General features: G+C 33.9%; 2 protein-coding genes across 2 annotated transcripts; one reads left to right on the forward strand and one right to left on the reverse strand.

Moving 5' to 3' along the window:
- Positions 1-33806: 33806 nt before the first annotated feature.
- On the reverse strand, positions 33807-35567 carry LOC131052698 (L-type lectin-domain containing receptor kinase V.9-like). The gene has a single exon (XM_057987277.2). The coding sequence runs from the start codon at positions 35565-35567 to the stop codon at positions 33807-33809; it is 1761 nt and encodes a 586-aa protein (XP_057843260.2).
- A 4547-nt stretch (positions 35568-40114) lies between these two features.
- LOC131052720 (peroxidase A2) lies at positions 40115-42537 on the forward strand. The gene is made up of 4 exons (XM_057987309.2): positions 40115-40434; positions 40789-40977; positions 41484-41649; positions 41820-42537. The coding sequence occupies exons 1-4, from the start codon at positions 40210-40212 to the stop codon at positions 42209-42211; spliced, it is 972 nt and encodes a 323-aa protein (XP_057843292.2). The 5' UTR covers positions 40115-40209; the 3' UTR covers positions 42212-42537.
- Positions 42538-72089: the final 29552 nt, after the last annotated feature.

Genomic DNA, 72089 nt, shown 5'->3' on the forward strand with positions numbered 1-72089 from the left:
TGAGCAATTGATATTTATTTTAAAATAGCACATTTGTACATATGCATATACATTAAAAATAAAACAAGCAATTTTGATATTTTTTAAAATAACACATGTACACACGTGTTGTATACATTAAAAATAAATTCAAAGCAATTGATAATTTTTAAAATAACACATTTACGTGCATATGTACTAAAAGCTTATATAAAAAAGTTTAATCTGTGCATCTCTTTAATATAATAAAAGCTTGATCCACATCTCAAATTTAAAAGTTTCAAGATCCACATGTCTTAAATCTATATATTAAAGAACTCAATATTCTGAAATCTAAAGTATTATATAAGTTCAAGATCCAATCTAAGACATTAAAAGCAGTTTCAAAAGTGATCTAGATAAATTAGATATCTACAGTTAAAAGCAATTACAAGATGTACCTACATGCACACAAAAAAACAATTAATCAGAACTTAATTAGAATTAAATTATTAAATGCATGTATATTAATAGTAATTCAATTTCTTGAGGTCAAGTTCATAAATTTAGCAAATAAATGATGCCTACCAATTCAGTAGAAATCTTGATATAATTAGATGCTAGACCAACTTGACATTTAGTTACCTACAATATAAACCTATAACAACAATTGAAAATAGCTAGATATAAAAAATAAAAATACAAAAATATTAACTAAGTCAAATTTAACCAAAACTATGATACTTGTACTAATTAGGACATGGCTTAAGGGGATGTAGGCCTTATTGGGACATGTGGCAAGAAATGGCATTGAACTAAATAGGACATGGCTTAAAAGGGGAAATTAACTAATTAGAAATGTGAGGCTTAAGGGGAACAAACTAAATAGGACATGTGGATTTTAAAAGGGGATCTATCTACATAATCGGGACGTGGCAAGGAAGGGGATGGAATAATTTATCATTGAAAAACAAAATGGTTTCAAAATTTATTAAAAGCAATTTAACAATTTATCATTGAAAAACATCAAATATAGAAATTAAAACTAAACATTTAACAAAAAAATGATGCTTACCAATTCATTGGAAATCTTCATTTAATTGTAAAGATTCATGAACTTGTTTCACATGCCACCAACAACAAAAAACTACTAAAGGTATTTAACCTACAACAAAAAAAAATAGTTAGATATATATTATATATAGAATTTATAGGGGGGTGAATTTAAGTTAACTAGGACATGGCTTAAGGGGAAATTAACTAATTAGGACGTGCATGAGGAAAGATGAAGGTGATGGGCATAATTGGGATGTGTCTTAAGGGGATCAAACTAGAAATAGGACATGTGGCTTAAAATAGGATCATTTGAACTATATAGGACATGGCTTAAGGGGAAATTAATTGATTAGGACATGAGGCTTAATGGGATGGGTGCACAATTGGGACATGTGGCTTAAGCGGATCAAAATAATAAGGACATGGCTTAAGGCGACAAAAAAAATTAGAATCTAGATGGAAGTGAAAAATAGTTGTTCACATTTTAAATGAATTATGAAAACCTATATTTTAAAAGCAATTTATCAATTTATCATTGAAAGACATGTACTTTTAAAAACAAGTATACATACCTCTATATATTAAATACTTATTCCATTATATGTCAAAGAATAATATTTAAACCATCTACATCAAATGGTACAATAAAAAGAAATTATATATTATATATATATATATATATACATACATGTGCATAGATACATACCTCTTTATTTAAATGCTTATTCCATTGTACCATTTGCATCCTCTCTTTTTTCCAAAGCATCTATAATTGTCTCGTGATCTTCCATAGAAATTGTCAACATCTTTTTATTGCTAGGTCTGTCGTGATATCTCACTAGTTGTCTATTTGTTGCAACAATCAAACATTAGTAGTGTATTATCTTCTTATGTGTTTCATAATCTTCAAAAGTAGGCAAACCATCCTTCCTTTTCAAATATTTCCTTAGCCAAGTTCCAACAACTTACACTGAACCAACCAGATAATGAAAACCATCATCATCTTCTCAAGGATTAAGTAGTTTGTGTTTAGTCTCAACACATCGAGCCAACCAATATTCTATTTCCTCTTCATTTCCTCAGGTGCAACAACAACATACACATGTCCTACAAACAAAAAATTAATAAATTATCAAAATTTAGAACTAAAAAATTACAATTTTTAATTTACATTAAATATAAAAAAGTTTGAAACTAATTTTATTAAATGGTCGACAAAATGATTAAATTATTACCTTTGTGTACAAGGTCTGAAACATGATAATAATCATCTAATGCAAACAATTGATCATTATCTTCGATTGTGTTAATCTGATCTTGTGCTTGATTAGGAGTCAACGAGCTTTGATTCAAATCTTCAACCCATTCAATATTCCCACATACATCAGAATCACCTGAAATACAAAACTGACAAAAACATGCAAGTTCCCCTATCCATATAGTCCATGTGCTTGCATTTGAACTCTTAAATGAAAGCCATTTTACCGATCCACTAATTATCTCACAATCAAGTTTCAACACAATGTTTTCCTCTTCAACTAACCAAAAGAATCGCTGGATTTTACAGTTCACACCTGATCTAGTAGATAGGGTTGTATTGCACCAATCTACAATTGCACGTGCATCTTTAAATTTTACATTATCTTCTTATTTTAATTCCTCTCTAGCAATAATTCTTTTAACACATGCACCAGCTCCATCATGTTCTCCTTTACCATATCCATCTTCAAAAAAACTCCATATATATTGGATATTGTATTCCTTGTGAGCCTTACTTAACCAATAAAACATTCGAGCATTCTTGAATTGTCCATAATAACTATCTGACCATATAAGATGTTATATCATCTGGATTCCTCTTTCTCTTATATTTCTGAAAAAATGTTAAAACAATATTGAACAAACTCTGAAGAGTGCATCCTATTATCACTCACATAGAAATGATATTCCCTTAGTAGTTTTCTATCATCCTCTGTGCTATCATTTGCATGTCTATAAACAATATGAACAAAAATAGCAACTCAAGTGTAATTGTAATATTGAGATTGAATTTCCTCTTGTGGCTTAAGAGTATAGTTTTCTGCAAAGTCCACCACTGATAGTATACTTCCAACTGGAAATGCATTTCTACATGTGCGAAATTGAGAATCAAGTCATCTAGCATGTTGAGAGTGTGTCACATATTTTGGTATAATCTTACTTTTAAATTCTAACATGAATGCATGTACACTAACCTTCTCTGTGATTAAATCAACATGCTTTCCTATTTTCCCATCCTTTAAGGGATACTCAACATTCTTAAATCTTCTCACATACACTAGTTGTTATCCAAAATTAGTTTCACTACTCTCATGCATACATTCTACTACTGATGAAAAATTGCCACAACTAGAACATTCTCTAGAGATAAATGAACGTAAATAAAATAATTGTCCATCAGTTCTTTCACAAAATAAACTTGCTATAAATTATTTGATTGATTCAAGTGGCATATCAATACCAGTTTCTTGGATAAGCATGTTACTATGAAAAACACAATGCATGTATCGAAAAACATAATAATAGTAATGAAATTGCACGTGCGTTTTACAACAACAAGAGACTCTTTTCTTATTAATTTTCACATACCAGGGCTTGCATTTTTCAAATGATCTTTGAATTATAGTAATATTTCCAGGTAACACAACTTCATCCAATTTTTTTTATAAAATTCAGTTTGAGTTGTGTCTAATAGATGTTTTGGATGAGGGTCACCAATTTTACACCCCACTCTCAACTTTAGAACATCTCTAGCATTAGATGATACCCTTGTATTATCATGCCAAAACTTTTCAACCAAAGATTTCAATTCAATATGCAATTTCATATTTGACCTTCAAAGTCTACCACTAAAACTCCAACTTTGGTTGATTGGATCATTTTCAATACTATCTCTTCTTTTAGCTTCTCTAACCAATGTTTTAGAATGCATCTTTAAAATTCCACTAATGTTGCTTACCATCCTTTTACTTAAGGTTGCTTTATTCACTATGGAAATTATTATAGCTTGTTGTGTCGCATTCTTATCTTTAGATCAACTCATTGTACCAATAGATTCAATGGCACTTCCAACAGTAGACATAGCACGCTTAACTGATTCATCTTTTTTTTATGGTTTCACATAGATGCCTATTTTTTTCATCACTTTTCTCATTTTCCACATTCTCATCAATTGCATCATATGTTGGCATTGAATTGCAAGTTTTTTTCGATAAAAAAATTCTTTGTATATTCTATTGGCATATGTTCTTATCTGTCTCCAAGAAATCTTACTAGGAAGATTATCCAAAACCTTTTTTTCAATTTTTATAATAAAGTTTCCTTGATCTTCAACAATTGGAGAATTTTTATTTTTATCATGTTCAAAAGGGTTTTCACTTTAAACATTCAAAAGGATTTCATCTTTATCAACGTAAAGGTTTTCATTTTCATGGACAATTATATCAATCTCAAAATTGGTATATCCAGCTTGTACTAAATCATCAATATGAATATCACCTATAATCACAGTATCCATGTCTTCTAGAGAAGGATTTGAAGATGTACCTTGATTTGAGGATGTAATACTTGGAATATTCTTCATAATTGTTTCATTCACATCAACATCATCCATAATTGAATCATCTATGTCCATCTGATCCCCCAAGGCATCATTTTTAATGTTTGTCTCTTCCATTGTTGTGGATCCAAAAGTATCAAGATTATTCATTTGTCGAATCCTCATTCTTCTATCTCCTTGGCATTTGTCCTCCTTCTCTCTTTCTTCTTGAATTTCCTTGACGGTCAATTCACTCCTTTGTTTCTTCTTCTAACATTGTTTAGACCCAATGACTAAAAAATTATGCAATAATTGTCACCTTCAAAAAATGTATGTAAAATTGCAACAAAAGAGCATCCAAAGGACAACTAAATCATAAAATATTATTTAAAAACTCGCACATTCGAAGATATGTTTTATTATGTAAAAATATCTCTTATTTATAGAAATTTGGAAAAAAAATTAATGCAAAACAAAACAAGATCTCATGTTATTTTTGCATTTTTAACTAATTGGAAAAATAGAATGGGATCCCGTTTGTAAAAAAAATGTTTTTGGAGACCACTTTTAGGTTCAAAATTTGGCTTGGAAAATGGTTCATAAAGCCGAACCTGCAACTTGGAACTAGTTTCACTTGCAACTTGAAGGCCAAATCAAGCTTCATACAAAAAAATGACTTAAAAAATATATCTGAACACCTAATTTTTAGAATTATTTTAAACAACAAAAACTCATTATAGTACACACTGTCTAGATTCCAAATATATAATTTTTTAAAAGAATGGATTAATATTTTTTTTAAATAATTTCTAATGAAAGAGATTCATAATCTTAAAATAACAGGGTTTTTTAAATTTTTAATAACTTTTTTGTCTTTTAGTTTTTTGAAATTTTTTTTATATGGCATCAAACTAGAGATGAATCTATACAGTTTTAAAAAAAAAATTAAGTTTAGGTCAAAATATGCTTGTCGTACACGTGGATTTTTCAAAACAGTATAACAAAAAAATATATATACGGAAAAAAAAAAAAAAAAATTAAATCCTCATCAAAGGTGAGTCAGTTAGATCTTTTCCCAAAAGGATAAAGAAAAATACTTTTATTTAGGTCAAATTATGCTTGCCGTACATGGGAATTGTATGGTGGTTCTAAAAAGTGACTTTTAAACTAAAGGTTTTACTAATCCCTATTGAAACATCATTTTTAAGATCTGGATATTAAAATAAATTACATATTTGGAAAGTAGACTTCGAGCACTACATTTTCTATTATTGATTTTTTTCAAGAATCACTCTTTAAGTTTCTCAAATATTTAGGTCAAATGGGATGAAATCGAAAAAAAAGGGAAAAAACTTCCACTTTTTGGCCAAAAAGTGAACACAACTTCTTGTAGGCACCCCATGTCATGATCCCAATCCATCTAAAGATCCTAATCCTCCTTCCACATCCCATCCCCCTCAAAATGGACTTGCATATTGTTTCTGAAATAATAAGGGTCCTCAAACTAATTCTCAACATGGTACATCCCATATTCCTCCTAAATCCAAAAGTCCTTCATGCAAATCAAAATCCTGCCATCCCCCATCATCCACATACATTTTGGGACCCTTTGTTCCAAAGCTAAATCCTCCATTCCTTCCATCCATTTTGGGTCCTTACATCCCTCCATCCACCACTCCATCCCCTAAAATAATCCCTAAGAAAGATCAACAAAGGAACACATCATTGAATGCCTTCGAACACTCTCCTTCCATCATCCCACCATCCATAAAATCCTTAAGTCTTTCATCCTCATACACCCATCCTATTTCTATTTGAAGCAATTTGGATGCCCAATCTAAAAAGCATAGAGCTCAAAATCCACAAAAATTAAATCATCAACATGTCCCCTCAAACTGAGATGCTCAAAATAAAAATATCATCTAACAGAAAGAAAAATCAAAAAGGCCACAAAGGCCTCAAAATGAAAAATCAAAAACTATGTGGATTCCCAAACTACTCAAAGAAGAAATGCATCTCAAAGTAAAATCAAAATTGGTATCTAAACTTGCTAATCCTAAAGCTCAATCCATTCAAAACTCGTCCAATCCTCCATCTAATACTCTACCATCTTCAAAATCCATTTTGGGTCTTTATGTCCCAAAATCGACCATCCCAAATCCATCATCCCCTTCTTCTATTTTGGGTCTTCATGTCCCAAAATCCACACTTTATCCTCCATCTAATTCAAACCCTCTCCTCCACTACTCCACCACCCTTCAAGGTTTGTGACAATGTTGATCTTACACAAATCTTTCAAAACCCCATCCATTATCCACCATCCATTTTGCACAATTTCATTCTTTTATTCCAATCCTTCATAAATCCTATCCTCCAATAATCATTTCATCTCCCCAATTATTTTTACCAACATCTATGAGCATACCTCCAGTTCAAAGAAATATTAAGGTATACCATCCATGGAGCTATATGCTTGAGTCCTCTCTTCCTCCTTCACGCATCCACTATCTTCCATATCCATTGATCCTAATCGTTATCCGTCCAGACTATTCCAAAAATTCTAAAAGTAAAAAAATTAAAAAATCAACAAAAATACAAAAAAAAAAGAAATACCAAAAAATTAAAATCAGAAAAAATAAAGAAAAATCATTTCATCCAATGGTGAGAACCACTTTTTGTAGCACCTTGGGTAATTATCATTATGAAAACTTGGCAAACAAGCATCGTGTAAAATCCCCTCATCCTCTTCCACTCTACGCTTGGGGGCAAGCTTCATCGAGGCAATCCTACCATCCACGTTCCTTATATCTGCATCCTATCTAAGTCCACCCTCCTTTCCTAGGTTTGATCTCAACTATCCTATCCATATCCTCCATCTCATATCCCTCATCCTATCCAAATGCAATCCTCCATTCCTACCTTTGGTCTTGATCATATGGAGGCAAAATAATGTATATACATGCTTTGGAGCACACAAGCCTTAATACGTCTACCATCCATATCCTTCCACCTCATACATCTTTATCCATAATCCTTACATCGTTAATTCCACTACCCTTAGTGGGGAATTTTCCTCCTTTGCAACATAGTCCTTGGGTCTCCATTATCCTACCCTCCATATTTTATTCCATTTCCTATCCATATCCATCCACTCAATCCATTTGCATCCTATCCAAAAAAAATCTCCCTCCATCCATCCATCCATTCTTGTACTAATCCTTGGTTCTCCCTTGTCATTGGTTCCAATCCATCTATCCTATATCCATCAATTCACCCCATCCTATTCAATTATAATTTTAATCCAATCCTATCTCATCCAATCATATTCTCCATATCTTCCAATCCAATCATTAATGCCATCCACAATCCAATCCAACCCAGTCATCCATCTCCCTTTTCATTCTATCCAATCATTTATCCTTCTTCCATCCTATCCAATCCATCACACTCAACTTTTCCCATCTACCTAAGATTACACTGACTTGTGCCTAATCCAATCATCCGTCCATACTGTGTGAATCAAATCCAAGCAACAATCCTCTCAACTTCTTACCTTGCACATCCAACTTGCCTTTTGCCAATCATCAACCTGTATCCAAATCCATCACCTCCCCATCAAGATGCATCCTTCCCTAGTCTGACAATTTATCCAAATCCATGTCCTACTCTTGGCAAGAGATGTCAGTCGGTCTTGTGCATGTTGTTTCCATGCTTGAGCTTTTCACTTTGATGTTCATCCCATGTCCTGGGACTATACTTTTTCATGACTGCCTTCATCATTCTATATCTTGGTATGTCTTGGTTGGTGTATAATGGGGCATAGTTTTCATGGTATGGTGTGTTTGAAGGTTTTCCTTGTACGAACTAGCAACCCTGCATTAGTTTTTATGAACACTTACATGATTGTGTGCAAGGCATACCTATTTGATTGAGCTCCATTCCATGCCTCGGATCTTCATATCATCATGGTTCTTGTAACCAATGGTGTAGACTACCCATGGCAATATCAAACCTAGGTTTTCTCTCTATATTTTCTCAACAACAAATCACATCCTTTTATCATTCCTTTATCTCATTTCATTCACAAGACTCCAATCCATTCATTTATTCCCACTGTTATCATATTCATCCTTTCATCACCTCGTCTTCTCATATGTTTCAAGAGCACACCTATGTTCCTCGAACCCGCATGTCCTCTCGATAGGACACACAACTACTTCCTCGCCATCAATCCTCCCCATCATTCTTCCTCATCTTATGACTTGGGCATCATGCTACTAGTCTTTATCCTTTTCTTCCACTATGTTTTATTCTTCTTTGATCTAACATCATTTCATGACGCTATATGAAAGAGGAGCAAAATGTAGACACCTAAAATTAATATTTAATTAATTTAATCTTGCCAACATAATTAATTTATTTAATTGTGTTATCCTTATTCCTCCTGGTACCAATTAAATCTAATTTAATTAATCTTGTCACTATTTTCCAATAATTAATTTATCAAATAAATTAATTATTCCCCTATTCTTCTAAAGTCCCTCCAATAATTATTTCTTCTAAACCCACTTAGTTAATTAATTTTAATTAGTTAACCTAGTCACTTAGTTAATTAATTTTAATTAGTTAACCTAGTCAGGCGATTCCTACAAATCACTTTTCCTAATCCCACTCAACCTAATTAATTATTCTAGAATCTCTCATAATTTCACTTATCATTATTCTCCAATTTTAAATTCCCCTACTCATGTCACATCAACATTAAACCTCTCAAAGAAATTCAAATTTCTTTGAATCTCCCTATGCATCCTTTATTTTGGAATTTTTAATTCCTCTCCCCTTTCCCCAAGGAATTTTATATTCCTCTTTATTCTCTGAAGGAATCCTTGATCCATGCCCACCATTTCAAATCAATCTTGGCCCTCCATTGGCATTCTCCAATCTATAAATTGGAGCCTCTTTCCCTCACAAAGTGGGGGTCTTCCATTCTTCTTTCCTGATGATGTTAATTTCTTGTCTCATCACATCTTTATCATTTTCTCATAGTCTTCTATCAAATCCTAAATCCTCATCCATCAATAATCCATCAATCTAAATCCTATCAAATCCTAATCTTGTTGAGTAAAGGAGAGAAATCTACATATGCATCAAGCAAGGAGCACATCAAGTGGAGCATCAAAACTGGCACCTTCACTTCATCAAGCTCAAACCAAGGGAGAGGTCAAAGACAAGGTATAAATTTGGTTGTTTGCATTTATATTGTGTCTTGTTTGATTTCTTTGCATTCTAACCTCCTTTGTCCCTTCTCTATGTTTTTCCCCTCTTCAAAAACACCCTTGAGAACCTTAACATCAAACTACCTAAACTAAGCAACAATCCAACTAGAACAAGATGGGAACATTAGAAACCAACTTTTGCATTTTAACATCCTTTTTACTTCTATGGCTAACCATCTAGCCAAAAATCTTCATAAAATTTGAAGAATGAGCACCACTAGCACTAGACTGATAGTCCAGTAAGGAAATAGTAGGAACAAAAAATCCCTGAACAAACTATGTCGAAGGCACACCTTAGAAGCGTCTTTAAAAAGAAAAACCTAAGAAAAATTAACATTAAACCATAATGGTGCCAACAAATCCTTGAACAAGCTCTAAATGAGAAGTTGAGGAGCAACATATTACAAAAGAAATAACAAGTAGGTTTAGCATCCAAAAGAGAAAAAACCCAAACCTACATAAGAACCAAGTGCATCAAAGTAGATTGAAGAAATGACCTCAGGGGCCTCTACATAGGATTTAATCTAGAAAGAGAGAGAAAGACAGGCTGATAAAGGTTGAGCCTTAGAATGACATGAATAGAGAGGAGATCAAACCCCTTCTACTCCTCCAGTCCTGACATGTAGATGCTTATGGGAAAGTATAAAAATTGTGGCAAAGATTACACCCAAATAAAGATTTGTAGAGACCTTACATGGAAAGAAACATCATAAAATAAAATCTCCATGTAGAGACATTTGGAGATCAAAGAAGAAAAGAACCTCTATTAGCCAAGTCCCTGAAAACTCAACCCACATCCCTAATAGAAAGCAAAGGCACAAAGGGATCTAATAGAAAAGGTAACCACCAATATAATCGAAGTACAAATAGATATGAGCCCCAGCTAGGACGTACAAACAACACCAAGCAAAATAGGAGACCCAAGAAACAAATACCCAAGCCAATAAACCACCACAGAAGGACCCAAAATGCCTCTACCAAAAGCAGAGCGTCTAGAAACTAAGCGACCGAGAAAAGGACCACAACCTCCCACATAGAAAGAAACTACAAGAACTCGATCAAAATAATCTAGGACAAAGGAATAAAACCCATGAAGGGCAGCCAAAAAAGACATAACCAACAAAATTATGGGATAGATCCTAACCCATCACAACAATACCATCACCACACTTGACCAAAACATCCACCAAAAACCCCTAGCAAGCTGAGGCCAAGGGGAGAATATTTGGTTCATCATTTTCATTGCCCACAACATTTAAACTCAACTACCAAACCATATCTATACCCAAAAAGACATGATACAAATAGGATACACAATCACAGTCAAGTAGAAGCCAAAACAACTAACAACATAGAACTCAAAACACTGTAAAGATGAATTGAAACACTACACAAACTAAATTAACATGTCATCCAAGTAGCAACATGGGAAACCACATATCAGTGAACCACCAAGAATTCTCCACACCAATTACAATAAACACCCTATTGTTAGCAACAAAAATAACTAACTCAACCTTATGAACACCAGAGGACCTATAAAATTGATAGTGCAACATAAACAGTTCATAAAACATTATATCCAAAACCTGAAATATCCCTTCATATACCTCGAAAAAAATTACTAGTTAATGTATATATAAACATCTCTTTTTTTTAAAATGTGACACTCAATCGTGATTAGGAAATAAATAAATGCTAAATCAAGGAATTCAATCATCAACTAAACATTCCATTGTTTAGTTACTCAAACTAGAATTATGTTAATCAAATCTGATTGATTGATTTGGTAATAATGAAGGAATGCAATTAGTGGAGCAAACAAGAGACATGGCATGGCACTAGCTCAGATCTTAAGAAATGTATAAAATCAAGCTCCAAACATTCTCTCGAGCATTGATGTATTTTTATCTATTTTGTATATATCTGATTGGATAGCTTGATCGAAGCATTTGACCTCAACTCAAGAATCAATTGCATAAGGAATACATTCAATAATAGAGAAGGTACCACTATCTATGCAAGAATTTAAAGATCAACCAGAGATGGCATCTTTAGCATTAACTACATCTTCATAATTCCAATATCCTGAAGATAACAAGGGCAAAGGCCAAATATCTAAGCATATGACCACAATCTATATAATAGATGCAACCCAATTTCCACTTATAATAATATTACAATATTTGTAACTACATTACAACCATTATTACATATATAGATAGATATATCAAATATAGCAATCCCACTGTTGGAAGCAATACATCGATTTCATAAGCATATCGTGTACCAAGAATAGAATCAATTATTAATCACCACAAGTGATAAATTAATACTAAACATACAAAGCATTCTCCATCAGTGTATACCAAACATTGACATTCATTCAATATCATTGTGTGTGTGTGTGTGTGTGGCAATTGATATCTTGTGTAACATCTTTACTTGATTCTAATTGAAACTATTGGATAAAGTAAGAACTCAAAATTAAGTACTTGTCTTAGCTATTTGAGATAGCGGAAAAGGGGAAATTACACATAGTATCAAAGAACACAATCCTACCAGCCTATGGAAGGATATAAACTGAGAACTAAATACCAAAATGGACTAGTTTATGAAGGAGGAACACAACACACCACAAAAAATGACACAAACTCTACAAGCACTATCACAAACTATGAATAGTAATCATAAAATAGTCTTGAGAGGAGAATCAAAAGACCAGACTACAAATCTTAGACCTATCATTCCAACCTTCATTAAGGTGGATCAAAGAAACATAGAGACAACACTAGGAGAGGTACAAAATTGATTCTACCAAAATTGGGTTGATAGTATATTGGAAACCAAAATATCTATCAAAGATTATATGGATATAAGGATGGAATATCTACAAAAAAAATATCATCATTCAGTACAATAGAAGAAGTTAGAGAAGGCCCAACTACATCATTTTAGTGGATCAAATGAAATTATGACAAGAGCATGGGTACAAAAAGTTGATACATATTTTTAATTAAACCCTATGATGGAAGAAGAAATGATAAAATTAGCAAATCGTACATCTAGAAGGATTCACACATGAATGGTGCTATCATCATATGATAAACATGAATCATGTTCAAATCACTTCATACATGGAGTTCACAGAATGCTTGAAAGAAAAATTTGACAAAAAAGGCCCAGAGCTATGCTTCAAAGAGTTAGAACTATTAAAATAAGGAGGATCTATGCAAGAATACATAAAAAACTTCCAAAAACTCTTAGTAATTGTTAGCAACATATCAATTAAGAGGTTTGTTACATTGTTTTAGATGGATTGAAAAAACTCCTCAAAAGATGGATATCAGCTCTAAACCCAGTTACATTAAACCAAGCTATGAGACAAATTCATATATGGAAACCAACATAAAAAGAGAAAAGATAAAAATTCCAGCCCATGAAGAAAGTACAAAAAAGAAGAATAAATTTGTTATACATGCAAACAAGCATGGAGACCAAATCATAATTGTTGAGGAAAAGGGAACATCCATTATATAGAAGTAAGACCCATAAACAAAGGGAAGGATAATATCAACACTCAAGCCAAAAACACCCAAAGTAGCCATCCAAAAGAAAAAAGGAGAGAGTGTTATTGCCAACATGTATACACCAAATTTTAACTCCTTTAAGATAAAAGGGACTTTACAAGGACAAAAAATTGTCATCCTAATAGATAGTGGAGCCACCCATAACTTCATTAGTTTGAAATTAGTGACAAAGATAAATGAAACTTATAATTTTTAAGTAAAAATAAAATAAATAAATGAAGCTTGCAATTGTTTAATTAGAGATAAAATAAATAAATACATTAAAACTAAATGAAGAAAGTGCAATTGTACACATATACATGTATGAGAAATTGACAATTATTTAAAAATAGCACATGTGTACATATACATATACATTAAAAATAAAACAAGCAATTTTGATATTTTTTAAAATAACACATGTACACGCATGTTGTATACATTAAAAATAAATTCAAAGCAATTGATAATTTTTAAAATAACACATGTGCATGCATATGTACTAAAAGCTTATATAAAAAAGTTTAATTTGTGCATCTCTTTAATATAATAAAAGCTTGATCCACATCTGAAATTTAAAAGTTTCAAGATCCACACATGTCTTAAATTTATATATTAAAGAACTCAATATTCTAAAATATAAAGTATTAGATTGAAGATCCAATCTAAGACATTAAAAGAAGTTTCAAAAGTGATCTAGATAAATTAGATCTCCATAGTTAAAAGCAAATACAAGATGTTCCTACATGCACACACACAAAAAACTAATAAAAACTTAATTAGAATTAAATTATTAAATGCATGTATATTAAAAGTAATTCAATTTCTTGAGGTCTAAGTTCATAAATTTAACAAATAAATGATGCCTACCAATTCATTATAAATCTTGATATAATTAGATGCTGGACCAACATGACATTTAGTTACCTAAGATATAAACCTATAACAACAATTGAAAATAGTTACATATAGAACTTAAAAATACAAAAAATATTAACTAAGTCAAATTTAACCAAAAAAATGATGCATGTACCAATTAGGACATGGTTTAAGGGGATGCAGGCCTTGTTGGGACATGTGGTAAGAAAGGAGATCAAACTAAATAGGACATGGCTTAAAAGGGGAAATTAACTAATTAGGACATTCAAGGCTTAAGGGGATCAAACTAAATAGTACATGTGGATTTTAAAAGGAGATCTATCTACATAATTGGGACATGTGGCAAGGAAGGGGATGGAACAATTTATCATTGAAAAACAAAATGGTTTCAAAATTTATTAAAAGCAATTTAACAATTTATCATTGAAAAACATCAAATATAGAATGATGCTTACCAATTCATTGGAAATCTTCATTTAATTGTAAAGATTCATGAACTCATTTTACATGCCACCAACAAAAAAAAACTACTAAAGATATTTAACCTACAACAACAAAAAATAGTTAGATATGTATTATATATAGGATTTATGAAGGGGTGAATTTAAGTTAACTAGGACATGGCTTAAGGGAAAATTAACTAATTAGGACGTGCATGAGGCAAGCTGAAGGTGATGGGCATAATTGGGACGTGAGTCATGTGACTTAAGAGGATCAAACTACAAATAAGACATGTGGCTTAAAAGAGGATCATTTGAACTATATAGGACATGGCTTAAGGGGAAATTAATTGATTAGGACATGAGGCTTAACGAGATGGATGTACAATTGGGACATGTGGATTAAGGGGATCAAAATAATAAGGACATGGCTTAAGGGGACCAAAAAAATTAGAATCTAGATGGTAGTGCAAAATAGTTGTTCACATTTTAAATGAATTATGAAAACCTATATTTTAAACACAATTGATCAATTTATCATTGAAAGCCATGTACTTTCAAAAATAAGTATACGTACCTCTATATAGAAAATACTTATTCCATTACATGTACCACAATTGTGTAAGAGCTCTCAATAAGGGGATGGACATATATATCAAGCAATAATATTTAAACCATCTACATCAAATGGTACAATAAATAGAAATTATATATAATATATGTATATATCATATACATGTACATACATACATACCTCTTTATTTAAATACTTATTCCATTGTACCATCTGCATCCTCTCTTTTTTCCAAAGCATCTATAATTGTCTCGTGATCTTCAATAGAAATTGTCCACAACTTTTTATTACTAGGCCTGTCATGATATCTCACTAGTTGTATATTTGTTGCAACAATGAAATGTGAGTAGTGTATTATCTTCTTATGTATTTCATAATCCTCAAAAGTAGACAAACCATTCTTCATTGTCAAATATTTTCTTAGCCAAGTTCCAACAAGTACCACTGAACCAGTCGGATAATGAAAACCATCATCATCTTCTCGAGGATTAACTAATTTTTGTTTAGTCTCAACACATCAAGGAAACCAATATTTTGTTTCCTCTTCATCTTCATCAGGTGCAACAACAACATACACATGTCCTACAAACAAAAAATTAATAAATTATCAAAATTTAGAATTAAAAAATTACCATTTTTAATTTACATTAAATATATTAAAAAGTTTGAAACTAATTTTATTAAATAGTCAACAAAATAATTAAATGATTACCTTTATTTACAAGGTCTGAAACAGGATCATAATCATCTAATGCAAATAATTGATTGTTATCTTCAATTGTGTTAATCAGATCTTATGCTTGAGTAGGCATCAACAATATTTGATTCGAATCTTCAACCCATTTAGTATTCTCATATACATAGGAATCACCTGAACTCTTAAATGAATTCCATTTTGCCAATCCACTAATTGTCATACAATCAAGTTTTGGCATAATGTTTTCCTCTTCAACTAACCAAAAGAATCGCTGAATTGTACAGTTCACACCTAATCTAGTAGATAGGGTTGTATTACATGAATCTACAATTGCATGTGCATCATTAAATTTTACATTATCTTCAAATCTAAATTTCTCTCTAGCAAGAATTCTTTTAACACATTCCCCAACTCCATCATGTTCTCCTTTACCATGTCCAGCTTCAAAAAAACCCCATATATATTGGATATTGTATTGCTTGTGAGACCTGCTTAACCAATAAAACATTCAAGAATTCTTGATTTGTCCAATACAATTATCTGACCATATAAGATGTTATGTCATCTAGATTCCTCTTTGTCTTATATTTTTGTAAAATATGCTAAAACAATATTGAACAAACTCTTACCAGTGCATCCTATTATCACTCACATAGAAATGATACTCACTTAGGATTTTCTATCATCCTCTGTGCTATCATCTGCATGTCTATAGACAATATGAACAAAAATAGAAACTTGAGTGGAATTGTAATATTGAGATTGAATTTCCTCTTGTGGCTTATGAGTATAGTTTTCTGCAAAGTCCACCACTGATAGTATACTTCCAACTAGAAATGTATTTTTACATATGTGAAATTGAGAATCAATCCATCTAGCATGTTGAGAGTGTTTCACATATTTTGGTACAATCTTACTTTGAAATTATGACATAAATGCTTGTACACTAACCTTCTCTGTGATTAAATCGATGTGCTATCCTATTTTCCCATTCTTTAAGGGATACTCAACATTCTTAAATCTTCTAACATCCACTAGTTGTTGTCCAAAATTAGTTTCACTAATCTCATGCATACATTCTACTGCTGATGAAAAATTGCCACAACTAGAACATTGTCTAGAGATACATGAACGTAAATAAAATAATTGCCCATCAGTTCTTTCACAAAAATAAACTTGCTAAAAATTCTTTGATTGATTCAGGTGGCATATCAATACCACATTCCTGGATAAGCATGTTACTATGCAAAACACAACGTATGTATCAAAAAACATCATAATAGTAATGAAATTGCATGTGCATTTTACAACAATAAGAGACTCTTTGCTTATTAATTTTTACATACTAGGGCTTGCATTTTTAAAATGATTTTTGACTTATAATAATATTTCTAGGTAACACAACTTCATCCAAAAAAAATTCTATAAAATTCAATTTGAGTTGTGTCTAATAGGTGTTTTGGATGAGGGTCACGAATTTTACACCCCACTCTCAACTTTAGAACATCTATAGCATTAAATCATACCCTTGTATTCTCATGCCAAAACTTTTCAATCAATGATTTCACTTCAATATTCAATTTCATATCTGACCTTTGAAGTCTACCACTCAAACTCCAACTTTGGTTGATTGGATCATTTTCAATACTCTCTCTTCTTTTAGTTTCTCTAACCAATGTTTTAGGATGCATCTTTAAAATTCCACTAATGTTGCTAACCATACTTTTATTCAAGGTTTCTTTATTCACTATGGCAACTTTTATAGCTCATCGTGTCGCATTCTTATCTTTAGATCGACTTGTTGTACCAATAGATTTAATGGCACTTGAAATAGTAGACATAGCATGCTTAATAGATTCATCTTTTTTTTTATGGTTTCACATAGATGGCTATTTTTTTCATCACTTTTCTCATTTTCCACATTCTCATCAATTGCATCATAAGTTGACATTGAATTGCAACTTTTTTTCGATAAAAAAAATCTTTGTATATTCTATTGGCATATGTTCTTATATGTCTCCTAGAAATCTTACTAGGAAGATTATCCAAAACCTTTTTTTCAATTTTTATAAAAAAATTTCCCAACAATTGGAGGATTTTCATTTTCACCATGTTCAAAAGGATTTTCACTTTCAACATTCAAAAGAATTTCATCTATACCAACATGAAGGTTTTCATTTTCATGGACAGTTCTATCAATCTCAACATTGGTATATCCAGTTTGTACTAAATCATCAATATGAATATCACCTATAATCACATTATCCATGTCTTCTAGAGAAGGATTTGAAGATGTACCTGGATTTGAGGATTTAGTACTTGGAATATTATTCATAATCATTTCATTCACATCAACATCATCCATAATTGCATCATCCACGTCCATCTAATCCCCCAAGTCATCATCTTGAATATTTTTCTCTTCCATTGTTGTGGATCCAGAAGCATCGGGATTATTCATTTGTCAAATCCTCATTCTTCTAAATCTTTGACATTTGGCCTCCTCTCTTTTTGCTTGAATTTCCTCGATAGTCAATTCCATCCTTTGTTTCTTCTTCCGACATTGTTTAGACCCCATGACTAAAATATTATGCAATAATTGCCACCTTCAAAAAACAGATCTAAAATTGCAACAAAAGAGCATCCAAAGGACAACTAAATCATAAAATATTATGAAAAACGCGCACATTTGAAGACATGTTTTATTATGTAGAAATATCTTTTATTTATACAAATTTGGAAAAAAAAAATTAATGCAAAACAAAACGAGATCCTGTTTTAATTCAAAACGGGATCCCGTGTTGTTTTTGACATTTTTAATTAATTGGCAAAATAGAATGGGATCCTATTTTCAATACAGTATCTCATTTTAGATATGGGATCCCGTTTGTAAGAAAATGTTTTTAGGGCCCGCTTGTAGGTTCAGAATTTGGCTTGGAAAATGATTCGAAAAGCCAAACCTAAGGCTTGGAACTTGTTTAACCTGCAACTTGAAGGCCAAATCAAGTTTCATACAAAAAAATGACTTAAAAAATATATCTGAACACCTAATCTTTAGAATTGTTTTAAACAACAAAAACACATTATAGTACACACTGTCTGGATTCCAAATATATAATTTTTTAAAATAATGTATTAATATTTTTAATTTTAAAATAATTTCTAATGAAACAGATCCATAAACTTGAAATAACAGGATTTTTTAAACTTTTAATAACTTTTTTGTCTTTAAGTTTTTTGAAAAAAAACAATTATATGGCATCAAAATAGAGACGAATCTATACAGTTTTAAAAAAAAATTAAAAATGTTAAGTTTAGGTCAAATTATGCTTGTCGTACACGTGGATTTTTCAAAACAGTATAACAAATAAAATATATACGGAAAAAAATTACGAAAAAAATCCTCATCAAAGGTGAGTGAGTTATAAATATTTTCCCAAAAGGATAAAGAAAAATACTTCCATTAAGGTCAAATTATGCTTGCATTACACGGGCGTTGTATGGTCCTAAAAAGTTACTTTTAAACTATAGGTTTTACTAATGCTTATACAAGCTTCATTGTTAAGATCTGGGTATTAAAATAAATTACATATTTGGAAAGTAAACTTCAAGCACTACATTTTCTATACTGAATTTTTTCAAGAATTATTCTTTAAGTGCTTCAAATATTTAGGTCAAATGGGACGAAATTAAAAAAACTGGGAAAAACTTCCACTTTTTGGCCAAAAAGTGGACACAACTTATTCTAGGCACCCCATGTTATGATCCCAATCCATCTAAAGATCCTAATCCTCCTTGCACATCCCATCCCCATCAACATGGACTCGCATATTGTTTCCAAAATAATAAGGGTACTCAAACTAATGCTCAACATGGTACATCCCATATTCCTCCTAAATCCAAAAGTCCTTCATGCAAATCAAAATCCCACAATCCCCCATCATCCACATTCATTTTGGGACCCTATGTTCCAAATCTAAATCCTCCATTCCTTCCATCCATTTTGGGTCCTTACATCCCTCCATCCACCACTCCATCCCCTAAAATAATCCCTAAGAAAGATCAACAAAGGCACGCATCATTGAATGCCTCCCAACAGTCTCCTTCCATCATACCACCATCCATAAAATCCTTAAGTCTTTCATCCTCATGCACCTGTCCTATTTCTATTGGAAGCAATTTGGATGCCCAATCTAAAAAGCGTAAAGATAAAAATCCACAAAAATCAAAGGATCAACATGTCCCCTCAAAATGACATGCTCAAAAGAAAAATATCATCCGAAAGAAAGAAAAATTAAAAAGGCCACAAAGGCCTCAAAATAAAAAATCAAAATTTATGTGGACTCCCAAACTACTCAAAGAAGCAATGCATCTCAAAGTAAAATCAAAATTGACATCCAAACTTGCTAATCCAAAAGCTCCATCCATTCATAAGTCATCCAATCCTCCATCTAACACTCCGCCATCTTCAAAATCCATTTTGGGTCCTTATGTCCCAAAATCCACCATCCCAACTCCATATCCCCTTCTTCTATTTTGCGTCTTCACGTCCCAAAATCCACATTTTATCTTCCATCTAATTCAAAACCCTCTCCTCCACTACTCCACCACCCTTCAAGGTCTGTGCCAATGTTGATCTTCCACAAATTTTTCAAAACCCCATCCATTATCCACCATCCATTTTTCATAATTCCATTCCGTTAGTCTAATCCTTTGTAAATCCTATCTTCCAATATCCATTTCATATCCCCAATTATTTTTACCACCATCTATGAGCATACCTCCAGTTCAAAGAAATATTAAGGGATACCATCGATGGAGATAGATTCTTGAGTCCTCTCTTTCTCCTTCATGCATCCACTATCTTCCTTATCCACTCATCCTCATCCTTATCCATCCAGAATACTCCAAAAAATCTAAAAGTGAAAAAAAAATTTTAAAAATCAAGAAAATAACAAAAAAAAAAAAAAAAAAGATACCAAAAAATTAAAATCAGAAAAAGTAAAGAAAAATCATTTCATCCAATGGTGAAAACCACTTCTTGTGGCGCCTTGGGTAATTACCATGATGAAAACTTGGAAAACAAGCATCGTGTGTAATCCCCTCATCCTCTTTCACTCTACACTTGGGAACAAGCTTCATCCAAGCAATCCTACCATCCACATTCCTTATATCTGCATCCTATCTAAGTCCACCCTCCTTTCCTATCTTTGATCTCAACTATCCTATCCATGTCCTCCATCTCATATCCGTCATCCTACCCAAATGCAATCCTCCATTCCTACCTTTGGTATTGATCATATAGAGGCAAAATAATGTATATGCATTCTTTAGAGCACTCAGGCCTTAATACCTCTACCATCCATATCCTTCCATGTTATACATCTTCATCCACTATCCTTACATCCTTAATTCCACTACCCTTAGTGGGGCATTTTCCACCTTTGCAACATAGTCCTTGGCTCTCCGTCATCCTACCCTCCATATTTTATTCCATTTCTTATCCATATCCATCCACTCAATCCATCTGCCTCCAATCCAAACAAATATCTCCCTCCATCCATCCATCCATCCTTTTACCAATTCTTGGTTCTCCCTTGTCATTGGTTCCAATCAATCTATCCTATATCCATCAATCCAGCCCATCTTATCCAATTATATTTTTAATCCAATCCTATCTCATCCAATCATATTCTACATATCTTTCAATCCAATCATTAATCCCATCCCCAATCCAATCCTACGTAATCATCCATCCCCCTTTTCATTATATCTAATCATTTATCCTTCTTCCATCCTATCCAATCCATCAAACTGAGCTTTTCCCATCTACTTTAGCTTACACTAACTTGTGCCTAATCCAAGCATCCATACATACCGTGCTAAAAAAATCCAAGCAATAATCTTCTCATCTGCAGACCTTGCACATCCAACTTTCCTTTTTCCAATCATCAACTTGTATCCAAATCCATCACCTCCCCATCGGGATGCATCCTTCCCTAGTCTGGCAGTTTTTCCAAAACCATTTCCTACTCTTTCCAAGAGATGTCAGTCGGTTTTGTGCATGTTATTTGCATGCTTGAGCTTTGCACTTTGATTTTCATCTTGAGTCTGAGGACTATACTTTTTCATGACTGCCTTGATCATCCTATATCTTGGTATGTCTTGGTTGGTGATTAATGGGCCATAGTTTGCATGGCATGGTGTGCTTGAAGGTTTTCCTTGTACGAACTGGCAACCCTGCATTATTTTTTATCAATACTTACATGATTGTGTGCAAGGCATTCCTATTTGACTAAGTGTCAGTCCATGTCTTGGATCTTCATATCATCCTGGTTCTTATAAGCAGTGCTGTAGACTATCCATGGCAATACCAAACCTAGGTTTTCTCTCTATATTTGGTCAATAAGAAATCATATCCATTTATCATTCCTTTATCTCATTTCATTCACAAGACTCCAATCCATTCATTTATTCCCACTTTTATTATCTTCATCCTTTCATCACCTCATCTTCTCATCCGTTTCAAGAGCACACCCATGTTCCTCGAACCTGCATGTCCTCTCGAGGGGGCACACAACTACTTCCTCATCATCCTTCCTTCCTCATCTTATGACTTGGGCATCATGCTACTAGTCCTTATCCTTTTCTTCCGCTATAATTTATTCTTCTTTGATATAACATCATTTCATGACACTATATCAAAGAGGGGCAAAATGTAGACACCTAAAATTAATATTTAATTAATTTAATCTTTCCAACATAATTAATTTATTTAATTATGTTATCCTTATTCCTCCCGGTACCAATTAAATCTAATTTAATTAATCTTGTCACAATTGGCCAATAATTAATTTATCAAATAAATTAATTATTCCCCTATTCTTCTAAAGTTCCTCCAATAATTATTTCTTCTAAACCCACTCAGTTAATTAATGTTAATTAATTAACCTAGTGATGTGATTCCTACAAATCACTTTTCCTAATCCCCACTCAACCTAATTAATTCTTCTACAATATCTCGTAATCCCACTTATCATTATTCTCCAATTTTAAATTCCCCCACTCATGTCACATCAACATTAAACCTCTCAAAGAAATTTAAATTTCTTTGAATCTCCCTATGCATCCTTTATTTTGGAATTTTTAATTCCTCTCCCCTTTCCCCAAGGAATTTTATATTACTCTTTATCCTCCCAAGGAATCCTTGATCCATGCCCACAATTTCAAATCAATCTTGGCCCTCCATTGGCCTTCTCCAATCTATAAAGTGGAGCCTCTTTCCCTCACAAAGGGTGGGTCTCCCATTCTTCTATCCTGATGATGTTAATTTCTCCTCTCGTCACATCTTTATCATTTTCTCATTGTCCTCTATCAAATCCTAAATCCTCATCCATCAAGAATCCATCAATCTAAATCCTATCAAATTCTAATCTTGTTGAGAAAAGGAGAGAAATCTACATCCGCATCAAGCAAGGAGCACATCAAGTGGAGCATCAAAAGTGGCACCTTCATTTCATCAAGCTCAAACTGAGGGAGAGGTGAAAGACAAGGTATAAATTTGGTTGTTTGCATTTGTATTGTGTTTTGTTTGATTTCTTTGCATTCTAACCTCATTTGTCCCTTCTGCATCTTTTTCCCCTCTATAGAAACAACCTTGAGAACCTTAACATCAAACTTGCTATACTAAGCAACAATCTACCCAAAACAAGATGGGAACATTAGAAACCAGTTTTTGCATTTTAACATCCTTTTTACTTCTATGGCCAACCATCTAGCTAAAAATCTTCATAAAATTTGAAGAATGAGCACCACTAGCACTGGACTGAGAGGCTAGTAAGGAAGCGGTAGGAACTAAAAATCCCTAAACAAACTATGTGGAAGGCACAGCTTAGAAGCATCTTTCAAAAGAAAAAACTAAGAAAATTTAACATTAAAGGTTAAGGGTTCCAAAAACTCCTTGAACAAGCTCTGAATGAGAAGATGAGGAGAAACATACAAAAGAAATAACAAGTAGATTCAGCATCCAAAAGAGAAAAAACCCAAACCTACATAAGCACCAACCGCATCAAAACAAATTGAAGGAATGACCTTAGGGGCCTCTACATAGGATCTAATCCACAAAGAGAGAGCAGGAGAGGCTGATAAACGTTGAGCCTTAGAATGACATGAATAGAGAGGAGATTAAACCCCTTCTACTCCCCCCATCCCAATATCTAGATGCTTAGGGGAAAGAACAAAAAGTGTGGCAAATAATACCCCCAAATAAAGATTTGTAGAGACCTTACATGGAAAGAAGCATCATAAAATAAAATATCCAAGGAGAGGCATTTGGAGATCAAAGAACAAAATAACCTCTATCAACCAAGTCCCTGAAAACTCAACCCACATCCCCGGTAGAAAGAATCAATTGCATAAGGAATACATTCAATAATAGAGAAGGCACCACTATCTATGCAAGAATTTAAAGATCAACTAGAGATGGCATCTTTAGCATTAAATACATCTTAATAATTCCAATATCCTAAAGATAACAATGGAACATGCCAAATATCGAAGCATATGACCATAATCTATATAATAGATGCAACCCTATTTCCACTTATAATAATATTACAATATTTGTAACTATATTATAGCTAGAATTACATATATAGATAGATATATCAAATATAGCAATCCCACTATTGGAAGCAATATATCGATTGCATAAGCATATCATGTACCAAGAATAGAATCAATTATTAATCACCACAAGTGGTAAATTAATACTAAAAATACAAAGCATTCCCAATCAGTGTATACCAAACATTGACATTCATTCAATATCATTGTGTGTGTGTGTGTGTGGCAATTGATATATTGTTTAACATCTTTACTTGATTCTAATTGAAACTATTGGATAAAGTAAGAAATCAAAATTAAGTAATTGTCTTAGCTATTTGAGATAGCTGAAAAGGGGAAATTACGTGTAGTATCAAAGCACACAATCCTACCTGCCTATGAAAGGATAAAAATTGGAGAACTCAACACCAAAATGGACTAGTTTATGAAGGAGCAACACAACACACAACAACAAATGACATAAATTATACAAGCACTATCACAAACTATGAATAGTAATCATAAAATAGTTTGTATAGGAGAATCAAAAGACCATACTATAAATCTTAGACCTATGATTCCAACCTTCATTAAGGTGGATCAAAGAAACATAGAGCCAAAACTAGTAGAGGTACAGAATTGATTTTACCAATATTGGGTTGACAGTATATTGGAAACCAAAATATCTATCAAAGATTATATGGATATAAGGATGGAATATCTACTAAAAAAATATCATCATTCACGATTATGGAAGAAGTTAGAGAAGGCCCAACTACGTCATTTTAGTGGATCAAATGAAACTATGACAAGAGCATGGGTACAAAATGTTGATACGTATTTTTAATTAAACCCTATGATGGAAGAAGAAATGATTAAATTTGCAAATCGTACATCTAGAAGGATTCACACATGAATGGTGCTATCATGGTATGATAAACATGAATCATGCTCAAATCACTTCATACATGGAGTTCACAGAATTCTTGAAAGAACAATTTGAAAAAAAAGACCCAGAGCTATATTTCAAAGAGTTAGCACTATTAAAATAAGGAGGACCTATGGAAGAACACATAAAAAACTTACAAAAACTCTTAGTACTTGTCAGCAACATATCAATAAAGAGATTGGTTGCATTATTTATAGATGGATTGAAAAAACTCCTCAAAAGATGGATAAGGGTTCTAAATCTAGTTACATTACAACAAGCAATGAGACAAATTGAGATATGGAAACCAACACAAAATCAAAAAAGATAAAAATTCCAACCCATGAACAAAGTACAAACAAAGAAGAATAAATTTGTTTTACATGCAAACAAGCATGGAGACCAAATCATAATTGTTGAGGAAAATGGAATATCCATTATATAGAAGTAAGACCCATAAACAAAGGGAAGGATAATATCAACACTCCAACCGAAAACACCCAAAGTAACCATCCAAAAGAAAAAAGGGGAGAGTGTTATTGCCAACATGTCTACACCAAATTTTAAGTCCTTTAAGGTAAAAGGGACTTTACAAGGAAAAAAATATTGTGATCCTAATAGATAGTGGAGCCACCCCTAACTTCATTAGATCAGCATTAGTGAGAAAGGAAAACCTTCAAACTAAAATCGTGAAAGGTTCAAAGTACTAGTAGAAAATAGTTACCACATGCCTTGTACAACCAAGGTACCTACATTAAAGATTAGTATTAACAATCTCACCATCATTGAAGACTTTTATAATGTGGACTTAGGAAATATCAATGCTATCATCGATATCTAGTGGATGATGAATATCAAAGGATACTCACAAAAATTTTAAACAATAGAATTTAAATTTGAAGACAATGGTCAAAAAGACCATTTTTCATGGCTTAGCTGATGGAACTCCTAGAGTAGTATCAACCTAAAAAATGGAAAGGTATTTTTGGACAAGGGGATGTGGCATGGGTAGCACAATGTTTAGTCTCCACCAAATTAATGAACAACAAAACCAAGTATTGACATGATGATGATCTCCAAGTCATTCTAAAGAAACATAATCTAGTTTTTGGGAAGATACCACCAAACAGGCCGCCACATCAAGGGTTTGAACATACTATCTGACTAGAAGAAGAAGCCAAACCCATGATCACCACCTCATACAAGCATCCCAAAAGGTTTAAAGGTGAAATCAAAATAATCATCAAGGAACTTCTTGATATGGGGTACATAAGTCCAAGTTAAGTCCATTTTCATTGTACATGGTTTTGGTGATGAAAAAAGATGGAACCTTAAGGATGTCCATTTATTACCATGCATTTAATAAAAAAACAATAAAAAATAGATATCCCATACCCAGGGTTGATGAGTTTTTGGATGAATTACATTGGGTAGTTTATTTCTCAAAAATTGACTTAAGGTTAGATTATCATCAAATAGGGGTGATAGAAGAAGACATCCACAAAACCGTAGTCCGATGCCACTTTGGTCATTATGAATTTTTGGTTATGCCCTTTGGATTCACCAATGCACCAAGGACCTTCCAATCTTGCATGAATCACATTTTAAACAAGAACTTAAGGAAATTCCTACTCATGTTCTTTGATAATATCCTCATATATTGTAAAATCTGGGAAGATCATCTAAATCTCTTGGATGAAGTTTTGAGAATATTAGAGGCACACTCCCTATATGCGAAAGAGTCCAAATGCAAATTTGGAATGATCGAGATATTATATCTAGGTCACATAATTAGTGAGAAAGGAGTTCAAGTAAACCAAAATAAGATACAAGCCATATAAGATTGGCCCTCACCCAAAAATATTACAAAGTTCCGAGGATTCTATGACCTATGCAGTTATTATAGGAGAATTGTCAAAGGGTTCTTGCATTTGGGAACACCACTAACAGATTTAACCATAAAAGGATCTTTCAAATGGATAGAAGAGGCACAAAAGATATTTGACACATTAAAGGAAGCCAAGAGCAATTGTCCAGTCTCAGCACTCCCCAATTTTAATCAACCCTTTGTCTTGGAATATGATACATTAAGAGAAGGAATAGAAGTATTTTTTATGTAAAATGTGCATCCCATAGCCTTCAAAAGTATAAATATAAATAACAATGAACAATTATACTCCACCTATGAAAAAGAGATGCTTTCCATCATGCACGCATTAAACAAATTTTGGCAATATTTAGTTGATTCCAAGTTTGTGGTATGAACCAATCATAACAGCCTTAAATACTTCTTATACAAAGACATAATATCAATTCATGGATGACCTTATCTTATACAAAGGCATAATATATCTAGTGCATGAATCTAAACTCAAAGGGAAGATTTAAAAAAACTTTCCATGAAGCACCCATGTTATTTTAAAACATATAAACAAATAAGAGAGAGATACTCTTGGAAGGGATTAAAAAATGATGTGCTTCAATTCATAAAGGAATGCCCTACATGCCAACATAATAAGGATGAAAAAAATTTCCCCATAAATCTACTTCAACCTCTATATATTCCTAAAGAAAAAAAGGAGTGTATTTCAATGGATTTCATCACTAGCCTTCCAAAGGTAATGGATAAAGACTATATCTTTGTAGTAGTGAACTACTTAACTAAATATGCACACTTCTTTGCCATCTCATCCGAATTTAATGTACGCCAAGTAGCTGAATTATTCTTTAGATAAATGTTATAAATTCATTGACTATCTAAGAAAATAGTAAGTAACAAAGATAGTAGGTTCCTTGTCATGTTTTGAACCGAATTATTCAATCTAGCAAGCATCGAGTTAACTCCACATACTAGCTACCATCCCCAAATGGATGGACAAACAATGATTGAACAAACAAATGGGTAGAAGGGTATATACATAATTATGTAGAATGACAATAGAGAACATGGATTAAATAGCTCTATTTGGGTGAATATTATTACAATACAGCATACCACATGTCAATAGCAATGTCACCTTTTAAAACCTTGTATGGATATGATGAATCACCCTTCCTAGAATTGACTTTGGGAGATAGTAAGGTACGTAAGGAAAAGGAATGGAAATAAGAAGGCCGAGATATCCTTAAAACTCTTAAGGATGATATGCAAAATCCTCAGGATCAACAAAAATTGTATGTAGACAAATAAAGGATGAAAAGAAGTTTTTAGATAGGGAATTTGGTATGCCTTCGGCTCCAACCATACAGGTAATCCACTCTAAAGAAAAGTAGAGAAAAGAAATTAAAGCCTAGATTCTATGGCCCTTATAAGGTAATAAAAAGGATCGAAGAAATAGCTTACTAACTAGAATTACCCTTATAGAAAGATACATAACATTTTCTGTGTACCTTGCCTTAAAAAGGCTCTCAGACAAAGAATTATAGCATCAAAGAACTACTGCCATTAGATGAGGATGGGAAATTAATTTATTATAGATATGAGAAAACAAACCTTAAGAAATAGAATTGTTAAAAAATACCTTACTAAATGGAAAAATATTCCCATAGAAGATGCAACCAGGTATTGAATTGCTAAAGGAAAAGTAATCTTAAGCAGGAGAGCCCGCAATATCCCTTCATATGCCTATAAAAGAATTACTAAGTCATAAGTATTTACATCTCTTCTTCAAAGAACATGACACTCAACCATGATTAGGCAATAATTAAATGTTAAATCAAGGAATTCAATCATCAACTAAATATTCCATTGGTTAGTTATTCAAACCAGAACTATGTTAATCAACTCCGATTGATCGATTTGTTATTAATGAAGGAATGCAATTAGTGGAGCAAACAAGAGACGTAGCTTGATACTGTGCCTCCTTGCATCATAAGAAAAGTGTCAAATCAAGCTCCAAATGTTCTTAAGAGGACTGATTTACTTTTATCTCTTTTGTATGTATTTAATTGGATAGCTCGATCTAAGCATTTGACCTCGAGTTAAGAACCAGTTGCATAAGGAATACATTCAATAACAGAGAAGGCACCACTATTTATGCAAGCATTCAAAGATCAACTAGAGAAAACATCGTTAACAATAGCTACATCTTCATAATTCCAATATCGTGAAGACAACAAGGTCAAAGGCCAAATATCAAAGCATATAACTACAGTCTATATAATAGATACAACCCTATTTCCACTACTTGATAATATTGCCATATTCAAAACTCTGTTACAACCATCATTGTATATATAGATAGATATATCAAATATAGAAATCCCACTACTAGAAGCAATATATCGATTGCATAAGCATATCATGTATCAGACATAGCATCAATTATTTATTACCTCGAGTGATAAATCAGTAAACATACATAGAATTCCCCATCAATGTATATCAAACATTGACATATATATATATATAATGGGCAATTGATATCTTGTGTAACATCTTTACTTGATTCTAATTGCAACTATTGGATAAAGTAAGAAAACAAAATTAGATAATTGTCTTGGCTTTCTCAGATAACCAAAAAGGGGATATTATAGAAGTGCACTCCATAGGCTTCACTTACCAAAGGAGTGCAAAGCATTCTTCCGCAAGGACATTAAAAACTCTTTCTTGCATTAATATAGTTTCCTAGATATTGAAACTTTCACTACACCAACCTTTTAGAAACACCTTAAACTTACTCAATATCACTACCAGATCGCACAACAAAATCAAAACATTTACTTTTGGACTATCTGCAACATCCACATAATGCACAATGACATCAATGGAAATACCAAATAGGTTGTAATCAATGATAACACAACACAACTCAAATTTCCAACACACATTTCCACCACATTTCAATTTTTAGAGTAACTTGTTAGTTATATGCTTGTAGAGAAAAATAGAACTCTAACTACTTTATTTATTAACATCCACCAAAACAATTCAGAGTGATGAGTGAGAGCGAGAAGGCGAGGGTTTCAAGAGTTGAGAGCAATGCAGGGGAGGCAGAGATGAACAACGATGATGGGGAGGATGGTTGCTTTGACCGGTCCTCTCCATTCTTGCCCATATAGTTTTTGGAGGTTTCTGGACAGGTGGTTACTATGGTGGTCTACCCTTGGTGTATTTTGGATGCACTAGAGTTTGTTGGATGCAGTCGACCTCTCTTCACAAGCTATGGATCCTTCTCAGTGGTGCTCCCCTTGGTTCTAGGGGTTGATGGATGTCGTTAGCTCCTTCTCCCCCTACTATGTTCTTTCTCCCCACTCTTGGGGGTTTGATGTTTTTGGGTTTTCCCCTACCTCCTCACTATCTACATATTTCTAGGGTGCAATTTGGCCTTATAGTTGCCAATGGACCTTGGTGTCTAACGAGTGTTTTTGGGATGTGAGGCATGGTGCTTGGTGTCGTGGGGCTTTTGTTGGCCCTCTCTTTGTTGGTGTTACGGGGGGGTTTTGGGTCCCCAGTTTTTGGCCTAGGACTTCTAGTTGTCTTTTGCGATCTGTTGTGAGGTGGTCTATGCCAGGTGGATGTGTGCTAAGAGTTTTATTCTGGCCTTTTTCTCAGTTGCTTGTGTGGCCAAGAGTTTTATTCTGGCCTTTTTCTCAGTTGCTTGTGTGGCTAAGAGTTTTATTCTGGCCTTTTTCTCAATTGCTTGTGTGGCTAAGAGTTAGATGGCGGATTTGGTGGGTTTTCTAGCCCCACTATGGTTGTTGGAAGTACCTTTCTTAGGGTTTTCTAATGGCTTCCTCTCCTTTTGGTGGGAATGGAAGTGTGGTATTCCTTTCTCAGTGGTGGCACTTGTGTTCTCTCTCATGTTTGTTAGGGGTATTATGGGTCCTTTCAATTGGTGTTTTATTTTTTATGTTGTTGGTTTTTTCAATATTTGTGGTTTTTGGTGTGGTGAGGATGTTGTCCCTCCTATCGACCAAATGGATGCTAGCAATTTGCAAGGGTCTGTTCTAGCCATGGTTTGTTCTTGGTTAAGGTATGGTTTAGAGGGTGTTTTGTTTATCAAATGGGATTTTGTTCTTTGATGGGCCTTGTCTTGTTTGGCTTCTATAGGGGTGAAGCCTATCCCTATTGAGGTGGGCTCTATGTTGACGTTACATTAAGGGGATGGCAAGCTTGGCTCCCATTGTTCTCTTTCCTTTTCCTTATTGAGGTGGGATAATCTTTGATAGAGGATGGGATCTACTTGTGGAGGGAGGATGATGGTTTCTCTTTTGGGTATTCTCTCAATGGTTGTTGCTCGGCTATGGGATGGAGGTCATTTTGGGATTCCTGTTTGTGGTACCTTCCCCTCATCTGCTCCTATTGTGGTCTCCTCTCCCATTGAGGTGGAGAGAGGTCTGGTAGCTAAAGGGTGGTTTTATTATTGGAACTCCTAGTTTGGATGTTATTGGATGGTTCAGGGTACCATTTTTGGGCCCTATGTGAAGGTTTGGGGAACTTGGTTAAATTCCCTCTTTTGTATCCCCTCTCTTGTTTATGGTGTAGTCCACTCTTGTCTCTCTAGTTAGTTTGCTTCTGGAGTAAAGGTATGGGGTCCTTTTGAAAGCCCTTGAAGGTTTATGGGTCCTTTGAAAACCCTTGTTTGAATATTGTTTTCCCCTGGAGGTTGTTGCCTTCCTCTTTGTGCTAAGGTTCAGGGTCCTTTTGAAGCCCTGCTTATCTCTATACAGGTTAGGGCCCTTTTCCCGCTTACCTTAATCAAAACATCCACCAAAATCTTGTGCTCAACCCTTTTTTCTATGTGTTTGAAAAACACATAGCTAGAAAAGTTATTTGCAATAATGATATTAAAATAAAACTAAATATTCAAACCCTCACCATGCTAAGCTCCAAAATTTCTCACAAGAGTAGTTACAACCACTATACCATAAGAAAAATAAAATTCACTCTAAACCAACTAAATACCCTACAAAAACTAAAGGTGAATGATACTTTATTGGAAATTATTATTGATATGGCTATAAAGACATGAATTGAATTCTAATTGCAAAGTTTCTTAGCATCCATTAAATTGTAATGCTCAACCTTCAAAAAATTACTAAAATTTTCTTACCATTCTCAATGTCCAAAAGTAGAGAAAATAGAAAGTCAATCAAAATACACACAACTAAAAAATATTTGCAATAATGATATAAAATAAGCTATATAAAATGATAGTAAACCTTCAAATTCTTGTCATAGAAAGCTCCAAATTCACTCTTAAGACCGTACATAACCTCTACACCATAAGCAGAAAAGTGTGTTCTTCACTACAAATACACCTTTTACAAAATGGAAAAACACATCCATAAATAAACTTAAGAAAACTTCACCACACAGAGGTAAAGAGCATTAACTCAAACAAAAATCAATTTTAAATTCATGTCAATATTGTTATAGAGCTTGAACAAATGTATCTTTTACTTGCAATCTTAGCAAGTTGTATGTCATTTTGACTTGCTACATACATTCATATCTACATACAAATATAAGAAAATATTTTTAAATTTTTACTTGTACAATATACATACATAAAACCATTAAATTTTTGTTATATTTTTGCATATCAGAATTAATTGACTTCCACATAAATTATGTACAATATACATACATATAAATATTAGAAAATAATTTTAATTTTTACAAAATAATATTAAACAATTTTTTGATAAAAATTAAAAATTAAAAAAATATCTTACAGTATAATGAACCAATCACAATCAATTCAAATAAACTTCCAACCATCCAACATTGCCCTTGCCATAGAGGGACTAATAAAAATAGAAATACTTATCTTGAAAGAATAGTGACATGAAATACTTACTTTCTTAAAATACCTAAATTTTAAACGTGTTTTTGTGACAACTCCATTAATATTTCCTCTCGGTGCGCACTTTACACCCCCGTAATCCACACCAAAAATAGTAGCAAAAACAACGGAAGATATGATTTGTCTTGTGTGTTTTATGCAAACAGCTTTATTGGCACTTCGATTTCAAAACCGCACTTGTTTGAATTCACATTGAATTTCCATGGTGAAATTGATGGGTTTTATGTTACTGTCAAGCACACACAAACAGAACATAGAATCACTGTTAAAAGATGTCAGTCCACGGTTGAAATATGGTGACCTGATACGACCGTAAATTTCTCTTGAACATGGTATTGAATGCTAGAGAAACTTTGTTTATGTGGACAAAGAATTACATGAATATGTTTCCTTTTCTGATGATTCATTTTTACTATGTCAGTTCTACTAATAGTGTTTTAAAATAAAAATGGCAAAGTCGAACGACAAAGGTAAACTCTGAATGTAACGTTTTGTCCGGATAAAGCATGGTCGGTGACAAACAGTCGAGTGGCCTTTCCCGTTGTTACGCATTCCGGCGCTATATACCCAATTGTACCCGCTGCCGTCGTCGTATGTCCTCCTTTTCCGCGCTCCACGATTCTTGCAAGCCCAAAATCACCCAGCTTCGCTTTGAAATTAGAATCCAGTATCACATTGCTCGCTTTAATGTCTCTGTGTAGAATGCTCTCATGGAGATCCTCATGAAGATAAACCAGAGCGGAAGCTACATCACAGGCTATGCTGTATCTTCGATCCCAATCTAGTGGAGCTTCGGGATTTTCAAAAATATATTTATCCAGACTTCCGTGTGGGAGTAACTCGTAAACCAGAAGCAAGTCGCCATTTCGATGGGACCATCCCAAAAACTTCACAAGATTATGGTGAGTGAGCTTACTGTTTATACTGATTTCAGTTATGTACTCACCGCGTTTGCCCTGCTTTGAGAATGGAGATACTCTTTCGACGGCCACAGCTTCGTTTGTGCTAGGCAAAGTGCCTCTGTAAACAGATCCAAACCCACCAACTCCAATCTTCTTGTTGTTGCTGAAACTGTTGGTAGCGGCGCAGAGCTCAGCATATGGAAACTCCTGAGCAGATTGCGCTACCTCGCGAAGCAATATATTGAGATCCTCATCGCTCTCCTCGCCGCTGCTTTTTCTTGTCCTTATGTACCACCTGATTCCAAAAAAGAGAAAAGCGCATATGGCAACGAAAAAGGGCAACGCTGATATCAATATGATCTTTGCAATAGAATTAGTTTTTGGTATCTGACCTTGGCCAGTAACATTCACGTCGGGAGCCGGACCTGGAGCTGGGATTAGGCCCATTGGGGTTAGGGTTGAAATCTTGGACGAATATTGACATAAAAAATTCCAAATGAACAATCTGTGAAGCTCTGCTGCGTACCCACTCCCAATGGACGCCGTAAAACCAACCTTAACGTTCTGGGGAAGATATTGCCGCAGATCTATATCATACCACAAGATTGGCTTTCCTGGTTTAGAAGCAGCAGTAGAATTAGGGTTAAATAAAAGAAACACTTGAAGCCGATTTACTGTGCCATCGTAGTCCACCCATGCGTCCCATTTTAATCCGTTGCTGAGAGTACCGTTGCCGAAAAGACCGTCTAATGAGATGGTTTTCTTTGATTTAATGCTGTTGACATCAATTCCCACATGGTTATCACTGGGATCGAAATCATTATTCTTGAATGTGTCGAACTCCACGGCCACAATCTGATTCGATGAATTTCCATCTGTTGTGTTTTTGAAGAGGCCAAGATATTCCCTCGGACTAGAGTTGGCAATGTTCAATCCAGTAGGCGCGAGGAAGAAAGTGAGTCCATCCCCACTCGCTCTTTCATCGTCCTCTTTAGTGATGAGGAATTGAAAATGGGTAGAAAAAATTGCCACAGCTCCAGAAAAGTTATCCCAGAGAGGAATTGACTCATTATAAATTGCCCATCCAAGGCTTGAGGTCAGGCCAGAGTTTAGTTGATTCCTGGTGAGCCGAATCTCGAAATCAGAAATGGAAGCATCTCCTGTCGCCGTCATATTGGTCTGGGGAGGAAAGTTAAAGGCAATGGTTCCTGCATCTTCCCCATGAATGAAAGAATTTAAAGCACTAATACAGACAATTAGTAAACGGGCTAACTGAATTTTAGGGAGACTAGCCATCTCACCCGGTCTTTTGTGCTAATGGCTAACAAGGCTAATTTAGATGTGCAGGAAGGGTCCTAAAAATGGCCACCACCAACTGGCTAAACTGCCCTTGCCTCTATGATCTGTAGATTCATTTTTCTTTTTGTCCAGTGAAATACATATTATAATCAGTGGACTAAGTAATCAACTAGTTGTGATGCAATATGGAGTTTCTGTGCGGTCAACAGATTTGAGTAATGAAAGAGTATGAAACCTTCCTTCAATATTATCGTCTCTCACAAGTTCAATCCTCATATTAATTACACAGATTTCAAATTGCGCGTTATCTTTGGTCTCTCGTTTCTCTTTATAGAATGATTATACATGAGGCTAAAGACTTGTAACCCTCGTTTTTGTTCACGTTTGAGAAAGATGGATGAAGGTATGGGTCTTATTCCATTTCATGTTTTAGATAGCTTGTTGTTTCACATATAGACTTGTCAGACTCTTAAGTAGATCTATGATAAGTAACGAGTTTGGTATAGTTAACGAGTTTTGGGCATTACAAATTCAGACAAAGTTACAGTGGCACCTCATACATTATTCTCTATTGAGGATTATTTTGGTAAATTTTAATTCATTGCGGTTACTTTTACAAGGTTTTGGCAAGGACTCTTCTACCTTCTATTCCATTATGAATGCATTGGGAGACACCTTCACGTTTCTTTTATTCTACGTCTTTTATGATCACTTAACATAGGAATAGGCTAGGTTGACATTGTTGGAATCACTTTCCAGTTTCAAGACTCATGCATTGGTTGTTCAATCAGGTTACTTTTACAAGGTTTTGGGAAGGACTCTTTTACCTTCTATCCCATTATGAATGCATTGGGAGACACCTTCACGTTTCTTTTATTCTACATCTTTTATGACAACTTAACATAGGAATAGGCTAGGTTGACATTGTTGGAGTCACTTTCTAGTTTCAAGATGCATGCATTGGTTGTCCAATCAGCCAAGGGAAAGGGTAAGAAGACACAAAAGCCTAAGATATAATTCTGCATCAAGCAATGGTAGTTCCTCCAAGGCTAATACTCTCGAGAGCCTTGCGTCATATGACTCATTCAACTAATTTATTCGAGTCTCATTTATATAGTAGTACTTCTTATATTGTAGTGGGTAACTATTCACAAATTTTAAATTTGGATTTAGGGACTATTGAAATAATTGATGCCATACTAAGGATGTTCTCCTCGTTCCCAACATTTCTACTAATCAACTCTTTTTTAACTATATTTATCACACTAGGGATTAAGATAGTTGAGTTTTTTGTCAAATGATGTTGTCATTTATGATCCCCATTATCTAGAGGTAATTATAATTGTAGGAAGAGTTATCATGATTCTAGATTATACAAGTTGCATGCTTTTGATTCATCTAGTGGTTTACCATACATTTTCCATGTGTAGATTCATTGACTGAACTTTGGTATGATTTTTTTTGTCATGTTAACTGCAAGTATCTACAAGAATTATTTGATCTTCATAATATTTCATGCATAAAAGATTGTTTTCAAGGTTGTGTTCTTGGAAAATGATATTAAGACGTATTTACCAAGTGCAAGTCTTACTATGCTTCTACCTTACTAGAGTTCTTAGAGAATAGCATTATTTCCTCTACCACTCCTTCATTTTAAAGAGCGAACTATCTTCTTACATTAATTGATGATTACTCTCATTTCACATGCATGTAGATTCTTAAGTAAAAGAGTGATTTCTTTGCACTTCCAATATATTTTATGGTGTTTGTGGAGAAGTAATCAAGTTATTCTATTCAATAGGCTCAAATAGATAATGAGGTGAATATGTAAACTAGGCATTTTAAGATTATTACATTGACCATTGTATTCATCAAAAATTAATTTTTTTTTTATACTCCTCAATAGAATGGTGTTGACAAACATAATACATGATCACTCAAGGAAGTGGTCAATTTTATGTTTTAGCTACATCTTAGAGATACATTCTCTTGACCTAAGGCATTCAATTATGCTTATTATATTCACATTAGCATTCCCCACAAGGCAATTTTGAATATCATTATAGAGGAGCATTGGTCTAATATCCTTTTTAACATAATTATTTTAAAGTGGAATCAAGCTATAGATGATGAGTATTGTTTATTAATGTAGAATCACACATAAATTTAGTTTATCCTATGAATTAGATATTTTTTCCACTTGCATCTAGCTTCACACACTACCACTATAATCACATAGTCCATAGCCAAAGATAAGGAGTTAATATTTTGATACTAGTCTTATATGTAGATGATTTGATTCTCACTAGTATCTCATCGTTCATTCTTCAAGATATATGATATTTGTTGATGAAGCTCTTTGACATGATAGATCTTAAGCTTTTATACTTATTTCTTATACTACAAGTGCTTCACTCTTCTAAGAATATCTCCATTCATTATAAAATCTATATCATTCTTCTACTTCATCATTTCAACATGGTTGATTGTAATTCAACTCCTACACAATTAGTATTATGTCACATTGATTGTCACTTGCACTACATCTCATGTTGATGCTATCTTCCATAGCTAGTTTATACTTCTAGTCTCTTGTTTTTTAAATACACATGCCCTAATATCACTTTTTTATTGGTCCTGTTACTCAATTTTCCCATGATCCTCATGAGAGCCACTAGAAGGCTGAAAATTACATTTTCAGGTATAATATATATTAGGGGAACCACACACTTTGTCATTCGATACACAAAATGAACTTCAAAGTTAGTAGGTTTAATTGAATCAAATTAGGTAGGAAACGTTAACTAATGGAAGTCCACTTTTGGGTTTTTCTTTTACCTTTATTGTAGTCTAGTTTCTTGTAATAAGCAAATCACTATTGCATTATCAGCTAGTAAGCTTGAGTATCAAGGTGTTGTTCTTATCAACCATGAGATTTTGTGGCTTCAACAGATCATAAAAATGTTTGGTTTGTCACTTGATAGTCCTACACTTCTTTGGTGTGATAACTAAAGCTTCATTGATATTATATGCAACCCACTTAAGTATTAGAGTATGAAGCACATTGAGATAAACATATTTTATTTGATATCTCATCCATGAAGTCATGATGGCCATCTCTCCTTAGAGCATTACCTATTGAAGAACATGTTGTGGACATATTCACTAAACCTTTGGCAATACTACATTGCATCTAATCACAATCGATGCATGGCATGAATAAAGTTTCCCTTGGGTGGTCTACATGAGTCCTCTTTCTTTCACATTTTACATTTCTCTTTTTGTATATGAATTTTTTGCCATGGCATTTCCTTTCAATTGTAAGACATATTTTTTCATTTGTATATGGATATCTCATCAGACCTAGTTGTTAGGACCCATTTTTGTTTTTTATAGATTAGTTTAACTTTTCCCTAAGTTTCACTTAGGGGGTGTTAGAGTAAAATGTAATCTAATAATAATTGTTTAGGTATCTTTTTACACTAGCATATTTAAGCTTTCTTAGATCATGTACTTTTTTGTCTCAAGTCTTTGGATTAGGAACTATGTTCTAATATAGTTTAATGCTCACATATGATTTCACAGAGTTTATTATTCTTTACCAATGGTACACCATTGTATATTATATCATTTTTTTAATTTATTTTTTATCAATAGAACTTACACTATTACAACCATTTTATTTCATTATTTATATGATGGATGTTTGATCGCATGTGACTTCTTAGAACCATAATTTTAAGAGATCAACACTAACGATACAAATCTTTAAGAGATAATAAAGACTAATTAACTTACAAATACAACTTAAAATCAACATATACTTTAAAAAATATATAATTTACACAATAAAATTTCATGTTTACAACAAACCAACCAAAAATTCTCTTACAAATACCATATATTCTATATACCATAAGCACAAAGAGTAAAAAAACAACCAAAACCTTTTCAAAATTAATTTATTTTTTTCTTAAAAGAAAACTTCCAACTATTCAAATACTGAGGAAGAATCTCTTTGGACTATACTTTTTTTCTATCTAAAATGTCAAGAATAGAACTCGTTAGAAGGCTTTTTCAAAGTCCAAGTCCTAACATGTGCATTCATTGTACTGTTTATTATATTTGCCTGATCTAGAGTATCCTTTAGTACTCGACATCATATTTGCCTAATCTAGACTAACATATAAAGTAACAAAATAGACAACCTCGTCAGAAAAGACAACAATACATTATGGGAAGCCATGGAAGGAGGTCAGAAAGAACGCTAACTACTTCGCCTCTAGGACTCCAGCTATGATCCTGCATTATCTCAGTACAATAACCAATATGAATCGTTTCATATACTCTGTCAGGAGAGAATATCATAGAAGGACGAGAAGAAAAAGTCACAAATAAGTCAGATGTAAGACAAAAGGACTTTAAAATGATGATGAATCCTTTCAGTTAAAAACGCGTCCAGGCAACATGTGTGACAGACAGGCCTTGACCCACTCTACGTTCATATGTAATTGTGAACATTATAAATAATAGCTCTGTTGGGATATCAAAACATATCTACAACTGATCCATCTGCGTTTGTATTGGGTCCATTTTTCTAAGATAATCTTGTTTTTTATTGCAAAGTTTGAGTTGAAGCATGGCTACCACTCCAAGTTTCTTTTCTGTGCTAATGATACTGTTGGGTTTATGGGAAAATGTAAGTGCACAATCTGGTGGGAAGTCTTTGACTCCTGAGAACTATTGGTGGACTTGTCCAGAGGCTGAGGCCATTGTTTTTGATGGAGTAGCAAGAGCTGTAGCTCAAGATCCACGCATGGCTGCCTCTCTTCTGCGCATGCACTTCCATGACTGCTTTGTTCAAGTAAATGAACTTCCACCCATTTGCAAGTTATTCCATAGGTTTCTTACATAAAGCTAATTTTATCACACTTGTTTGCATGCCACTATGATGTTCTGTGATCTTGTTTTATGATTCTAGGCATGTTATCACTTTAACGGTCCAAAGATAATTGAAGTGATTTCACTTGGTTAAACACCTATAGTATAGATGGGCTTTTGATTCTTCACATGTAGAAGATGGGGAATAGAACATGATGTTTTAGTCTTTCACCATCAATGCAATAATATCATTGGTGTGAGCAAATTCTATTTCCATCTGATCTATGTAAGGTACAATGATTTTTCTTTCTCGCTAAAATGGGTCTGATTTGTGCAGGGCTGCGATGCTTCTATTCTGCTGGATGGAAACGCAACGTTCGGAGAGAAGACTGCAGGTCCTAATAACAACTCCCTGCGTGGATTTGAAGTTATAGATTCCATCAAAACAGAGCTAGAGTTTGCCTGCCCTGGAATTGTTTCATGTGCTGACATCCTTGCAATTGCTGCTAGAGACTCAGTGGTTTTGGTAAACTTACCACACTTACTATTCAAGAATGAGTTGTAGGATTCGTTTGAACTTTATGCTTTACCACATGGGTAGATAGGCGGCATTCTCCATGCATTCTTCAACAAACATCTTTCTAATGATTGATGACATTTTTGTTGAAAGTCCCATCATTGTTCCTTTGGCTTGTAGGAAGTATAAGCATAAAAGTCTCTTCCTTATCAATATTTTGTCTTTAGTCTAAGATAGGAATTTGAAGTTCGTTGCATCACTGTGGAACAGATATTGAAAGCGATCTTTCTTTGCTTTGTTATCAGTTGTTTCTATCAAATGAGATCATGTTGCACTCACTGTACCTAAAGTTACTAGTCTCTTGTTGTTGCCGTGGCAATAACCTACAATAAACATCTCAAATAAGATAAATCATCTAAAAGAATCAAAACTTTGAATGTACTATTGAATGCAAAATTAATAAATATGATTAAAATTGCTACTTACATCGACAAACTTTCTTTTTTAATTTGCAGACAGGAGGGCCAGCATGGCTGGTACAGTTGGGAAGGAAGGACAGCAGAACACCAAACAGAAAGGAAGCAAATGAGAAGTTACCTCCTCCTAACTCAGATGTTGGCAAACTCATTAGAATGTTCCACGATGTTGGTCTTACTGAAGAAGATATGGTAACACTATCAGGTATTACACATCATTTACTTCTTTTGTATAGATCCAGCTCTATTCCTAAGAATTTCAGTTGTGGACTTATAAAACCCCAAGATCTAATGATTTAGGAGAGTTTTCAAAAAATGGGTAACCTAGTAAATCATCATCCTGATCTTCAATTGAATTCTGGCTATATATTTCAGGTGCTCATACAATAGGCAAAGCACGGTGTTCCTCATTCAGGGATAGACTTCAGAGTCAGCCAGATCCCACACTTGGAAATCGACTGCTTACTTCATTGAAGCAGCTCTGCGGCTTCAACAATACCAATCCTCTCACTAATCTAGATTTGAAAACACCTATTACATTTGACAATGGGTACTATAGAAACCTTCCTTCTGGGGAAGGACTTCTGCGCTCTGACCAGGTACTTTATTCCACTGACGAGAGGACAAAGAACTTGGTTGAATATTACATACACAACCCAGAGGCGTTCTTCCATAACTTCAAGGTATCCATGATAAAGATGGGAAATATCAGGCCTCTTCTTGGCAAAGATGGTGAAGTACGTCGCCATTGCCGCTTTCCTAATTAATCTCATAAGGCTGTTATGCATGGTAATTGTTATTCATTGTGATTTGTACTACAGAAACAGAAGTATAAGCCTCCGGATGTGCGGGAAATACTAATATTTTTGTGTTTTGTGTGAAAATATATGGAAGAATTAATTGGGATATGAAAGATGAATAAGGCCTACAATTATGTACAGGTCTTACGTTTAAGTTTGTGATAAGGATGTAGCATTAGATATTTTTTGTAGCATAAATAAGTGCACGTTTTATGTTTTTATCATTCTAGGGTATGCTTTAAGAGCCACTTTTGAGTGGGTTGATATAAATAAAATATGGTTTTCAAATTGTAGATTTTTTTCGTCCAAATTTCATATAATGAATCATATATTGACTTATAAGTTGGTCTGTTGTTCACAACATACGAATGATTTACACTTCGTGTTCTATATTATAATTGAAAGAACTACTTTGAATTGTGATTTCTATCTTCATCTCCCCTTTCCATTGCAAACTATGTAATAGCTACATATGATTGGTATGCTCTCTCTATACTAATTGATATAGCGTATAATTTTTATTTTTTTAAATGAATGGTTTGTTTACTCTTGAGTTAATTTTAATTTTAGAAGAATTTAAAGTGTGATGATATTTTGTTTTTGATGTTGATAAAATTAAAATAAATGGTTGGTTAAATCGATGTATTGGTAAATCAAATGACATAGTATGGTAATTGGTTTTAAGTTGAAGTTCATATGGTCAAGTTTGTGAGATTTTTAACAATGTTGTGCTACTTACTAGATGGGGCCATTAATCTCTCGTACAATGTGTTCACATAAAAAATTGTTAAAAAATACTATGTATGGTACATAATGTTTATCCAAACAATAAAGTTGATGTAATGTCTATTCATAAATATTTTCATCATACTTGAATAACTTGGGTGTGGAAACGAATGAGGAAATGGAATTTCTAATTTCTAATAGAAATATTAGATAAGTCAAGACACAATATTTCATATTAATTGTAAGAATAAAATTGCCCACATGTCTTCAAATTGTAGAGATGCAATTTGGCACATAATCTCTCACAATGTTAAAAATAATAAAGTTATATGATTTTTACTACCAAATTTTATTCGGTTATTGTAATGGTGAAAAATATAATCTTGATACATTTTCTGATATTGTTTTATGTGTAGTTTGGGGTTGAGCCTTGATATAGTTATATAAGTATTTATGTATTTTTTGTATGATTAGCACACATAATTAACAAAGTTCTTGTACATATCCCTACATTCATTTCTTATCCAAATCTTTATGTTCACGCATAATTAGTCTAATTATTTTATCTATTTTATCTTGATCATTAATCCTGACATCATTATCTATTGTTTTTCATATCCTTGAGCTTTCTAGCATCCTGATGATGGATCATATAGTGTGATCTAATATTGATACAAAAAAATTACATAATCAAATCCAAAAATAATAATGGTTTCCTAATGGATTGTGAAAGTCTAATAACATTAATCATTAATCCTATCCTAGTCCATAATTCAATTTTATTAGACACGTATCCAACATGGTTACCCAATCCAAGTTATGTCAATAGTTGTGAAATTCTCCTCACAACCACAATATTTTTTCATCTAAATGCAATAAAATAAAATATGTAACCAACTTGCTCTCTTTTACATATTGATCCCAAGCTAACTATGCACGAATGTCCATAATTTGGTGTTACAGTCATATATAAAAATATATCAATTTGCATGTATTGGAGTAAACTAATCAAATAATTATATTAGTGGACATAAACACATTGTAGAAAAAACATTTATATTTGTATCAAAAATCTAAAAGTAAACTAAAAATGTGTCATATTTTATCATACAATTATCCTAGCATATTTGACTACTAGTGATCATTCTATAATTTAAGTGCATCCTTAAAGCTATGAGTGTTTAAATTTTATATGTGCACATGGGAGTTGAATAATGCTTTCATGATTCAACACATAACTAACATAGCATGAGAAACCTCTCTTAGTTTATCATCCTTGATGGAAACTCTTAGTCAACTCCTAGGACCTTCCTTGGTTTTCATTTCATATTTTTTAGACATTTACCCTACTCCCATATCTTGTCATCTAACAAAAACTTGTATTTGGGACATTAAGGGGAAAAATTACCCCTCTTCATTGAATCACGTAGAATATCTCAAAACTATTGATGATCATAAAATTACCAACGTGATTATTTTTGTAGTAGGAAATAGTATTTGGCCATTTTTCTTAGCATGTGAAAACTCTAAGACCTAAACAATTTACACCGATGTTAGGCTCCCGACTTGAGTTAGATCTACCCTTGATTGTACCAAATTCTTGAAAACTCTTAGCTTAAGCTCACAATCATGGATTGAAACATTATTTATATCTCCTCCAAAGGATTTTCATGACTATAGTATTGCTTCTTATAGTGAATGAAAAAGTTAAATTCTATGCAAGAAATCTTCCTTGAGAGTTAACCTTACCCTGTACACTAGCATAAACCAATTTAACTTTTAATAAAAAAAATAATAATAACTTAATAAAATGGTTACTAGTTGTAGACTAGTGAAAATAGCTACTTATAGAGAAACAAATATCACTAACGAAACACCCAGGATTAAAAACATTTTAAGTCACTACTAAGGACATCAATGCATTGGATGGGTGTTCATACATAGAATCGTTGTCTATGCATAGTGTTTTCATCCATACAAATAGAATACCAAAAAGCACCTAAAAATGTGAGGAATCAATTGTATCATTTAGCTAACTTGTAAGATGAACAAAAAATAAACATGCTACCAAATACTAGATAATACAAAATATAGATAAATAAACTAAATAAAAAGATTTTAAATGATATAATAAAAGACATGAGAAATAAACAAGAACTTGCAAACCTCTATGTAGTTGAATTCCCTTAAAATACCTACACATAAGAGGAACAGAAATTTTTTGAGAGCTATTTAGGAGCTTGCCTCATTAAAAAACCTATTTGGGTCCTTCAACGTCCATTGATAGATACTTGAAATAATGTTTTTTCCTTATTCTAAATGCATCTAGATATAATAAAAATGATTAAATGAAGAAGAAGAGATGGGGTAATCCTAAGATGCATAAGAGAATAGAAAAAGAAATTTGTAATAGTAATGAGATATAAGTACCATATCACTTGTAGAGGATTGAGGAAGCCCAAAAAAAGAAAGAGCTTTAAAGAAGAATGTAAGAGAATCACAAAAATTTATGAGAGAGAGAGAGAGAGCGAGTTACCAAAATAAAAGTTAGGCTTTAGAAATTATAAGAGGGAAAAGAAAGGGTTTGATAAGCTATTTGAAATCATTTTGAGTCATTTTCACTAAATTAGAAAGATGACAAGCGGAAAAACGCTTGAAAGTAGCCTTTAAATGACAAATTATTTTAAGACACTAGTGTGGCATGTAGGAATCCATGAGAAGTGTTGGTGCCTAGATAATGTATGTTGAAAAATGATGAGAGACGAGAAGCATAGGAAAAACACAAAGCTGACATGAAAAAATGACCACTCGAAAGGACTTGAGAACCCTAAAAATGAAGAAATCTAATGAAATGGATGAAATGATCCTACAAAAATGTTAAATAAATGGACAACAAATTGTACACAAAATATGGTTTGAATTGCAAGGGTATGAAATTTGCAACACTATACTTCTCTCTTGGAAAATCTCATTTGCTTCTCTTTTACATAGCCACAATATAAAGTTTAGTTATTATTTCAAAGACTCTAAAACAACTATTCTCTTCATATATTCTCTATAGTATTTAATCCTTTCTACAAACCCTAGGATATCCAAATTAATCATTTGATAACTCCAAATATTCACAATTAGTAGATAAAATAATAAATATTCTTAAATTTTGATTTCAATGATCCTTATTTTGAGTCTTCCAAAATTATTCCACCAAGAAGGAACTTGTTGAGTTGAGATAAGGAAATAGAAGAAATCAAATTGACCTTTAAAGACGTTCTTGCCACAATGAGTTCCATCAACATTAAAATCCTTGGTGTGATTCATTTATTTTATTTTTATTCAGTTCTAATTAGATATAATGGGAGAGCCTCGAACCTTTTCATAACAGCCATAATGCTAAAACTAGAGGTCTCACAAGGAGTGAGAGAACCCATCAAATAGACCATTTGACAAAAAGGAACCATAACTAGCACTAATACATTTAGCCTAAAATTCCGACTGAGAAGGTATATTGTGATCAAACTTGATTCTTTTTTGAAAAAATGCCTGATTTTGTCAGAATTCCAATGATAATGCAACATTTGGTTTCGACGGAGAAGGAATTGGCAATGACATTTGGGTTTTTTTAGAAAAAGTGCCCGTGTTCGTCAAAATTCTGACAAACGCGTGCATTACTTAAAAAAAGAAGAAAAGACCAAGTCGTTTCATAAATCCCGCCTCTTTACAAAATCCCACCTCTCATTCATCCCACCTCTGTAGCAAACCTATGGGTTTAATCATGGCAGGGAAGATCATTGGTGTGAAACCAGCTGGTTCTGCAACTCAGGCTGGAAGTGGTGATGGAGTATGATTCGGTGGAAGTGGAGGCGGACACTCACTATCAAATCTCTATCCATCTTCGCTGGCTTCAACCACAACTATTCACGTAAGCGTCCCTTCGCTGGTTGATCATGGGAAACAGCGATTTGGCCGACCAAAATCCCTAAGCATGGGCAGTGCAATGCGGCCCGAGGACTGTAGGTTTGATGGGAAAAGCAATGCTAGACACCCTTCTAATAGTAGGGTCAAATACCACGGTGATCCTCCTTTTTTGACCCATGCTTGGGACTTATCAAACTCGGTTCGGAATGATCACAGGGCTGGCCACTTTCTATACAATAATTGAAGAAGGATGCTTCAGGGCCCTACCTCCCTACCCCTCGATGCTGATGTCACTGCTTCAACTCCAGCCAATTGAGAGGTCGACTCCCCAGCACCAGCACCAACTACAGACAATGGTTTGAGCTCTCCCTATCTATATTTGATTGCTACTTTTGGACCATGTTATTTTCTCATGGTTTTGAAAATCATTTCTGATTTCTAGTTTTAGGCTTGATCTATTTGGTGGATGTTTGGGATAAAGATGTGAAAAAATTATATTTTGCAACAATTATTCAACCAAAATTTCTCAAGAAATGGTTGGTAATTAAGATAGAGGAGCAAATGCTCTATGAATGTATTGTGATGATGATAATTGTGACAATACATTGAGTGATCCTTTGTTGCTAAGTTTTTGTTTGAAAGGATTTTTCTAAGGTATCTAATGTGTTATGTGACCTTTTGTGTGTTGATTTTTTTTGCATATATGTTGTTTCCTTATAAAATTGTTAGATGTAACATTTCAAATATTAGCATATATATTCTCTTAGGATAAAACAAGAATTTGCTACTTTTACCTAGATTCCTTTCAATAAAAATGATCTTCATGTCTCTCATCGAAATTTTCACATGTTTGAAACTCCTTCCTAAGAATTGAGAAGTAATCTTATTCATCTTAATTCAAAGTGACTCCTATAATCATCCATAAACAGACTAAAGTAGAGAAGATCCATACTAAAATTATTATTCATGGCATTGTCTATATATGCTACCAACTCTTATGGGCTATCTTATAGGTGGCATTCTATTGTCCTACTCATTTAAGACCTTTTACACTTCTAAAATATCAAAAAAATTCATGCATATGAAAGGTTTTGCACAAAAATTACTATATCTGTCAATTATTATGAACCAATCAAATCAATTTCAACAAAAAATCAAATTTCCACATAATTCTGAAATAACTCAAAAAAAAAACTCGTCGTTTATCAACTAAAAATATTTACCATAATCATTTTGATACAATCTAAAGAAGTGCTTGAAAACAAAAACCTTTTGTTGTATTGATTCCTTGATGCCTATAATAAACCACCTATTGAAAGAGAAAACAAGTGCATTTAGAGACTTAGGAATTATATAAAAGGATTTCTTACTTGCAACCTAAATCAAATCTACTAATATGAGCCCACCAAAAGCATTAGTGTTCCCAAAATACCTTTTTCCTTAAGAAGAAAATATGTAGACAGAAAAAATCAAGTATTAGGCTACCTCAACTACTTTGCTAAAAATGAAGATAGCGTACTTGGATTCCTCTTTGAACTCACTAAGTTTGGAGGGTTTTATTGTAGAAAGAATAAAAAGCGTTTTATGATGAGACCTAAGCTCTACAATGAACCAGTGGTGAGATTCTCCATGGAATCACAGGTGACTTTTAATCACTTTCGTTTCCAGTTGGTTTCATATTAGGGGATCACAATGGGGTTCACAATAGGGAACATGCAGGTAGGGGCTGTCCCCTGATGAACATGAAGGAGGGAGGTGGGCATAGTTCCCTATGGGTTTAATCACTGTAGGATGTAGGAATGGTTTAATCGCTGCAGGAAAAAGGTAGGGTATAATCAACAAATTCATTGTTATACATATTCAAATATTTAGATTCAAATTTTATTATATATTTATCAGATTAATTGGCAATAGCAGAGATGGTGAGAGGTTTCTGTAATATGATATGATCGATTTAAAAGAAGAATTTCTTACAAGACCTAAACCGTTGAACAATCCTACAATCATGTATTATTTAAACAATGCATTTTAAATAATGAACAATATAGTTAGCCTGAAACATATTAACACTACTTTCCATATTTAAAATATATCCTAATTAAGGAGATGGATGACCTAAATCTGCATGATCGAGTGCCATTATGTAAAATATATCCTAATTATGGATGCTGGTATATATGGTAGTGATAGAAAATCCCTGCTGCAGAACCGTGAGAGCAATGTGTAGTGATCGAGTGCTATTTTTTCTCGGTGTTTTGGAGGGGAGCATAAGTGTACCATTCGGAAGGTGGTATAAAATGGAAGCTAAGAGGTATAAGGTTATGAGGTGTGGGTTAGGATAAGATAGGGAGGTAAGTTATGAAGGATGTAATGGTAAAAGAGTAAGTTACAATATGTTAGGGGTTTGGAAGGTAGGAAAGTGGATGGGGGGAGATAAAAGGATGTGAAGGATGGAATGGGGCTAGGTAGGTGAAGTAAAAGTAAGTGTGTATGAGGTTAAGGTGTAGGATATGATGTAGAAAGTGGAGGAGGTTAAGATAGGGGATATGAAAGGTAGATGGAAGGTAATAATGATAGGAAGTGAGGTAAAGGTTATGAGGTGTGGGTTAGAAAATAGGGTGTAGGAAATGGAAGGAAGGGTCATATCACTTTGAGAGTTTTCGCCAAGATGAGTAGCCCAAGTATGGACCTCAAATCTTACAAGCCATGAGGATCCACTTGTAGTAGAGGAGCATATACTTGCATCTTGGGAGCTTATTGGGAGTTCGCCTTGAATTTGGGAAATACATATAGAGGAGATAGAATATTGATCAATACACATTACCTAGCCTCATCATGCATAAATACAAGAGGTATAGACTATAGCAAGCACATATCATGAGCCAAAGGATCATATTCGAGAGTTGCTTCATCTCCAATCCTCTACATGTTTAAGATCCACAAATGGGTTTGAGGATAAGTCTTGTTTACTAATCAGCTTGGACTTATGCCTTGGGTTGCATCTATATGTGAGCAACCTAAAGGCATAATTTTCAATGCAATTTTTGGGAGGACTTGCTTCCACCTTGTGGTACTGGGAGGATAAAATGCACCAACTCACATTGGAAACCCTCTCCAGATACCTTTTTGGAGTGCTTCAAAGTGTGTTCTATTTCAAAATATTTTTGACAGAGATGCATAGATGAGTTTCACAATTTACATAATAAGGTTTCATAGTGGCTGAACATGAGAGTTGGTTTTTGGAGTTCTTGTAGTTTGTAGATTACATTCAAGACAAGTTACTTGTCAATTATTTCATTAGGGGTGGAAAGCCCAAAATTTTAGTTTTCCTACACATGGCCAATCCAAATGACTTTAGGGTTGCTATGGAAAAGTCTCTTATGGAAAAGGAGGTACATGGGAGGACACAAGAGGCATGAGAGAAGTTTGTAACCTTGATTAAGGGACTAAAGTGTCCATAGGCCTCCCCATCCTTCGAAGGATAATTTAGACTTACTATATGATTTACAAAGAAAAACCCAATAGTATCAATACTAGGGACAAAGGTCTACTAGAGCATAGTAGGGGCCATAGGGTAGTCACATTTGACCATCATAGACACAAGGATATTTTAGGTATGAGAGACTATAGGGCTATCAGGCTAGACCTTCTATGAGTCAACAACCTTTTAGGGGAGAATCTAGTGTTTTTAGTAATTAGGATCTTCTAATTATGGTGGGGCCTAGCCAACATAGGGTTACATGAGAGGCACATGTTATGTATATGTTAGTATTAGACAGAGAGTGCCCACAAGGTTTTAGAGTATGTGAACACCATGCTAGGATGTCAAAGTAGATAGTTGATATGTGGGTCTTTACCCTCCCAACCACTCAACATATACCACCATGGGTCTTTACCCTCCCAAACACACAAAGGTCAAAGGAAGATTCACTGCTGCAACACTCACTTTTTGTGACAATCTCAAGCACTTAGGACAGTCACTCCTTTCATGGCCATTCTTCTTCACACAACACTCTCTAACATTAATTATGATGATAGTGTAACTCCTTAAACCTTCCACCAACACCTAACTCAATACCAAACTCTTTCCCAATCTCACTAATGGACTAATTAACTCAATTCACTGTGAAATTGTGACGGTCAATGCAAGGTTTAGGACAGTAGTAATTAGGATCTTCTAATTATTGTGGGGCCTAGCCAACATAGGGTTATATGAGATAGGGGTAAGTTCAATAGTGATTTCTCCTCTACAACCTTTGCCAGTCTGTGCGAAAATGAGAGCTTGACAACATTCTTTCGCTTTTAGCTAGCTAAATTTTTCAAGAATTTTATCTCTAGATTTAATATTTCTTTTCTTGCATGAATCTATTAATTTTGAGATAACAGATCTTGCCTTCATGAATTGATCCTAGTTTATCCCTTTAACCCTGATTAATTTATTTAGAGTGTTTAGTTCCATTTTAATCCTTTCTTTTACAATTAAAGATTATTAAAAAATTGTATTATTGTTCCAAATTTTGTGGATATTTAGGAGACAAATAAAATATAAATGTAATCATTCCATATTTTTGTAGGAGATATTGGAATGAAACTAATAGGAAGAGTAGTAAACATGAGTCACAATGAGCACTTTAGAATAAATCTAAACATTATAAGGAAGAGTAGCTTGGAAAAATAGAAGCGTAATTTATTTTCAAATATGCAAGATTATTACTTGGGAAAGAATCTTGAAAGAGGATTGAAAAGATTCCTTGAGCTAACATTGTCTCACTTATCCAAAATTATGAGGAAGGATTCATTAATGAAATGGTCATTAACAAGATGGAGAGAATAATAATTAGGAAGAGATAGATTTCACATGCTACTAGGTGACTAGATTGGAGAGAAACTAGAGGAAAATCATTTAGCTTGGCCATGACACAAAGTCTTAGAATAGATGCCAACCTTGGTGAATGGAATGAAAATCCCAAACAATTAATGAGTGGTGAGACAAGTAGAGGCATCTTTAAATTTTGTTTTGACTAAAATAAAGAAAAAATGGGACTAAAACCAAGGGAAATGCACATGGAAAGGATATGATGAAAATCAAAATAAATAGTTTGAAGATAATATTAGTTACCTAAAGGATATTCCACTTGATTATTTGGTATATCATAACTATTTTGACAAATTTTGAAACCATTAGAGGTACCTTTTGCTTCTGTAGATGAGGCATTCATTCATGTTGAAGTTGTGATAGCTTATTTGCCTCTTTATAGACAACAAATTATCCATACAAATTATCATATATACTTGTAACCTCCATCCCAAACCACCTATTTCACTCTTCTTCCTTTGTGTACCTCTTTTATTCTTCCATTACCTCTTTGCTTACCTAAATTCAATCCAAAACATAGTGTATATAGAATCAAAAAAATTCCATATTTGATTAATATTATCCACAACATATCGAAAAGACAAATACCACACTTACTATGTCATCAACCAAAAATAATTTACTTACATATTCAAACAGTTCAATAATGGAGAAACATCCATGCGGTGCTCTATGCATGTCCTTGAAGTTTCAAGAAATACTTATCCTCTATTGGTCCAAACTTTAAATCACTTTCCATGCATGAAAATAATTGCAACCATACACAATTTCCCACCCAATAGATTCTCTCAAACTAGTTTACTATCTTAACATAGGGTCAAGGAAAAGCGAGCCAAAATAGGAATCCAAGTGTCTTAAAAGCCTTCAAGACCATAATGGTGAGGATTGAATTTATTTCTTTAGTGTTATCTTTCTCTAGATTAATTAGTTGGGGATTCTAGCAGGACCTTTTCCTAATTAAAAACAAAATATAAAGATTACATCCCTAAATATTGCATTCATAATAGAATAAATTTCTGCAATATTGAGACTAAATTCATAATAGATTTATAGTGATGAATAAAGAAATATTTAAGATTATCAAAAAATTGATGTTTTCTTTCTCCCAACCATCATTGGATATTGGGTGATCTTTGAGGCATTATGTCAAATAGTTCATGTGCCTTACCTAAGCTTACATATTTTGCATGCATGTGTACCTGGGCAATTGCACTTCAACATCTATACTCACTAGTCACATTTGGTTGGAAGTTTCTAAATCCATTTCAAACACATCTTGTGCATATCCTGCAATCATAGCAATCCATTAGATCGCGTTTCTTTGATACATCTCACTAAACAGTTCATGCGCTTTCATGTCTATACTTCCACATTTTCCAAACATGTCAAACAGAACATTTCCAACAATAAGCATCTGATATTAATTTCCCTTACCTTCTACTTTGATGGAAGCCCATACTTTGTTCCAAAGCTCCCATTTTGGCACAGGTAGAGAGTACGTTGGCAAATAAAACTGATCGAAATGGAAATCTATTTGTTGCATTGACTGCATTGTGAGGACACTTATGTATTTCATCGACAGCATAAAGCAGGAAAGGACATGAGAATATCTCCTCGAAGAGGTATTCTATGACATCTACGAGGTAGATGAGAGTTTCTTATGCCATTTACTTTATTCTATGCAGTCAAATGCGAGAATACTGTTTGAATTCAAATGCTAATGGTGATTGTCTTTTTAATAGAAATAGATGGGAAGGGACATCAAGGGAAGGAATGGGCCCACAACACACCTAAGAAGTCAAAGCTTAGTGTGTGTTGTTTAAGGTTGCCCCCTTAAGACATCATAATTGATTGGCTCTTCACTCCTAAGACCTTCAAAAGTCTTTAATGGCTTCATTGAGTCCTTTTGTCTTCCAAATGCACCTGCACCAACTTGAATTCTCCTTCAATGCTTGATTGCCTATTCACTTGGAATTGAATTGATTTTATAACTAAGAGATCACTTGAATTGTAGGTAGACCCCTTCAAATGATAGGGTAGGCTTCCTTTTATACCTTATATATGTCTTGAAAGCATTTTATCCTGATGGTTTTAAATTAAAGTACTTTCTCTTCTATCTAGTATTGGTGGAGCAGAGGTTGCATTGTATCATCCTAGGATACATATTTCTGCAGATACAACACAAGTTAAATGTATCCCAGGTCGATGCAAAGCAACCTTTGCTCCAGAGATCACCAAAAAATAGAGAAAGAACTTTAATTTAATGCCATCAGGATAAAAGTCTTTAATCAAGACAAATAAATGGTATGCAACTGGATCTATTTGGAATGCATTACCCAAACACCGCAATCGATCAATCACCTTTGAAAATAAAGTGGTATGATGAAATATTTAGACATAAAATAGATGAAATGCACTCCATAATACTATTGCACAATATTTTGGTTGATGATATTTTTAAAATAGTAAACGAAGGTGTATGGAACAACCAAATTCTGATCATTATAAACAATGAATATTTTAAGATCCTTTTATGATATGTAAGTTGAGAATATTTTATGAAAGGTCCCTGAATGAATACACTTTAAACTGATTTTAATATACCTTGAAGTGTGCAATATGGAAGGTTTGTATTCTTAATCTCCTGCCCATTTCTTAATTTAAAAGATGATATCTTTATTAAATATCTTTATTAACTTGATTTCTCCTTCAATTCTTGATGAATGCTTGATTGCATGTTCACTTGGAATTGAATTGATTTTATAATTAAGAGATCACTTGAATTGTAGGTAAACCCCTTCAAATGACAGGGTAGGCTTCCTTTTATACCTAATATATGTCTTGAAAGCATTTTATCATGATGGCTTTAAATTAAAGTACTTTCTCTTCTATCTGGTATTGGTGGAGCAGAGGTTACATTGCATCGTCCTAGGATACATATTTCCGCAGATACAACACAAGTTAAATGTATCCCAGGTCGATGCAAAGCAACCTCTACTCTAGAGATCACCAAAAAATAGAGAAAGAACTTTAATTTAATGCCATCACGATAAAATTATTTAATCAAGATAGATAAAATTTGAGTTTGATTGTCATCATTTACTTTGCCAAATTCTTCACACGTAACTCCTGAATCAATTTCCTACTCACAAGAATTTTATTATGTCTCAAATATAGGGAAATAGAAGGCTTCAAATAGAAAAATTGAACATGCAACTAAATCCATTGACTAACCAGAAGAACAAAATTAAGAAATGGTTTGATCATCTGAGAGATGTTGTAGAATTGTAACTCACCAGCTAAGTTTTTGCGGGTAAGAATTTTTTTTGTTTTAATTATGGTTGTGGTGTTTATAGGGAGACATTTACAAATTTATATCTATTTTCACTATTTAATGGTTTATGGGTTTGTAATGGTAATTTAATATTCTTTCATATTTTTGTATATATTCTTTATAATAGCCTATTATATTGATTTGTTCTATTATGCATAATGGTGTGGGTTAGACGACTTTGCCATCAATGCATGAAAGCATTGAACGAGTTCTACTTTTAAAAATTAATGAAACATTTTTAATTTATTTGATTCAGTGTTATTTGCAAAAACTGATTATCAATGATGTTTCCTTTCTCCAAGAATATGTAACATCGAATGACTAAATCTTTTCATTACAAATGCTTATTTAATTTAATTATTATATGAGCATGAATTAAAATTTATATCTGTACGGAAGCAGAACATACAAGTTGAAGAGTCATGTGCAAGTAAATTTCCTAAAAGAAAGCAAGCAGGCATTATCTTGAATGACATGGAAACAAGCTCATCAGTTGCCTAGAAGAGGGCAATTGGAGAATGGCAGAGGAAAGTGTTTAAGGGTGATAAATAGATAGATAGTATGCAATACAAACAAACAATGTCTGGAGTGTCTAATGTGACATCTCTAATTTATGTCTGGAGGGACTAACTGGTTTTGGAGTTCCTGCAAAACCTATTGGGCCACGCTTGGAGGAAATCAATGTGTTCATGCAAGGAGCACCTTTTTTCTATTATGAGAATGATACTTTTGCACCGAGGGATATTTGGAAGTCAATATCCAAAAATTTCTATAGTGTGGAACCAGAGTTGGCAGACTTGAAGTAATTTTCAGCTTTCAGAAGACCAAGAGGTTATGTACACAATCTCTCAATAGAAGGGCAATTTCAAGCATTACCTCTCCCCCACATGACTATTCAGGAAGCACTTCCTCAGACAAAGGACTATTGGCCTCCATGGGATCAAAGAAAAATATTGAAGCATAGACTCTAGATGATGTGGTGGTGTCCTTCGTGAAGAACTCTGCACTATAATTGAAAATTCACGAGGGAAACTGCAAGATAGTGAAGAGAAATACAATCTTGAAAAGTGGGAAGAATGGATCTTGGTTTGGGTGGGGCCAAGTCAGGTGGCTCCTCTAGAGGTTGACGAGATAGAAATCATATTAAGATTTGAAAAAGATCACACTCCTGGAACTTCGTGTGCGAGTGATCGGTTGTGGTGTTTGGGTAATGCATTCCAAATAGATACAGTTGCATTCCAAATGGGTAATGTCTTGATTAAAGACTTTTATCCTGATGGCATGCAACTGTATCTATTTGGAATGCATTACCCAAACACTGCAATTGATCACTCACACATGAAGTTCCACGAGTGTGATATTTTTCAAATCCTAATATGATTTCTATCACTAATACATTTGGGGTCAAATTCTGACGGAGGTTTCCGACAGACAAGGAGCATTGTGTGAAAATTTGATTTTTTTTTTTTAAAAATGCCTGTGTTCGTCGGAATTCCGATGACATCGGGCATTTTATTAAAAAAAAAAAACACAATGCATTTTCATTTTGAAAGCAATTCGAAGCAAGCGGCAACCGTCTTGCCTCCCTGCCCCCCCCCCCCCTCACCGAAGCGATCTTTGCACAAGCAAGGTAAGGGCAACTAATTTTTTTCCGCAATCATATTGAGACTGGCTTTTTTTTGCAAATTAATTCATTTTGCGAATTAATCACATGTCGTGTGTATGCTACCCCATTTTGCGATTTTTGTTATTGGAGCATTTGCAACTAATTTCTGACAAAAAACCCCCTTTGATTATGCTTTGATGGATGTCCATACCTTGTTCCAAAGCTCCTATTTTGGAACATGCAAGGAGGATGTTGGAAAACATTGTAGAGAAACTTTATTAACAAAATACAACAGTTATGGATCATGAAACCCTTGACCCAATAGACACTACACATGCAAAGCTCAAAATGAGTTAATAAAATGTTTTTGAACCAAATGCTTAACAATATTTAGACACGATAGTAACGAGGATTTTTACAAAAACAATCCTTAATCATACAATAAATATACATACCAGTTTGTATATTTATCAGACATGGGCTACCAGTTACATAGTTGAAAATATAACAATCAATGGGAAATAGGGTAACAAACTTTTACTTTTCAAACCTCGAAACAAAATGAGAATAATGAAAAGATACACATAAATATCCATTGTAACTAAAACCAATGCCTTTCATTCACTATTCAATGAGTCATCGACTTCCTTACCAAACTATCATGGAATGTCCAAATTTCTTCCTCATCCAAGAAGCAAGAACCCTAACTATCATGTGTGTCATAGCCAGAGCTCGAGATATTGTAAATGAATTTCGATGGGATGATAAAAAAAAAGTTAAGTATAATATATTCCCATTTTCTAGTGACATAAAGTGACCCATTCTTTTAATGCCTTTAGAAAGTGTTTCAAGCCCAAAGTCTTTTAGACACTATATTCAATGCCATTAGAAAACTACTAGGCAACAATTCTCTTAGCCAATGATCAAAACCATATAACATATGCTCACATATTCAAATAGTATCACCAAATTTGATATTCTATGCAATATAAACATAGACTAGAGTAAACATATGAATGATGAGTCTTACTAATAAGACCCTTTTCCAAATACATATTAAATTTTATCTTTGTTAGCCTATATCATATGGTAATGTATCCTTTTTCAAACCATGTAATTGTATTTGCATATGATCACTATATTTTTCTATAGCAACCAAAGTCAATGAAGATACATGCTAAGAGATGATTGTTCATTGATGTCACTGTAATGTGAATCCTGTTCATATTTCCACATGATCACTAAAACCCACCAAAAACAATCAAATGCACTATCATATTGAGACCAAACATGCTATAGTCATGTATCAAGTCATCATCATGTATAGACCAAACACACTCTAGTCATGTATCAAGTCAAATACCACATGGATACTTGAAAAGCATCCAATGCCAAATGCAGACTACCTTTCTGACACCAATGACAAAATCTTATGACAAGGGTCAACACCTTCGTTATTGTGAAGTGCTAATATAACTAAAATAACATCCCATGATATTTTCCCCCCACTATAGAATTGGGAGCATCAATGTTAGATAGTTCAAAATTAATAAAAAAGAGAGATACAAGAACATGAATCCAATTTGTTGAAGAGGAAACTTCAGTAATTTGAACTCTTTTCTGATTCCATAGAATAGCTAAATGTCTAAAAGCTCCAATGATTTCATTTAGTGAATGGGTGTTCCTTTTCTAGCTCTAAATTTTTTGTTTCTTATAGGAGAATAATGTCAGGCCCACCAGACTCAATTTGAGATATAATAAGTTGACTCTTGTTAGGGGCATTTAAGTCCCTAATGTTCCAGGATATTATTTTCATGGATACTTATGAGAGCAGAAAATTCTCTAAGATTGCATTTTGTCATTGAATGTAGTTTGAAGACCATTTTTTATATCTTCAAGGGTTTTCTTTCTCTTAGGTGGTGCTCCAACTTTCCATTTAGTCCTCATAATTGGGCTCTTCATTATAGAAAGAGGTGTTTGTCAAATGGTGGATGAAGAGTGTTGGAAAAGGGACGTCTCTAGCTCTGCCAACACTTGATCTCCAATCTCCTTAGCCATTACTGAACAAACCTAGTAAAGGACTTCCCCTATCATAATGTTTAGCTTACCTTCCAACAATGGTTGCTTCAAATGATATACCTCCACCAAAGGGGAGAATGAGCTCCAACGTTTCAAATTGACAGTAGCAATAGGAAAGGAAAGGGAGCAAGAATGAATAGTCAACCCAAAAAAGAGATTTTTAGGAAATGTATACCATTGATGACATAGATATATTGGAAATGAAGCTCTCCACACCCTTAGGACAGTTTTACAAAGATGAGGGTGGAAAACAACCAACCAAGGAAAAAATAAATCCATCACACTAAAATCAAAGACTATACCCCATCTTGAAATGTGTGACTATTTAGTAATCCTAGAAAAATTGTGAAGGGGGTAAGTCTTGATAATAGCATTTGGTATAGGTGGTGAAAGAGCCCTAGAATATTTGAATGAGCACAATTGGGGATTCAAAACTGGATCAAGACAAACTATTATTTCTTCAATAGAAAATTCACATGCATTTGAGAAATGCCTAGAAATTTTGTGTCTGGATGATACCTCCTCTTGTTTGTTTATCACAATATGTTGAGACCACAAACCATGTATACATTGGATCTTCAAAGTTGAAGGGACAAATTTGGTAACATCAAATAATATGGATAACTTAACTTAACTGAGAATGTTGCATTATCAACAATAAAAATCCCAATCTAGTTTATAGATGCAATTTTTTGTTTGAAATTTGGGTCTCAGGGCCGACATTGAGATAAACATGACTGTATTTCATGAGGATTTGAACTCAAAGCATTGGCACTATCACTTATGGCTATATTAGCTTTTTAATACACTTTCATAGTGCACTTCACCTATCCTAATAATGGACTATCATGAGATTCTTAAGAATGGAAATACTCCAAACATTCATGCCCTCTATGTTGTCATTGTGGTTTTCAATCATTACGACTACATGCTTTTCAAGGACCAAGTAGTGTTCTTTTTTCATTGTTCTATTGTGCTTCTCAAGCTGCACCAACATAGTTTTATTTAATGGCTTTATTTTGATAGTGATTTCTCCATGGCTTCCACTGTCTTTTTCTTGACACATTCAATGCATTGTCATCTATCACTACTATTTATTGTCCTTTTTACCTTTATTGAGGTTGTTCTCATACATGCCATTCACTTTGTCTATGAGTATATCTCAACCAATTCATTATTGTAAGTAGAAATAAAAGATTAGTCTCATCTCTTTTACTATTTTAGACCTTCATAGTAATCTTTGCAATATATCATTTCCTTCCAATTATATGGAATAATGATTTTCTTTTTATGGAATGTGATGAAGGCTTGAGTGTGTCTTCTTGAACAAAAAGAGGACTTAGAGAAAGTAGATTCACATAAGGATAGGTGGATTTTCCTAAAGATGAAGGGATAAGACTTAACAAAAAGAGGACTCATGATGATGACAAGAGGATTCATTTAAGGATATGGCATATTCACCTAAGGGATAGTGTATTCTCCCAAGAATCTGGAAAAATTATTGATTGGTGGAATGACATACTAGATCAAGGAATGATACAAGGGTAGATTCACCTAAATATAGGGTAAATTCAGCTAAAAGGGTACCCATGAGATTGTGGTACTGAGTACCTATCTATGGATGGTGTATTTGGATACAAGTATGATGAAACCATGCTTGTGTATGATGAAACAAAGTCCAGATCTCTATTATAGGTCCAACATAATCTCTATTATTTGAGACACCATTTTATTAGCATATCCAATTAGGGTAATTTATGGGTTTAATTATGGATCATGTTGTCTATTTCCATGCACTATTGAACTTATTTGGATGTATTGTGATTATTTTAATTTTGAAGTTATAAATAAATTATGTTTGTACCTTAGAAAGGGTAACTCCAATTGATGTTTGGGCAGTTTATTTGAAAACTTATGGTGATTATTGCCCTATGTTATGTAATGGAGTTATTTTTACACTAATTAATTAACTAGAAAAATGAATTTGTATTGTTGTACAAGTATGATGAAACCATGCTTGTATGTTTACATGTTTGTGCATCCTATTGAGAACCAACCTCACTGTTAAGGAACTCAATAAATGTGGTGTTAAGTAGAAGAATGGAAAACTCAAGAAGCTATGGTGACATATTGTGGCATTAGTAGGGATTATCTCTATTGACCACACCTTTCAAAGATAGTATCCCCTAGTTCTCCTCATAGAATGGACAATTGGATGGATCATAGTGGTATCCTATCCTACATTTATCTTGATGGCATTGTCGATAGTTGGTATGTGGTTCTTGGTACGGGTTTCCTCTTACCCTATTATCTTATTTATATCTTTGTTCCAACATGTGGAGATTGATTTTTGTCATGCTATGATGATTTTCATGTTTGCATGTGTTTTGACATTATGCAAATAGATATGATGTCACACCATACTTATGTTTTGATATAGTGTAGGTGATGGTTACATGTTGTTGATGGTAGCAATTTGGGTTCAAAGACACAATTCCACACACACACACAAATATTTGAAGATGCATTTTATATTATTCCTTCTTAGTGGCGATTAGTGTTGGAAGATTTGCACACATGTAGAGAGGAACTCATGTTAGATACAATAGGTTGTGTTTGATAACATATGAATGTGCCTCATGATGTATACATATAGCTTTGGTGTGTGACATGCATGCACATTTTTCCATAAGACACATTGCTATGTGGCATGTGCCCTATGCATGTCTTCTTTGTGAGGCACGTTGCTATGTGCAATGTGGCCCTAGGTGTGTCTTCTCTATGAGGTGTATTGCCATGATATGTTAGGATTTGTAGTGTGCAAGCCACAAATGCATGCATGAGGGACTATTAATATAGTCATGTTTTTTGGGCATGTAGCCTAGGCATGTCTTCTCCATTAGGTAAATGGCCATGCCATGTGGGAGTTTTTGTGTTCATTCCACAAATGCACACATGAGGGACTATTATTGGAGTCATGATGAATCTTCACTCTATTTAGCCATAATTTCTAGTCGTATAGTTATGTAATGTGCACTTTTAAGGATTGTGAAGTTTCCTTCAATTATTGATGATCTCTCATCTTTGTTGCATGGGCCAACAATTTTATTTTATCTTGTTTGAATTAGTTTAATCACTATTGTGAGTTTTCTCTATTGTGTAGTTATTGTGGCTATGTTTGATTTGCTATTGGAATTGAACACATTTATTTGACTTATTATTGGTACTATTTTTTCTTTCTTTCAATATTTATGATCTTTGGTAGTTTAGTGAAACTCTTGCTATTTTTAAATGTTGCCTTCTTTGTTGTGATGTGATTCCTCACCAAGATCGACGTAGATAACCTTGGATGAGTGTATATAAGGAATCAAACATTGGGAAAATTTAAGGATAGGGGTAAGTGTTTGTTGTATGGGTAGCTACGATCCACTTGTACATTCTTAGTGATTATTGATGGCTATGTCTTGGAGGCTAATCCCATTAAACAAACAAGGGGGAAGTCATACATAATCATATGGATCCTCCCTAGTTGTGTGTGGATTCAAGACCATCATTTCATATGGTTCTTGGTTACTTTGTGAGACCATGGCATCCTCTTAGACCAATATGTGAGCCTTGTATTGTTATCCCTGCAATGTGGATGAATAAGTGTATGTTAAAATAAATGCTTTGCTTAGAATACTCAAAAATGTCTCTTAGAAAGTCTGCAACAGGCAAACGTTTAGTAAGAATTTGTAGACACAATGCTCAGAAATTCACACAATCAGCTACATTAAATATGTTCTCTATTAAGTTCAATGTTTTAAGATGAAAAAGAAGAGTTAAATGGTTTTGGTTCAATTTGCAATTTTTGTGAAGCTTTTGCACTGAAGTTTCCATAGCCTAATTTTTTTGCCTGTGAAGAAAGACCATGTTAGATAATATCAGCAAAGAACAAAATAAGGAGGCAATTGCTAGATTATGGTCTAACTTGAAAAGAAAAGGTGACGGGAAATGTTATTGTCCCTGCAAAATTTATAAGGGCTTAAAGACTAGAAGACTTCTAATCAAAATAGCTAAGAAACATTGTAGGTAGCATGGTCACATTGAAGGGGGACATGATTATCATCCACTGGTAAGTTGTTCATTATATCGTTTTAACAATTTATATACATAAGAAATCACTTGATAATGAGATCATGATCATGGTTTATTTATGTATATCAATTTTATATAGGTGGAGCACCTCGGAGCACATGGTATGGATCAACAAAACCTTGAGAATATAGTTTCTAAAGTGGAGGAACATGGAGGTGTGAATATCGAAGTTGAAGATAATGATCCCATGGAAGATGACGATCATGCACCAGAAAACACAATTGAAGATGATGGTACAAATACATTGATCCATAACACATTTAGTACTGGCACAGCTGATCATGATGATCAGGATGACCTTGACATTCATGATTTACCTCTTCTTGAGAAGGCATATGAGCCCCTTTACAAAGGCTCCCAAACAACTCTTCTCTCTGCTATATTGTTGTTGGTGAACTTGAAGGTTATGAATGGTTTGTCCAACATAAAAATCTCACGTATGTTAAGGTGTGTCATACATGTCATTACAGTTAATAAATGGTGAATCATGTACCATTAATATTCTTTATATTAACACCTCAAACTTTTTTTTTTGTTGTAGATTGATAGGTGAGTTTTTCTTACCACCATCAAATATTCTACCTCGCTCATACCAAGAATTATCTGCCATTATGAAAGATATTGGAATGGAGTATCAAACAATAGATGCTTGTCCCAATGATCATATTATATATCATAAACAACATGAATTTGGAACAGAATGCCCTGAATGTCATATCAGTAGATATCGAATAGATCAAATAACAAAAAAAAGGTGCCTCGCAAGGTTCTTTGTTATATTCCCATTATTCCACGTATGCAATGATTATTCAGGTGCACTAGCTTGGCACAATTTATGGATTACCATGCACGCAATAGAAGTCAAGATGACATTTATTCGAATGCCTGCGGATGGTTCAGCATTTATGGACATAGAGGAAAAGTGGCCACACTTTAAAGAAGAACCTTGTAATCTCAGGCTTTCATTGGCAGCGGACGGTGTCAATCCATTTGGACAGTTGAGATCTGTTTACTCAGTGTGGCCTATTTTTGTTATCAACAATAATATTCCTCCATGGATGTCAATAAAGAGGGAGCACATAATGTTGGCAATGATTGTTCCAGGTATTTTATCATTTAATAGTCATCTACATTTAATTATAAATATTACAGTAAAATGGTCATAATAATTATGTAATGTTTTTGTTCATTCCACTAGGCAAGTACCAAGTTAAAGATATGAATGTATATATTGAGCCTCTTATCGACGAGTTGTTGGAGTTATGGAATGGTGTGACCATGTATGACATCTCTAGACCAATAGGACAAAGACAATTTCAATTCCATGCAATGCTTGTATGGACAACACATGATGCCCCCTAACCTTGATGGGGGCTCTACCCCAAACCCCCCACAAGGGGCACTACCCATTGACCCCAAACCTCTACCCACCATTCTTATTGTTAATGCAATCGTTTCCATTTTTTTTATGTTGACTAGTTTAAACACTTAGTATGCCAAAGTTTCATCTGCAATTCTTATACTTATTCTTAGTTTGTTCCCAAAGTTCCAAAACTCTACCACCATTGTTAATGTTCAAATTTCAATGGGCAGACATGTATGCAACATGTGGATGCAGAGACAGGGTACGTGAACTGTTTGACAAAATTCCTCCAAGAAATGTGTCTCATGGACTGTGATGGTCGTTGGATATGCAAAATGTGGACTTGTTGAAAAATTTTACAACCTTTGCTAGCATCCTCCCCACCTGTGCCAAAATGGGAACCTTTGGAATAGGGAATGGACATTCATTTAAGTATAAGGGAATATAGCTGAGATCACTGGGATCCACATCTTTTCTTGTGTTTTCATCTATTACATAAAGCCACTGGTTCTACGATTTTATTTGTCTTCTTGGGCAACTATTATGTCTTTGATATTCAATTTTTCTCAACTTTCTTCAATTTAGAGAAAAAAAAAAAAGAATAGGTTAGATGGAGGAAAATATAAATCCATGACTTGGGTTAAATCTAGGTTACTGTTATATAAACAAAATAATGTATCTTTCTATGGAAAAGTTAAAAGTTAAATCATCTGCACATTCTGACTATTCATGTGGGAGGATTGCCCATGTTAAGCATTGTACTCATCTACTTTAATGGTGTTCTTAAAGATACTTTGTCCCCATGTTCCAGCTTTCAGCTATGATCTTTTCATCTATGTTGCTCAGTTTTTTAATTTTTTTGTGAGTGCTTTGTAAAATTGATTTCTATGGTTTGAAGATTTCACAACATTATTATCTTTGCGAATCTTCCAACTCGAGCTTGAAAACTCTGTTCCAGCTAGAAAATCTCTTGGTATTTTATTTTGTTTTAAGATAGAAAATTGAATTTGTAACTAACAAATATTATGGTTTCAATGTTCACAGGTTATCTTTACTATTAAGTTAAGAATTCCCTCAAACTCTGGGATTTTATAAACATTTGAGGTAACACAATCACTGCACTTTTTAAAACTTTGATGTTTTGTTTCTTAATTTCTGAGATTAAATTTTGTATTTAAAGCACTACTGTGCAACATGATTGGACAAGATTGATGCTCATAAAAGTTTACATTGTACAGACTTCAGGCAAGGTAATGGAAATGTTTATATATTCATAACATGTCATGGAAATAAACTTCATAGTGCTGAGGTTGACTCACTTATTCTTTCTTATCAATAAGTTGATTATCTATTCTTTCTTATAATAAGTTTTATCTTACCGAAGCTATCATGCATTAACAGACTTGACATCAAGGATAATTACATCTACATCAAGGAAAGTAGTTCAATCAGCATCAACACTCATAAGAGAAGATCAACTCCTAATATATATATCAGCAATCAGGCAAACAGATCAGATATGAAATTATTGTTTACTGCAGGCAATAGTAATCTTACTCCATTTGTGGTATGCAGCATAATAGTACTCTTATGATTAATTATTCTCATATAGACATAGATAATAATATGCAATGCAATATTATACTTGATACATAACCTCCCCTACATTGGATATGAGAAATAATATTGAATATCTAATTCTTAAATTGCTGCAATCAATCATGAGGGGGTTAATAGGGGAATACAAGGAGGGGAAACTGTGACGAGGTCCTCTTCTAATTACACTACCCCATGGTGGATGACTGATGTGTCTGCCACATGTGGGCCAAGGGTGGAAAAGGTGTATCATTCCCTTGGGCTTAGAAGGGAGGGATGCTTAGGACACCCTATTGTGGTTTCCCCATCAACCTCTACCATTGTGATTAAAGGGGTCTCAATCATAGAAGAGTGGATAAGGTAGCATGGATAGGGAGGGAAGGTACAAGTTTACCCACTAAGCACACCACCTCATATGGATGGCAGACTGCCACATGGGGCCAAGAGGGATTGTATATCCGCTCTTGGGCTTAGCATGTGGACAGCTTTGGGTGCCCTATCATGTTTCTCATCCAAGCCCTATTATGGTTTAACTCCAATTATGCATTATAGATATTGTGTAGTTCACATAAAATCGAAATAGTTATGAATATATGCTATCTAAACCTAGTTGAAATGGTTGCTCTATGAATTATACTTTCAATACTTGTCTAACATGATTGCAGGTTTTATCTTGATGAAAATGTTTTATTGATAAAAATCTGAACGAGGTGAAGCACACCAGCTAGAGGAATATGTGGACTCAAGAAACAAACTTGTGGATAAATCCAAACATGGCGGAATCCTTGCTGCAGCTTTTGTTCTCTGTAAGCATTCAGAAAAATGTTGAATTTGTGATCTATAATTTACATGTTTCTCAATTTGGTTGACATCTTCAAAATAGACTCAAAAACTTATTTTTAGTACTGTGTGTTATTATTCTTACCTTTTAATGTTCTTTAAATAAAGAATGGTTGCAGATAGTGAAGTTCCTTGCAAATAGAAGAAGCTCGGTTTTGCTTTTGTGACTTTGTCTGTTATGTCTGATTGTCAACAAAATACAGAGACATACTGAAGACGATTACGGTTCGTGGTTGTTTTTTTAGTTGAAAACATTATTATGAATTTTATGAATTTTTTTTTTAACATTGACATGGTCAAAGCCTTAACTATGCATATTGTTATCTTCAAATTATTATCTTACCCCACCTTTTCCATTTTAATTCATTTTAGTTTGATTCAATCTTTTAGTCAAGTTTAATGATAGTTTCTATTATGCCTTTTTAATAGAAAAGATTAGATGTAGACATTTGCTTGTCCTTCTATGTTAGTGTGTTCTTACAAGGTCAATTCTTTCTTATCTCAAGAAACCTCATTGACCTACAAATTCTTATACTACGCTACTTACTACCACTGATATCTTAACAAAAGCACACAAACATGTAAGGTAAAACTCTCTCCAAAGAAGCCTGAGAAACACTATAACTAAAATGCCTTGACCTCTTGCCAAGCATTCGATAGTTAAAAGTCTTAAATCCTGTCCAAATCATAGGATAGACATTCAAATCCTAAGATCATTAACTCCCCTAATAAATGGATCCATGGTAGAAGCCTATAGAAAATGTGTTCCACAACAGAAAGGCAGATTCAAATTCAATTTTGACATTGCTCCAAAGGACAACCCAGGTATTGCAGGAAGTGGAGGACTCATTATGGATAGTGAATGTAAAGCCCTTCGCATTATTAAGCTTTAGCCCTCCACTTTGGCATTATGGGACTAGAGATAGAAGAACGCTCACTCCTTGTGATCAAAGGAATGCAAAAGAAGGGAGTGACAAGCATGAGGTTATATAATATTAGAACAGTATCAGTGCTAAGCACAGACATAACTTTTGCACATTGTTATGAATAGGCAAAGTTGGAGAACAAACCAATGGAACTCCTTGTCTCCAGAGGAACCCTTCAAAGCAATCAAATAATTTACTAACATCATTACAGAACTATCCAAAAGCAAACACCGGATTTCACTTATAAGATGAATAATTTCAATAATTTGAGTGAATAGCCGTCTGACATCCCATGTTTAAACCTTTCTCGCTAGCATGCAAATATGTAAACTAAGCTCTAAGGATCAGTAAAATAAACAACTATAAGCAATCTGTTATGTACAATAGAAAACTAGGATCATATAGAGCCTATGGTTTTGTTGTAATTAATCAGCCCTGAACAAATAAAAGAATGTGATAACATAGAACCTATTGTTTTATGCTCAAAAATGATAGTGGAATTCAACTTGCAATATCGTTATTTCCACAGTTTACAAAAATTCTTCCCAACTTGTTTAGATTATGATGTTCATGAAATATGTAGGGTTGGGTGTTATTAACAGTACAAGCACATTTCCTTCACTAAAGCCTCGGACATGTGACATGGGAAGTGCATACAAAGCTACGATTTGCAAGCAGGTGGAAGGTGGACAAACTATAATACTCTACACTGGTCTGTATGTCATGGCTCTTGAAGTTGGAGGCATTAAGGGCTCTTTTCCTGTTCATGGGGTAGAACAATTCGATGAGAATGATGGAAAAGAGAGAAAGCTGATATCAAATTTCTTCAACGGGTTTTTGTACAACATAAGCATTGCACTTGTATTAGCTTTCTTTCTATCATATACACTATATGCAAAATTAACTCATTGTCTCAGATCAAATAACAGTTTGTTTGCATGATGAGATTTCATAATGTACAATAATGGATTTATGCTTTCATCAGGCTTTAATTATTAGCCACTTTTCTACAAAACCTTCTTTCTGCAATCATTGACATATTTTTAATGTTTATTGTAAAATTTACATAGTGTGGCAAAGTTTTATTTACAGTTGTTATACTTATTCTATACACATCCTTTTATAATTAATTTTTTAAGTTGTATATATATTTGCATCCCACCCCGCCCCCTTCGTCATCCCCCTGTCATCCCCAAACTTAAGCCCTTGGTATGTTAAGATATGAAAGCTCACAATAGTTTCATTTGATATGTTAATCGAGGAAAAACCTACAATATATAGCTTCCAAGATTCAAAATCCATGAGGATTATGAAGAGGTAGAAAACCAAAAAAAGAAATTGCTTATCCAGGTTTCCAAATTTGTGACAAGGAAAAAGTAGAATCACAATCAAAGAAGGAGAATGTGCAACTCATTATCTTATTCTACCTAAGTAAAAATATTACCTAATTAAGCTTTTTAATAGTGGAATATCACACTTAGGATAAAACATATCCAAGGTAAATAAAATATTACATTGATAGGCTTCTTTGGTTGCTCTAAAAGTGGTGCCTTATGAATTATGTTCTTGGATACTAAAGTTTCCAAATTCTAGGCACTCTTGATAGCTTCTCATAGAGATTGTGATTCAAAGGCTTTAACCAAACATTTCAATGGTTTATGTTGATGTGTTTTTTATGCACTATGCAACACAAAATAAAATACTAAGTATTATATCCTCTCTTGAACAAAATCCTCCCAAGTGCTAAACTATGTGATCAAATGGGATGACTCCAAGATTCCAATAGTCAGGTCTTGACTTTATATTGCAGATAGACTCAATGATTGTGATGTGATATCTACTAGAATCACAAGGGGGACTTACGTTGCTTGGGTCAAGACCTATCCATTCTCATGTTTCATGATTGATTTACACTCCATGATTTAGGTCATCCTTGAGCAACATCTCGGCTTAGCCAAATTTTGTTTTTTGTACCCTAATTCTTTAATTTTGACCCCTTACTAGCATTGCCTTAGGTTTTATTGGAATTCTTACTTCTCTAGCATGGGCACATTTCTAGGGTTCATTCACACAAATTTCTCTTGATAAGCAAGCTAGTATCATGACCATGACTTAAACAAAATTTTAACTTAGTCAAATTATCTCCTCCAAACTTCTATGAGTTCATCACCTTCATTCTTCATCATTTGGATGTCTTTTGTCATTGGAAGGTAATTCTTGACCACCATACTTCAATCTTGACCTATGTTATACCCTAAAACCCTAGAACCTAGTCATGTTTACAATTGAGATCTTGGTGACTTGATCACTTAATATAGCTTAATCATGCAGGTCTCATCTAACTTCAACTCCAACACTTAAGTATATCAACCCTAGCAACCAAGTACTTTGGGAAATATCTTGCAACTTGACAACATGGGTAATGATGGAGGAATGGAAGGTGAGACCTATAGAGGTGAGAGAGAGAGAGAGAGGGTGGGAGGAAGAGATAATGACCTGGAGAGGGTAGAGAAAGAGAAGTAGAGAGGGAGAGAAGAAGAGAGGGATGGAGAAAGAGACCTAGAGAGGGGAGAGAGAAGAGAGATAGTAGAGAAGGATAGAGAAGAGAGATAGAAGAGAGATACCAATGTCAATCTTTTTCTATAAAAAAAAAATTCTGAAAAAATGGCCTATCGTCGGAATTCCGACTCCACAGGATAAAATTTTGATAGAGGAGTGTTGTCGGATGCACAGCATCCTCGTCGGAACTCTCCTAGAGGCCGTCATATGATGGCCTCCAGGAGAGTTCTGACGAGGATGCTGTGCATCCGACAGCACTCCTCTGTCGGAATTTTATCCTTTGGAGTCAGAATTCTGACGATAGGCCGAGATCGCGACAGTATTCTTTCAGGGTATGAGCATCCATGGTGGCCATCGGAAAGGTTGGAGGTGATGTCGGAATTGCGACGACCACAAGGATAGTCAGAACTTTCGACACAAAGTTTTCGACAGCTTTTTTTGTCTGTAGTGCAACGAAATTGTGTCAAAATTACGACGATTAGCCGTCAAAATTTTGACCCGAATGTACTAGTGTATCTTGTCAACCTCTAGAGGAGCCACCTGACTTGGCCCCACCCAAACCAAGATCCATTCTTCCCACTTTTCAAGATTGTATTTCTCTTCACTATCTTGTAGTTTCCCTCATGAATTTTCAATTATAGTGTAGAGTTCTTCACGAAGGACACCACCACATCATCTAGAGTCTATGCTTTAATTTTTTTTCTTTGATCCCATGGAGGCCAATAGTCCTTTGTCTAAGGAAGTGCTTCCTGAATAGTCATGGGGGGGAGAGGTAATTCTTGAAATCGCTCTTCTATTGGGAGATTGTGTACATAACCTCTTGGTCTTCTAAAAGCTGACAATTATACTTCGAGTCCGCCAACTCTTGTTCCACACTATAGAAATTTTTGGACATTGACTTCCAAATATCCTTTGGTGCAAAACCATCATTCTCATAATAGAAAAAAGGTTCTCCTTGCATGAACACATTGATTTCCTCCAAGCATGGCCCAATAGGTTTTGCAGGAACTCCAAAACCAGTTAGTCCCTCCAGACATAAATTAGAGACGTCACATCAGACACTCCAGACATTGTTTTTTTGTATTGCATACTCTCTATCTATTTATCACCCTTAAACACTTTCCTCTGCCATTCTCCAATTGCTCTCTTCTAGGCAGCTGATGAGCTTGTTTCCATGTCATTCAAGATAATGCCTACTTGCTTTATTTTAGGAAATTTGCTTGCACATGACTCTTCAACTTGTATGTTCTACTTCCGTACAGATATAAATTTTAATTCACACTCAGATAATACTTAAATTAAATAAGAATTTGTAAAGAAAAAATTTAGTCATTTGATGTTACATATTATCTGATGGAAAGATCCTAAACAATTCTTGGAGAAAGGAAACATCATTGATAATCATTTTTTGCAAATAACACTAAATCAAATAAATTAAAATGTTTAATGTAATTTTTAAAAATAGAACTTGTTCAATGCTTTCATTCACTGACAGCAAAGCCGTTTGACCCACATCATCTCTCACCGTTGAATTACAATGGCCTCCAGGATAGTTCCGACAAGGATGTTGTGCATCTGATGGCACTCCTCTATCGAAATTTTACCCTTTGGAGTCGGAATTCCAATGATAGGCCGAGATCGCGACGGTATTCTTTCGGGGTATGAGCATCCATGGCAGCTATCAGAAAGGTTGGAGGTGATGTCGGAATTGTGATGACCACACAAGGATAGTCGGAACTTCCGACACAAAGTTTTCGATGGCTTTTTTGTCGGTAGTGCGACAAAATTGTGTCGGAATTCTGACGATTTGCCATCAAAATTTTGACCTGAATGTACTAGTGTATAGTCAACGACCATAAATAATTAACAACAAAAAACTAAAATAGAA

The sequence above is a fragment of the Cryptomeria japonica genome, chromosome 5 (assembly GCF_030272615.1).
Source record: "Cryptomeria japonica chromosome 5, Sugi_1.0, whole genome shotgun sequence".
NCBI lineage: Eukaryota > Viridiplantae > Streptophyta > Pinopsida > Cupressales > Cupressaceae > Cryptomeria > Cryptomeria japonica.

Bases quoted from the DNA above. Each gene is read 5' to 3' on its own strand.
- LOC131052698 (XM_057987277.2), bottom strand. From the start codon at position 35,567: ATGGCTAGTCTCCCTAAAATTCAGTTAGCCCGTTTACTAATTGTCTGT.
- LOC131052720 (XM_057987309.2), top strand. From the start codon at position 40,210: ATGGCTACCACTCCAAGTTTCTTTTCTGTGCTAATGATACTGTTGGGT. The intron at 40,435-40,788 runs GTAAATGAACTT...TGATTTGTGCAG, and splicing joins TCCATGACTGCTTTGTTCAA to GGCTGCGATGCTTCTATTCT. The intron at 41,650-41,819 runs GTATTACACATC...TATATATTTCAG, and splicing joins AGATATGGTAACACTATCAG to GTGCTCATACAATAGGCAAA.